The sequence below is a fragment of the Syzygium oleosum genome, unplaced genomic scaffold (assembly GCF_021117445.2).
Source record: "Syzygium oleosum isolate NSW1041296 unplaced genomic scaffold, Sole_v2.1 Sole_v2.24, whole genome shotgun sequence".
NCBI classification, from domain to species: Eukaryota; Viridiplantae; Streptophyta; class Magnoliopsida; order Myrtales; family Myrtaceae; genus Syzygium; species Syzygium oleosum.
Window position 1 is genome coordinate 3,957,040 of NW_026607508.1, and position 72,089 is coordinate 4,029,128.

Sequence of the window (72,089 nt, forward strand, 5' to 3'; positions counted from 1 at the left end):
GCCGGCATCTTTCTTAACTGTTCAATTACCTCGAATTCGCTCGTCTTCATGACTGAGAGTAACTACTTAACATCTTCTTCAGTCACTCATTTCTTTTCGTGTTTACTTTCCTTCAGGACATTGCATCTCCCTGATCGAGTTATGGCATCGACTTCCTTGGAAGAGTAATCCCAAGGTACACACTTAGTGTCAAACTTTTCTTTTGGAGGGAGAGCGATGATCACAGGCTGCGTTTATTTTTCCCCGATCCTTAGCTGATCAATGGGAAGTTGAATAGTGATTGGTGTGATGGGACCTTCCTCCGCCTTATATTTATCTACCTCATCAAGCTTGATTATAAATGGTATATACATGGATACCATGCTTTTATTGGCTTCGTCAACATCCATTCCACCCCAACCATCAGGTGTGATTGTTTCGTTTTTGAATGCCCATGAAGGAGGTGTATATTTGACACGGTAATTGTATTTACCGCTGTCTTGACCGAGATAATCAACAACTTCACCTTGTCTTCATGCTTTTCAAACAAATCACTTGTCACCTTGGCGAGTCTTTTTCTTCTTTTTCTCTTTTTGATCTTCATTCTCCTCGAGATTCAATTGGCTGATCGGGACCTCATCCATGCCTCCCCATCCGTCCGGTACAATAACTTCATTTTTGAACGCCCATGGTGGTGGTGTATATTTGACATGGTAATTGTATTTGCCACTGTCTTGACCGAGTAGGTCTACAGTTTCGCCTTCCCTGGCCGCTTTCCGGGTGAAACGCCTTTTACCCTGATGGACTTTTTCTTTCTCCTTTTCACTCGGATCTATTTCATCTTGAAGCATTTCTTTCTTGGGTAGAGCTTTCTCCTCAGGACTGGTTTCATCGTCCATACCACCCCAGCCATGAGGCACAATTACTTCATTTTTGAAGGCCCATGGCAGTAGGGTATATTTCACTTGAAAGTTATATTTTCCGGAGTCTTCTCCCAAGTTGGCTACAATCTCACCTTTTAGGAGTGCTTCTTGACGGAAGCAAGCATCTGCTAATCGAGAAGCCTTAATCTTGCCGTCATATTCATCTTCATCGTCGGACTCGATCACTGTTCCCTCATCCTTGATCATGTTTACCGTATTGTACTCAGGAAGAGGATTATGATGTACATTTGGCTTGGGCTCTTAGAAGTTCAATATCTTCTTGTCAATGAGCTGTTGAACCTTGTACTTTAGAATGGGACAATTATCCACATCATGTCCCCTTTCTCCCATGTGATAGGTGCGAGTTTTTGACTCATCATACCAAGAAAATCTCGCAGGATTGTCTCTCGGTACTTCCTTGGCCACCAAATGCCTTTCCAGAAGCATTGGTAATAGCTTTGACAGGGGTCGGGGCAACGGTGTATATTGCCTCACGGGCCTTTTATTTGGCTCGAATTGCCTTGGATTTTTCCAGGGAAAATTTGATTGCTTCGGAAATGATGCTTGATGAGTACTTGGGCGCGACACCATAGCCACTTCTCGGATGGTTTCTTTGCCTTTTTTCTCGGGGTAAGGCCTTCGTGCTGCTGTTTCTTGAGCCTTCTTTTCTTTCAAACCCCATTCAATTCTCTCACCTACTTTGACCAACATGGTGAATGTCAAACAGCCTGATACATGAAGTTTGTCGTAATATTCAATTGGCAATGATTTTAGAAAGAGCTCAATGAGCTCGTCTTCACTTATGGCGGGCTTTACCTGTGAGGTAACAACTTTCCATCTCTAAGCATAGGCTCTGAACCCTTCATTCTTCCGTTTCTCGGTTCTGACGAGATCCTCTCTAGTTGGGAGTACTTCAACATTAAACTTGTACTGGCGAAAAAATTCTCCCGCCAAATGATCCCATTCAGTGAAGTCTTCTATGTCGAGGGCTGTATACCATGCAAAGGCTGCCCCTCTCAAACTATCTTGAAATGTAGTGGCATGTTGTCTAAATATCTTGCCATCTTACGGAGATAATACTTCAAATGGCTTTTGGGACAGCTAGTGCCATCATACTTGCTCACGAACTCTGGTTCCTTATAATTTTCTGTAACAACCACCTTTGCGTATGGCGAGAACTTGTCGAACCTTTGAAGCTCATAGCCCTGACTTGCTAGGCATTCTTCAATTTTGGCCAATCTCTTGGTCTCTTCCTCATCCTTTGTTTTGGATGCCTTTTTGGTTTGATCATCCTCTTCCAAATTCATTACCTCAGGTGTAGTATTTGGAAGATTTTCTTGAACTGGTTCTTTATTTCTGACTGGGTCTTCAACTGGTGTTTCGGTAGCGTTTGAAGTTCCTACATTTGAAATAGTAGGATAAAATCCTCGAGATGCGAGAATAAAGGCCTTCATTTCCGCTATCATTGCAACCATTTGGGTCATTTGATTCTCGACTTCAGTTAGTCGAACACGGGTTTCTTCTTCCGTCGTTCTAACTTGTAGGCGAGTCCGAGGTCTTTTACCTTCCGTTGCTAAATAACCTGCTTTATAAAAAGACCCGATATTAGCATAGCAAAATGATCACGAAACCCTACATCCTTTTAATTGTATGGTTTTATGAGATTGTCAAGGATAAGAAATTTCATACAAGCCTTAGCTTTGTATAAAATCCTTTATGAATGTCTTTCTCAAGGAATCATACAATTCAAAGAATTGCAATCCATGGTGATTCTTTTATGTTTTGAAATCGTGTTCTGAAATTATCTATGCATGTTTAGAAAATGATCGATCCATCATTGCATATAAAATTTAAAATTGTTTGACATCATTTTAAACTCAAATGGGAATCTAAATCATCCAATCATAGGCTTCTTGCTAGCTAAGATAGCTTCCGCCTTTTAATATTCTTCTCATTCCTTGGCTCAAGACTCCCATTCTTCCACATCAATCACGACCTCTTCAGGGACGTAGGGTTCCACTCTAGGCATCCTTGGAACAATGTATTCCGGAACATACTCATCCACAGGATCTGGTACTATGCTCAACGGAACATATGGCTCGACATCAATTGGACGCTTATTTTCTATCCATTTGATGTATTCTTTGGAGGCCATGCTAATCTTCATGTCTTCTTCCAAGCTTTTTGGCCACTCGATTATTTGTTCGAGTGGGTTATCCAAGGATAGGATGATCTTGTAAATTTTGGCTTGAAGGACATTCTTCTCCTCCTCGGGTATAATTCCACTTGGAATGTCAAAGGTGAACTCTTTGGGATTCCATACCGGTGGTACTTGCTGAAGTATCCCAAATTGTCTAACAGCCCTTAGAGGGCAATAAGCTACTCCTCCACTCAAACCAAGCAACGGTACCGCATTTCCCTCTTGGCTTGTGATCTTCGCCTTGCTAATCTTTGGCCAATTGATCCGCCATTGGATTTGATTTGGAGTTAAGGCTCTAATGAAATTGGCCCAATCTAAGAAAAATTGTTTGGGTAGTTTGCTTTGGATACGAATGTATCGCTCAATTGGATTTATCGCCGAACAAATTTCGCGAATGTTCATGAAACGGCACCAAGGTCGAATGTGTAAGATGAACCATAATGACAAAAGACCAGTAGAAGCTTGAAAGATTCCCTTCCCATGATTTTGGTATGTGTTTAAGGAAATAACGGTTTGGGCAAGAAGCATATTAGAGAAGTCCCATTTAAGACATGCTTGTCTTGCGATCACATCTACTAAAGGGTCTAATCCCGTTCTAGACACGGGGAATAGAACAAAGCCGAAGAAAGCTAGAATGAATACCCGGGCTGAAGTGTTTCCCATTTCCCTAGGAAATTTTGAAAAGTTGTCCACTAGGAAGGATAATGGAAATCTACCCGTGTTTGATTTGACTAACTTTTCGATTTTGGAAGTTTTGAGGTTGAGAAATTCGGCTAAAAGGCTCACAGGATTAAGTCCAACGGGTGGCTCTACGACCCTAGGTTTAGAATTAATTCCAACGGCGCCTTGATATTCTTCCAATGTTGGTACTAATTCATGCTCTCCAAGATGAAATGTGGCGGTGGAAACCTCCCAAAAATGTGCCAAAGCTTGGACTAAGCTGACTTGATGTTCCACATGCATAAGCTCGAGAAGGTATCCAAGCCTTTCTTGGACATAAGTTTGGTTATCCTTGGACATATCTTTCCACCAAGCAACAAGTTCCTTTCGAGAAATGGGAATTACTTGGATGTCTAGTTTTCCCATTGAGCCTAATTATGCAAAAAGATTTGTCATTAATCACCATGGATTGCGAATCAATTTTAATGCCTCCATTTCAATCATATGTCCTTTTGAGGTAAAACGGAGGTAAAGTACACTTGCATGCCTTGAAAGTAATGCAAATATCATTTTGAGTCCGTTTAAACCTTAAAAGAGCATATAGTTGAGATTATGGACACATTCAATGTGTGATGTAAATGCCCATTCTGTTATACTCCATTTAGACCATAAAAGTCTTAAGCTATGGTTTACAACTTCGAATATATTGAAATGATCAAATAAGCACTTGAATTACATGGAAAATTCGCCATGGACCTATACATTTCATCTAAAAATGAAAGAATGGTCAAACGGAGTATGACATTCTAATCGTTCATTCTAATATGAAAGGGCATTTAGACCAAACATTGAATGTCATTTAGGCATTTTTTTGAAAATGCGCCAACTAACTTGCATAAATGTAAAAGAATTGAATGGAACGATACTTGCTTATCATGACATTTTTGTTTGGTTTTAGGTATACCAGCCACAAAGACAAGTGAACGCAACCAGAGAGGTTTTAATGCCTAAAGAGGGTAGGATATGCTAAAGGCTCAAGGTCATCACCTTAATGGACAAGGGATTCCATTCCAATAGGCAATCGGCCTAAAGTTATGGAATATTATTCCACCTCGATGATCGGCATTGTATTTAAACGATCCCATGAGCAATCGGCCCATAGTTCCGCCTAAATACATACCTCCTAAGGGTAATCCTAAATGTAGCCGGGGTTGGGCCACAGGTGGTGTGTGCTAATGGTGTAGTGCTAAAGCAATTTAAAGACATGCATAGCAATTAATGACCAAACAGCACTTCTAAAATTCATTCAAAACACATTCAATCCTAACACCATCCTGCAAAACAAGAGTTAGCAAAGACAACACCCCTTATAACACCCGCCTGCAAAACCATTTAACACTATCATTAGTGGGACGTACCTGGGATCCTTGCAAGCACAAAACACAAACATATCGTTCTATCTAGGCCTAAATCCACTTAAAAAAGGTAGGAACATTCCCCAGCGGAGTCGCCAAGCCTGTCGCGCCGTGCTTTTTGGGGGGTTTTGCTGGATTTGCGCGCTAATGAGGTATTTCCGTGTAAGGGTCTCTCCCAGACCATACCTCACGTGACAGTGGAAGGTGATTTCTAAATTTGTGATTTTGGAGTCGCCACTAGTCATTATTGGTAGGTAGACTAGAAACATAATCGAGGTATGGGAGAAATACCACGATTCTACGAACCAGAGATTCTGAGTACGGGGACTTGGTTACGTTATTGATCCCAAATTGAGATCCCTAACGCCCTTTCGGTACCTAAGAACGATATGATGTCTAACGTGTCATGAAAATTTCCAAAGCTTACCCACTAATTCTATCCGTTCTAATCGCAGGAAAAACCAGACAAGTATTAAATGCACAATCAAAGTCAATCAAGTCAATCAATCCTAAGTGGTCTCTAAAACGAAAATCAATCAAAACACCCAAACCCTAATGAAGCTCTAAAAGCTTATTCATTTCATGATTTACACATTTTTAGGGTTTTAGGGTTTTTTAGGGGTTATAACCCTTGAATTTGGAATTTTTTTAAAAATGTCACTTGGGCACTTCCGAAAATTCAAATTTCACTTTTTATGGTTGGCCACGATGTTTTTGAACCATTCTGTGAATTTTCAAAAATTTTGATTTCTTTTTTTGGAAAATTTTATTTGACTGAGAATTATTTTTTATGATTTTCCTAGGATTTTTGTGAATTTTCCAATTTTCAATTTTTTTTATTGATTTTCCAAATTTTTCAAATTTTTTATTTGTATTTTCCGAATTTTCAAAATTTTTATGAATTTTCTGAAAATTTTTGAATTTTTATGAAATTTTCTAATTATCTGATTTTCTAAAAAAAATTCTAATATTTTTATTATTTTTGTGATTTTTTATTTTTTTTAGAAATTTTTTAAATTTTCCCGCTGGGGAAACGATCCGGACCGGCCCGGTTCGGCTTGGCCGAACCGAGCGTCGCCGTCACCGGTCGCCGGCGTACCGTCCGGCGAGCACGGGCCCAAAACGGCACCGTTTTGCTATTTTTTCATTTAGGCATTTCTACAAACACCTAGTGGGCATTATTCCCAGTTCAACGTTCGCGAGGACGTGACTTTGAGCTCACCGCCGGCGACTATTTCGCCGTTCCAATTACACCATTATCAAGTTCACATGTTCTAGTAGCAATTTAGTCCAACCAAAACGTCGCCAAACCTTCGCCGGCCGGCGAAACACCGGTTAGAAAAACCGAACCTAACACTGCTCTAACCTAGCATTTTTAGATTTCAAACCATCACACAGAACATCCTAGCCGTCTAAATCGGTTCCAATCAGCATCAAATCATCAAACAAAGTTGAAAGGAAGCCTACTTGGATGACCTATGGTCACGGTGACGCTCCGGCAAGGTCACCTGAGCTCCGGCGAGGGGTTTTAATGGCGGGCTGACTCGGTTCATGCATTTTTATGTCCAAAAACACAATCAAACAACAACAAAATGATTAGAAACTAGTAATGAATATCAAAATGCCAAGATTCGTCAGTGAAATCGCTCAAACATGCGCATTAAGGTTAAAACCAAATTCTAGAAAATTTTTGAGAAAACTGACCATGAACCGATTTTACCTGTTTCGTTCAATGATCAAACAAAATTGTCGAACTGATTGGCGCCCCGAGGGTTGTTCTCTGACACTCGGTCTTCACCCTGGTGGTCTTGGTTTCGCCGGAATAGGTCTGGATCGGTCGGACGAAGCTCGTTTTCAGGCGTTCTCGATCAGCCTTCTTCTGGTTCACCCGGGGAGAAGATCCTCCGTAAACGGTCGATTTGCCAGCGCCGTTCAGTCGACCGGGGCCGATCACTCGACCTGGGGGATCTCTGCTCCTCTCTCTCTCTAGATTTCAAGCTTTTTCTCTCTGTTTCTCTCTCCTCCCTCTCTCTGGAATTTCGTCGATCACCTCCTCTCTTCGTTTCAGTTTTTCTTTCGTTTTTGTTCTGCAATTTTTCCCGCTCAAAACTTGTTGGAACCGAATTCCGATCGATTGGGGTGGTTAACTGGTGCCAGCTGGAGATTTTCCAGCTGACCCAATCAATTTCCACGTGCTAAAATAGTTGGAAATGATCGGTGAAGTCGCGGGTTTGATTCGGTTTTCCTGGGTTTAGTGCTCTATTGCTGAGTCAGGCAAAGAAGGTGAGTAATCCGGGTCAGGTCGGATTGACCCGGTCGACCCGATAGACCCGGGTTGGCCTAAATTCTCAAATTCGACCCAATTTTGACCCATTTTTCCGAATTTAACCCCAAAATTGAATTTCCCATCATATTCTGAACCCAAATGTATAATTTGCCCCAATTTTTATTATAATTGTGTCCAAGATTTTCTCATTTTTATATTCGGTTTAATAGGGTTTTGTTCAATTTGATATCCTAATGACCTGATTAGGCAAAATTGATGCCAAAATTGAATTACCCATATCTGATTAACCCTAGAAATGATGATCTCACATTTCGACAATTTCATATTGAGCACGATTCCCAATTTGGGTTCAAAATTCTTAATTTTCAATCAAATTTTGGGTCTAATGCTTGATTTTACGGTTTACGAGCATCCAAATCATCTAATTTACTTGCAATCGTCTTCATTAAAAAGCCATCAGTGTTTCAGAAAGGTTAGACGCAAGGTTGAGAGCCATAATATCATTCTGAGGAGAGCCTTCCCATTCCAAGTAAGTTTGGTTCCTTTTGGGTCTAATGCTTGATCTCGCCGTTTACGAGCATCCAAATAATACAATTTGATTGTAATCGTCATCATTTAGAATCTATTAGTGCTTGCGAAAGATTAGAACCAACGTGGAGAGCCATAACATCTTTCGAACGAGAAACCCCCCCATTATAAGGAAGTTTGGTTCCTTTTGGGTGTAATGCTTGATCTCGTGATTTTCGAGCATCGAAATCTTCTAATTTACTTGCAATCGTCCTCATTTAGACGCTATTAATGCTTGGAAAAGTTTAGAACCATAGTAGAGACCCGTAAGATCATTCTCAGGGAGACCTTCCCATTCCGGGAAGTTTTGTCAGCGTTTGGATCCGATGCCCGAACTTATCATTTTCGAGCATCCAAATTATCTAATTTACTCGAATCGTCTTCATTTACATGCTGTCAGTGCTTTGGAAAGGTTAGACCCAAGGTTGAGATACATAACATCATTCAAAGGAGAGACCTTTACATTCCGGGGAAGTTCGGTTCCTTTTGTGTCTAATGCTTGATCTTGTGGTTTTCAAGCATTCAAATTATATAATTTACTTGTAATGCTCTTCATTTAGAAGCTATTAATGCTTGGGGAAAATTAGAACCGAGGTTGACAGCCATAACATCATTCTAAGAAGAGACCTTCCCATTCTAAGGAAGTTTGGCTCCTTTTGGGTCTAATGCTTGATCTCGCTGTTTACGAGCATTCAAATCATCTAATTTACTTGTAATCGTCTTCATTAAAAAGCCATTAGTGTTTTGAAAGGGTTAGACCCAAGGTTGAGAGCCATATATCATCCTGAGAAGAGACCTTCCCATTCCAAGTAAGTATGGTTCCTTTTGGGTCTAATGCTTGATCTCGCCGTTTACGAGCATCCAAATAATCCAATTTGGTTGTAATTGTCTTCATTTAGGATCTATTAGTGCTTGCAAAAGATTAGAACCAAGGTGGAGAGCCATACTATCTTTCGAATGACAGACCCCACCATTCTAAGGAAGTTTGGTTCCTTTTGGGTGTAATGCTTGATCTCGTGATTTTCAAGCATCGAAATCGTCTAATTTACTTGCAATCGTCCTCATTTAGAAGCTATTAGTGCTTCGGAAAGTTTAGAACCATAATTGAGAGCCAGAAGATCATTCTCAGGGGTGACCTTCCCATTCCAGGGAAGTTTTGTTCCGTTGGGGTCTGATGTTTGATCTTGTGGTTTCTGAGCATCCAAATTATCTAATTTACTTGTAATGCTCTTCATTTAGAAGCTGTTAATGCTTGGGGAAAATTAGAACCGAGGTTGACAGCCATAACATCATTCTAAGGAGTGACTTTCCTATTCTAAGGAAGTTTGGCTCCTTTTGGATCTAATGCTTGATCTCGCGGTTTACGAGCATCCAAATCATCTAATTTACTTGTAATCGTCTTCATTAAAAAGCCATTAGTGTTTCGGAAAGGTTAGATCCAAGGTTGAGAGCCATAATATCATCCTAAGGAGAGACCTCCTTATTCCAAGTAAGTTTGATTCTTTTTGGGTCTAATGCTTGATCTCGCCGTTTACGAGCATCCAAATAATCCAATTTGGTTGTAATCGTCATCATTTAGAATCTATTAGTACTTGCGAAAGATTAGAACCAACGTGGAGAGCCATAACATCTTTCGAACGAGAAACCCCCCCGTTATAAGGAAGTTTGGTTCCTTTTGGGTGTAATGCTTGATCTCGTGATTTTTGAGCATCGAAATCTTCTAATTTACTTGCAATCGTCCTCATTTAGACGCTATTAATGCTTGGAAAAGTTTAGAACCATAATAGAGACCCAGAAGATCATTCTCAAGGGAGACCTTCCCATTCCAGGGAAGTTTTGTCCAGTTTGGATCTGATGCCTGAACTTATCATTTCTGAGCATCCAAATTATCTAATTTACTCGGAATCGTCTTCATTTACATGCTGTCAGTGCTTTGGAAAGGTTAGACCCAAGGTTTAGATACATAACATCATTCAAATGAGAGACCTTTACATTCCGGGAAAGTTCGGTTCCTTTTGTGTCTAATGCTTGATCTTGTGGTTTTCAAGCGTTCAAATTATATAATTTACTTGTAATGCTCTTCATTTAGAAGCTATTAATGCTTGGGGAAAATTAGAACCGAGGTTGACAGCCATAACATCATTCTAAGAAGAGACCTTCCCATTCTAAGGAAGTTTGGCTCCTTTTGGGTCTAATGCTTGATCTCGCTGTTTACAAGCATCTAAATCATCTAATTTACTTGTAATCGTCTTCATTAAAAAGCCATTAGTGTTTCGAAAGGGTTAGACCCAAGGTTGAGAGCTATAATATCATCCTGAGAAGAGACCTTCCCATTCCAAGTAAGTTTGGTTCCTTTTTGGTCTAATGCTTGATCTCGCCGTTTACGAGCATCCAAATAATCCAATTTGGTTGTAATTGTCTTCATTTAGAATCTATTAGTGCTTGCGAAAGATTAGAACCAAGGTGGAGAGCCATAACATCTTTCGAACGAGAGACCCCCCCATTCTAAGGAAGTTTGGTTCCTTTTGGGTGTAATCCTTGATATCGTGATTTTCGAGCATCGAAATCATCTAATTTACTTGTAATCGTACTCATTTAGACGCTCTTAATACTTGGGAAAGTTTAGAATCATAGTAGAGAGGCAGAAGATCATTCTCAGGGGAGACCTTTCCAGGGAAGTTTTGTTCCGTTTGGGTCTGATGCCTGAACTCGTGGTTTCTGAGCATCCAAATTATCTAATTTACTCGGAATCATCTTCATTTACATCTTGTTAGTGCTTTGGAAAGGTTAGACCCAAGGTTGAGATCCATGACATCATTCAAAGGAGAGACATTTACATTCTGGCGAAGTTCGGTTCCTTTTGTGTCTAATGCTTGATCTGGTGGTTTTCAAGCGTTCAAATTATCTAATTTACTTGTAATGCTCTTCATTAGAATGCCATTAGTGTGTAACTAGTGAAGTTTTGACACCTAAAAGGGTAGGATATGCTAAAAGCTCAAGGTTACCACCTTAATGGACAAGGGATTCCACTCTAATAGGCAATCGACCTAAAGTAATGGAATATTATCCCACCTCGGTGATTGATATTGCATTTAAACAATCCCATGAGCAATCGGCTCATAGTTTCGCCTAAATACATACCTCCTAAGGGTAATCCTAAATGTAGCCGGGGTTAGGCCACAGGTGGTGTATGTTAATGGTGTAGTGCTAAAGCAATTTAAAAGCATGCATAGCAATTAATGACCAAACAGCACTTCTAAAATTCATTCAAACCACATTCAATCTTAACACCATTCTGCAAAACAAGGATTAGCAAAGACTACACCCCTTATACCACCCGCCTGCAAAACCATTTAACACTATTATTAGTGGGACGTACCTGGGATCCTTGCAAGCACAAAACACAAGCGTATCGTTCTATCTAGGCCTAAGTCCACTTAGAAAAGGTAATTTCCCCAGCGGAGTTGTCAAGCCTAGCGCGCCGCGCCTTTTTTTTTTTGGGCTTTCGGGATTGCGCGCTAAAGAGGTATTTCCATGTAAGGGTCTCTCCCAAACCTTACCTCACGTGACAGCAGATGGTAATTTCCTATTTGGTCTAAGTTTTTGATTTTGGAGTCGCCACTAGTCATTATTGGTAGGTAGATTAGAAACTTAATTGGGGTATGAGAGAAATACCATGATTCTACGAACCAGAGATTCTGAGTACAGGGACTTGGTTACGCTAATGATCCCAAATTGAGATCCCTAACGCCCTTTCAGTACCTAAGAACGATACGATGTCTAACGTGTCATGCAAGTTTCCGAGGCTTACACACTAATTCTATCCATTCTAATTGCGGGGAAAATCAATCAAGAATAAAATGCGCAATCAATGTTAATCAAATCAATCAATCCTAAATGGTCTCTAAAAATCAATCAATCAAAACATCCAAACCCTAATGAAGCCCTAGAAGCTTATTTATTTCATGATTTGTATTTTTTAGGGTTTTAGGGTTTTTTGAGGGATTATAACCCTTGAATTTGAGATTTTCTAAAAATACTACTTGGGCACTTCCAAAATTTCAAATTTCACTTTCTAAAGTTGGCCACAGTGTTTTTTTCGGAAATTGAATTTCTGAGAATTTCATTAACCGAGAATTGATTTTTATGATTTTCTGAAAATTTTTATGAATTTTTGAATTTTCCAAATATTTTAGATTTTCCTGAATTTTTATATTTTTTTTTTGTATTTTCTGATTATTTTGAATTTTAATGAATTTTTTTGAAAATTTTTGACTTTCCTGAAAATTTTTATTTTTCTGTGAATTTCCTATTTTTCTGAATTTTTTCGATTTTCCAAAATATTTCTGAATTTTTTTATTTTTTTTTATGAATTTTCTATTTTTTTTAATTTTTTCGATTTTTCTGAAATTTTTTGAATTTTTATGTTTTCTTGAAAAAAAATTTATGATTTCTAGAAATTTTGAATTTTTTATTTTTTATGAAATTTTTTATTGATTTTTATTATTATTTTTCAATTTTTTTAGGTTTTTATTTATTTATTTATTTATTTTTTAAATTTCCCGCCGGGAAAATGAACCGGACCGGCGCCGGCGAACCCCAATTCGGCTAAGCGATCGTCTTCTCCGGCGAGCTCAACGCCAAAACGGCACCATTTTTGGCCTTTTTCATTGAGGCATTCTGTCGAACATGTGGTGTGCATGATTCTGTATTAAGCGTTTTCGAGGCCGCCGGTTCGGGCCCGTCGCCGATGACCTTCCGGCGACTATTTCACCATTCCTTTTGATCCATTATCAAGTTCATGTCTTATAGTGTCAATCTAAACTAATCGGAACGCCGTCGGACATTCACCGGCCGGTGAAATTCAAGTCCGAAAAAGCCTAAACCATTTCTAACTAAACTTGCATTTCCAGAATTCAAGTCAACATTCTACATCGCCCTAACCGTCTAGATCGCTCAAAACAAACATAAAATCATCATACAAGGTAAAGAAAAGCCTACTTGAATGGCCTAGAGCCTTGATGACCCTCCGGCTAGGTATGAGAGCTCCGGCGAAATTTTCCAGAAATGGCCGACTCAGTTTTAATCTGTTTTCAATCATTCAAAGTGCAAACAAACGATGAAAATGAGATCATAATATGTTTTGAGCATCAATCATAACAAAAACGCGAAGAAACACACACGATTGAGCTAAAACCTATTCTAGAAAATTTGGCAAGCAGTGATCATGAGCGAAGTTTACCTTCTTCGTTTGATGATCAGAAGAAATCGCCGAACTGATCCGCGCCTATAGAGTTGTTCCTTGACACTTGAACTTCAATCTGGTGGTCTTGGATTCGTCAGAAGGGCTCTGGATTCACCGATGGAGCAGGATCTTCAAGGCCTCACGATCAGTTCTTTACTAATCAACAGACGAGGAGGTCCTCCTTGAACGATCGATTCACCGGCGCTGTTCTGTTCACCGGTGCCTGACACTCGATCAGGGGACCTCAACTCCCTATTCTCTCTCTAGATTTTCTTTGTTTTCGCATTGTTTTTCTCTCTTCTCTCTCTCTCTCTCTCTAGCATTTCGTTGAACACTTTCTCCTCGTCACATTCAGTTTTTTCTTATTTTTGTTGATCAAAATTCCCGCCCAAATTCAGTTAGAACCGACTTAGAATCAATTAGGTTGATTCTCTGGTGCCAACTGGAGAATCTCCAGCTGGCCAAGTCAATTTACACGTGCTAGATTGACCGGGGAAGATTCATGAAGTTCTAGGTTTGAGAGGATTTTTTTCCTGGGTTTGGCATGCTCTGGGTAGGTCGGGTAAGGAAGAAGACCAACCCGGGTCGGGTCGGGTTGACCCGGTCGACCCGGCAGACCCTCGTTGGTCTAAATTAGCAAATTAAGCTCAATTTTGACCCAATTTTCAAAATTAAACCCCAAAATTGAATTCCTTACCACATTTTGAACCCAAATATGTAATTTTCCCCAATTTTTGACAAAATCATGTCCTAGATTTTTAACTTTTTGTAATCGGGTTATTAGGGTTTTGTTCAATTCGATGTCCTAATGACCTGATTAGACAAAATTGGTGCCAAAATTGAATTACCCACATCTGATTAACCCTAGAAACGATGGTCTCATGGTTCGAAAATTTCATATTGGGCACGATTCCCAATTTGGACTCAAAATTTCTAATTTTTAATTGAATTTTTGGGTTTTCTGATTTCTTTGACAAATTGTGCAATTGGACCGACCATTATGTAATTCAAGGTCCCAGAATCATTTGTTATGAAGACACTATGACTTAAAAATGACTAGAAAAGATTTAATTGCATTTTTGGTTCAATTCGGGTTTGATTTTGCCCAATTTTGGGAAAAACACATACCCGATTGAAATTTTTAAAAATTGATGATTCATTAATGAAATTGGATTTAAAATAAGTCTAATGACTATTTTTATGGAATTTTCTGATTCCATTTGCTATTTTTCTTGATTTTCTCACTTATTTTGATTAAAAAAATTATAGGAAAATGCAGGAAAATGCTAAAAAATTATTTTTGATTTAGAAGTAGGTTTCTAGGCTTGGCCAAGATTCCTAGTCCTAATTTTGAGATATTTGAAAATATAAAAAAATGAGCTAAAAATCAGGTGTCAACAATGATCAGCCGCCGTCACCACCGTTCGCCGTTTGCCGTCCGCCATGGCCGAGGTAGCTGCTGTATACCGAACCATTAGCTGCTGGTTTAGTGATACTTTGGGCTTAGGATTAGTGGTAAGTAACTTCCTAAACCTTGATTAGGTTTATGGGTGACTAATGGACTAGTTTAGGGGTTGATTAGTGGTTGATTGTGGGCTAAGTAGTGTATGGCTGATTAATAGTCAATCATGTGGTTTGATGTTAATCATATGGCTTATGTGGCTGATCATGTGTTTAGGGCAATCGTGTGGCTTAGATTGATTGATCTTGTGCTAATAAATAATCATGTGGCTAGAATGGTTTGATCATGGTTGATCATGTGGTTTAATAATTTGATCATGTGGTTTGGATTGGCTGATCATGTGATCATAGTTAATCGTGTGGCTTAGAATGGTTGATCGTGTACTAATTGTTTGATCATGTGGTGCACATGCTAATCATGTGGCTGATTGTGTAATTAATGTGGATCGTGTGGTTGTGATTGATAATCATGTGGTTAATTAGTCTAATCATGGTTGATTAAGTGATTAATGTTTGATCGTGTGGTTGTGATGACAATCATGTGGCCGAAATGGATGATCAATGGTGGATCTTATGCTTGAACATTGATCTTGTGGTTTGATAATGGATCGTGTGGTTAATCATGGCTAATCTTGATGTATCATGGCAAATTGTGGCTAGATAATGATGTTTGATATGGTTATGAGTGCGATTCATGACATGTTCGTTCGTAGGAAAATACACGTCATAAACACTTTGCATTGACTAATTAAGAATGATGAAAATTGGCAATGAGTGATTATTCGCGTGCATGGCTAGGACAAGTTCCATCTAGGCGGGAGTTCTAAACGATGCTCGGCGGGAGTTCGAATGCCGTCTAGGCAGGGGTTCTAGACGTTGCCGATCGCGGTGGAGGCCGAATCGATGCTACTTATTGGAATGCCGTTGGGTACCCGGCTTGCCCCAAGGGGAGTTCGATCCCTAACGTTGCCGCACCCGAAGTAGTGGGACGATGCCCGGCTAGACCGGAAGACCGGCAGGGGTTTGGTGTGGCCCGAGGGGTCGTTAATAATCTGAACAACAACGAGTGTTATTTGCATTGGGGAATGCTTTGTGTTCAAGAGTGATATTTGAGCATGTCTGGATTATTAACTGTCGATATGCATGTTTATGCAATGCCATGATTTGTTTGTGTTTGGTGAGTACGTGTGGTATGGTGATACCGTTGGGTGTTTGTTAGAACATATATTATGTTTTGCAAATTGGTTGTGCCAAGGAAAGGTTTTGCTATTGAGTTACCATGATAGATAGGATTGCATGATTAGGGTGATCCGGAGGTATGCGCTACCCTAAGCGATGCTTAGGGAGTTTACTTATTGAGATTTATTCTCATTGTTTTAACTCAAACTTTTCAGACCCTCGTGTAACATCCTGAATTTCGACCCATTTCCGGGATCAATGAAATTGATATTATGCTCATCTAATTTTAGTAAGTCTCGCCCGGAATTGATCACTCACGAGATACTAACCGGAAGGGAATGGCTAACTAGGAAAACGATACATGGACCAGGGACCCGATCGCGAATTGGGCACCGATTCCGAGAAACGACGAGAAAATATTTTGGGCCAATGTAAGCCGATCCTAGGAAAGTGACGGATTTAATTTGGCCAATGACGTACGATCGGATCGCGGGTGATTCCGCACGACCGAGAGTGCGCGTGGCGAACAAATCCTGAACTTAAACCGAACGATTGCGACCTCCGGAACTAGCAATAAATCCTCGCGTTCTCCCGGTAATCGAGACCGTCATGACTCGAGTAACCCTAGGTCGATACGCGTGACCCCTAAACGGCCGCTCGTTAGTGAGAGACCCTAAAATTTTAATTGAGCAATTTTGATCGCGAAATTGGATCCGGACTTGGACGTCGAATTTCGTGGATGTACGCGGCGACTATTTTGCGAGGACGACGTCATTTTAGTGTGGCCAACTATATTTGGGATCAGTACGGTCGAAAAATGGAAATTCGGCCCGGAATCGGAAAATGACGATTTTGCCCCTTAGCCTATGTTTTGTATTCCAAATTTTGGGATATTAGGGGAGATTATTTTGGGAATTTGATTGGATAAGATCAGCCCAATAATTCCGAAATTTGAGGTCTACTTTGCCCTTGGATATTTTGGTCTTGGCTAATCTCAACCCTTGAAGTTAGGGGCAAGATGGGCATTTTGGAAAATTTGGTCAAACATCCCTAAGACTAATAATTACCCTTGTCTCTCTCTCATTCCTCACCTCACCACAGGCCAACTCCCTCCCCTCTCCTCTCTTCCTCACCGATTTCCCCCTCCTCCCTCTCTTGGCCGTGTGAGCCACCGAGCACGCCGGGACGCCGCCGCCGAGCGCCGCTGTTCACGCCCACCGTGCACCACCATCAACTGGTCCGTCCACCCTCTCTCTCCGTCTCGTCTCTCTCTCCCTCGTTCGGCGTGAGGACCGCCGGACCAGCCCTTCGGCTGCGTGGAAGGAGCCACCGCCGCCGCTCGCCAAGGCCGATCACCGCCGCCGTCCGCGTGAGACGTCGCCACCACCCGACCACCATTTTCTCTCTCTCCCATGTCTGCCATCACCACCGATCATCACCCTCTCCCCTTCGCCTTCGTGACCGCCAAGGACCGCCGGTCGCCGCCGTGCGCCGCCGCGAGGATCGCCGGAGCACCACCTTGAGCAGCTTGGACCGCCCGTTCCCCCACCGGTTCAGCCACCCTTTTGGAGCTTAGGATTAAGTGAGTAAATTATCCCTAAACCCTAATTAGGCTTCCAATCATTTCTAGATAGGTTAGTGTTAGATTAGAGGTTAATTAGAGTGAAATTTAGGCTTGATTAGTGGCTGATTGTTGGAGGCTATTGATGTGCTGATTATGGGAGTCCATGGTGCTGATTTGGAAGTGGAAAAATGGTCGAGAACGGGCTGAATTGTGGCTGTCCGTATCGGGATTAATTGGGATTAAGATTGGTCAATTTGGGGTTTAGTCGCGAATTCCCGAGCATGCTTGGTATGGTTCGATTAGTGGCTGATTTGTGCTTGATTGGATGTTAATTTGGTGTTACCATGTCGCGTGACTAAGTGTGACTGAGAATGGAGGAGTAGTACAGGCCTCGAATGTGAGAGTTTGTGTTGTGCTAATTGCATAATTTATGCGTGTCGATTATGTGCCATGCGAGATGGAAATGAATTGCGTAATTAGACATGCTAGTATGTTGATTGGGCATATTGTAATTAATGTGAGCATGTCAAATGATTAATTGAGCACATCGTGGCATTTATCGAGCATGACTTGGCATTGATTTGATTATGTGCCTATGTGAATTTGGATGCTCATTGTACATCATATTATTGCCTAAGTGCGGGACGGCATGGCCACGCATTTCGCATGTTAAGCATTGGCTTGAGATAAGAATTGTGCGAGTATGCGTGCCTAACATGAGCATGTGATCACCTAATAGCCCTTATGCGTTTTACGCGGGGTTTAGATAAAATTGGCCGTGTGCATGTGTGATCACCACAAGTCCTGATGCGTTTCACGCGGGACGATGGCCGGTTCTACAGGAAGACGGCCAACCTGATGCGTTTTACGCGGGTTTTGGTCCGTATATGGAGATCGGTGTTGCGCCTGATGCGTTTTACGCGGGCTAGAGACACCAGGCCTGATGCGTTTTACGCAGGCCATGAAATGTTGGTATTGATTGTTAGACCTGATGCGTTTTACGCGGGTCGAACTCTAATTGAGAAATGGGTAGTGTGCCAATGTGCATTATTGAACTAGATCATGAGCATGGCATAGTGATGGCATATGTGTGCAAGAGTGCACGGGCAAGTGTGCGGGCATGTGCGTACCGGTGACTCGTATATGAGGCAGGCACTAATAAATATGAGCATGCGTATGGCGTACGTTTGATTAAGTGTGATCGCGTATGTGCCATGAGTATTATTATGAACTGTCTAACCTGCAGGGTCAATTATGTGTTCGATCTGGGCCCGAGGGCCTAAGTCAATTGATTGTCAATTATTGCTAGTTGTTTGTGATTTGTTGTCTGTCAGGAGGTGCATGTTATTCTAGTTTAGGTTTAGGAGGTTTTACTCGCTGAGATTCGTCTCATTGTTGTTAAAACCCAACTTTTCAGACCCCCGGCCTTGAAGGTGTCAGAAGTTCCAGTATGTTTTGGGATCCCACATCAGATAGAGAGAGCGGTGACCGAGTACCCCATAGGGAACGGGGATATGTATATTAGGCATTATACTATAGTATGGGTTGATGTGGGGAAAACGTATTATGAGACCCACGAGTACGTAGCCTAGTGCTTTAGGGACCACTCCGGAGAGTTTGGGCCTCTTCGGACTTTTGATGTCCCGTTCAACGGGCTGGGTGAAATGGATCCGCGGTGTCCTGACGGAGACCTGACGAGCTCCGAAGCTACAGCCGATGGGGAGTTTGAGTTCTGGTGCCGGACCTGTCGTCTGGGAGGTGGATGAGCCGGACCCGATGGACGAGGAGCCAGTGGATTGGGACTCTGACCCGGAACCGATGGAGGCGGATGAGGAGCCAGGGCCCATGGAGCAGGGCATGGAGCAGGAGGGTGAGCCCGAGGGGATAGACTCTGAGGAGGAGCCGGCAGAGGCTGAGTTCGAGCTGGATTCCTTAGACTCCGAGGTGGAGCTGTCTGACAGTTCTTCATCTTCTGAGTCCTCGGGATCCGACTCGGACTAGGTTCCATAGGGTTAGCCTTAGCTCAGATAAGTCGGGCCAAAACCTTTTTGATCGGAGCCCCACCTTAGGTAGTAGTCTCACCTCCTGGCCACCTACCCTTTTTTGAAGTTAGTGGCCGTCGACCTGTTTTGGTTCGTGGTGTGTATTTCGCTGTAAATGGATAATGTATGTTTCCCTGGTTAATACAAGCGTGTATTTGTTACTTGTTGTTTGTCGTTTGTGCTATCCTTGGTCTCGTGGTGTTTTATTTGTACGGGTGTTTTTCGTTACTTCCGCATGTGCAATGATCTCTGTTTGGGTATTGGGTCGGCGACGCGTCCTGGGACGTCGCACACTTTCGACCTCGGTTGGGATGCTCACGCGCCGTGGGGTTTGGGGCATGACACCTCGACCATGAACATGAACGGCCCTCCACAACTTTTTGGGGTCCCAATGGATATGGACCATATGTTGATGGAGTTTCCGGTAGATGAAGATAGGGTGTATATTAGGCATGCCAGTACTGTGTGGGTAGACGAAGGCAAGGCTACTTGGCAACCCCACACCTTTTTAGCTTAGTTTTACCGGGATAGAGATGCGATGTTGGGTCCCCTGCGCGGGTTTGATGGTCCTCCTGACGACGGAGTAGCAGGGTATGACCCCATGGAGATCATGCCACCAGACGAAGTTGTCACTAGTCTGAACACCGGTCCTGAAGATTCTGATCCCGAGTCGGAGCCTATGGAGTCTGACCCCGAGCCGGAGCCTGTTGAATCCAAACCCGAGCCATTCGATGACATGGCTGATTCGGGCACGCCTGAGTACTTGGAGTCCGATCCGGAGACGTCGCCTAGGCATCATGGGGATGACTAATACGTTTAGTGCTCCCGTCGATTGAATAGTCCTTTTGATAGAGAAGTTAGGCTAACCCAACCATCCGATCCTTTTTTAGTATGTGTATGGTTTGTAATGGAGGCCTCTAGTAAGGCTTGTTTGTTGTGCCGTTGTAAGTAACGTTATGTTTATAAAGTGGCTTGTTGTTCTGTTTCATTTGTCTCTTTACTATCCCGTTTAATTGAATGTTGAATGGAGTATTTGAATTGCTTCCGCATGTGTTACTCTTAGTTTGTTGTATCGGGTCGGCGACTAGTCCTGGGAAGTCGCATACTTAACGACCAAGCGAGGTGTTGCGAGCTCGTGGGGTGCGGGGCGTGACACAAGTTAAGCAGGACCTATAAAGGTTGTAGCCCTAGCTAGCCTGTCAAATGACGTGAATCCGAGAGTGAAACGAGACCTCTTTATCTTTCTTATTTCACATGCCTCTTCATTGAAGATTAGGGGGAAAAAAAAGAGGTTATCTTTCCAGTTCGGTTCATTAGGTTCGAATCGAACCGAACCGAAAAAAAAAGAATGGTTATTTTTCATTATCTAAACCAAAAATCGAACCGAATCGAAATGCATGAAATTCCCAGTTCGATTCCAACACCCCTAGCCTCTTGTACCTTGCAAAATTATGGTTTTTGGCCCCGTTTCCTTTGCCATATTTGCTAATAATCCTTTTTTTTGGGGGGTGGGGGGGGGGGGGGGGGAGATATTGCAGCAGGGCGCAAATGGGCCAGCAAAGCTGAGCCTGGAGGAGGAAACTTTCGGCGCAGTCCGTAGCCTCAGCCTCAATTAAAGAACAGGCCCAAATCGACTTGAATCAATTCGATCTCAATCGGTTCGGGCCAAACCTCCAACTTTTTTTATATTATTTTTGGCAATCTATGTTTTATTATCTATCAAATTTTAAAACTCTTAATATGCCATTGTCAAGTAACTAAAATTTAGTTACTTGAATATTTATGAGCTTCGGTAAAAATAAAAAAAAATTCATACACGTCGAATTTAACGGTATATATTTTTTGATCCATGTATGTGGTTTAGCCATAGTTTCTAATTGGGGATAGTTGTCCAAAAATTCCTAAACCTATTAAACTTTTATCAATTCAGTATCAAACATTTCAATTTTGCCAATTGAGTCTCAAACATTTTCACTTCTTATCAATTGAGTCCATCCAATCAAATTTAGCCGAAAATTGCTAATGTGGATGCTATGTGGTATGGCCGACGCCGACATTGACATTTTTAATTAATATTTTAATAATATTTTGAATTTTTATGGATTTTTTTCTCTTTTTTTTCCTTTTCTTTGTTTTTTTCTGGGGTTTTGGAGTTAGGGCCAGCGACCCTCGCCAGACACAGGCGAGGCCTGGCCGACCCTTGCCAACTCCGGGCAAGGGTGTGGCGGCCCTCCGTGAATCTAGGCAAGGGCTCGTGCGCCCTCACCCAAAGCCATTGAGGGTCACTGACCCTAACTCCATAAACAAAAACAAAAAAAAGGAGGGGGGGAAAGGAAAGAATCATAAAAATTCAAAATATTATTAAAAATGTCCATATCAGCGATGACCGTGCAATGTCAACAATTTCCGGCCAAAATTGGCCAGATAGACTTAATTGGAAAATTGTCAAAAGGTTTATAACTTAATTGCTAAAATTAAAAGGTTTTGAACTCAATTAGCAAAAATGCAATAGGTTTAGGATTTTTTAGACAATTTTCCCTTTCTGATTGACCAGTAACAAACACCCACTCTTAAATTCTTTGATGTTTGATCATCAACTTCAATATGTTTATGGCGTTATCGAAGGGTTTCTAATAGTAATTGATTTGTTTCTTAAATTTTTATTTCAAATTTGAAATTACATCTTTAATTTCTAAAGTCTTTCAAGCCGGCTCGGTGAATAAAATCCGCCCGAACGATAGGCTACACGTGATCCAAGTCATATGCCCAAAAATTATGGACCATTTGGCGCGCAGAATTTTTCTAAATTTCTATTTTCTGAATTTATTCTTTTTGTCATATATTTTTTCTTTTGCCAGAGTTTTCCAATTTCATTTGGAATCGTGTTTGATATTCATATTTGTCTGTTCTCAAATGAAAACAATGACTCCAAACTCTCAACTTGAAATGAAAATCCCAACATGATTCTTTTTTTTTTGAAGTTTTTTTTCAAACTTTAATTTCCTAATTTTTTTAGCACACCTGTTTCGCCGAATCCCAAAATTTATGACGTCATCGTACCGTACAATAATGTATAAGAAATCCCATAGATAACTGGCCTCTTTCATTTTATTTTTTTTTCATTTGACATTTCACCATCATAATAATCAAACAAATAAATAAATAAACAAGCAAAGCCAAAATCCGAAAGCAAAAGAGCAAACGCACAACCTCCCATCATCCTCTTCCTTCCTTTCAACTTGCAGAGAGATTACAAAACCCAAACGACAAAATGACAGCCGGAGCAGAAAAAACAATCACGGATCGGACCAATTGTTCGAACCACCCGGAAGAGCAGGGAGCGCATTTGATCACGCGATCTTGGAAGGGACGGAGGGAGCGTCGTCGTCGTCGTCGTCGATGGGCTTCGGATCTGAATCTACGGGGTCGGGGCTCGGGCCGGGGACGATCAGAGGGGCGCGGACATTGCCGCGGCGGTCGTCGTCCGGGTCGTAATCGGGGTCGAGGGACCGGTCGATGGCTTCCCGGCCCCGCTCGAGGCAAGGCTTGCAGGCGATCTCGATGGCGATCCAACCCAGCACCACCCCCGCGATCGCTATGAGTGCGCTCGTGATCGCCGCCATCTTCTTCCTGGTTCTGCTCTTGCGGAGAAGAAGACGAGAGAGGGGGGCGGCGAAGGAGACGGAACCCAGAGACACCCGATGGCGGTCTCGAAACGGTTGCGAGCGGAGCTGCTTCCGATGCGAATGGGACCGAAATACAAGACCCACCCACCACTCGCGATGACGGAGGAGAAGATGCTGGGTCCGGATTCCAAGTAGCCGAATTGTGCCGCTCACGCCCCTTGCTTTTGAAGTAAATTACAGCATTGCCACGTTGTGTTGTGTGTGAGTTAGGGGTGTTCAAAGGAACCGAGAGTTCCGACAAAAAAAAAAAGTAACCAAGAGCTGCTCGGAACCGGCGGTTCCCATTTCCAATTTACTGTAATCGATGAGTACCGATTCCCGATCTAGGCATGGAACCGTTCACCTAGACCGGACCAGTAATGTATATATAATTTTTAAGGAAAAATTTCAACCACAAAACAATGAAAGCATTTTAAGAAAAATGAAATCCCTAAAATCCCTAATTTAAAACTCGACTCTCAACTCACATCAACTCACGGTCACGCCTTTGGCCGTTCATCGCCTCCCTCTCTCACTCTCGGTCACTTCCATCTACGTGAAACGTGGTGGAACTGGTTCCATGGACTCACCTAGGAACTGGACCGGACCGGTAGTCTGGTTCCCGGGTGAATCCATGGAACCAACGGGCGATTCTCAGTTCCAATTTTCGGAACCGGTCTTTAGTGAGTGGTTCCCGGTTCCATGATGGGATCGTCCACCCAGACCATGCTTACCCTTAGTGTGAGTTTATTCGAGTGTCCAAACATGCTGATATGAAGCAGGAAGATGTCCAAAGCTAGTCCTATCTTTGATCTCTAATTTCAATCCTAATACTCCTATAAAATTGCGAAAATTTAGTCCCCCATTATGCTCCCGATCGAGAATTTGTTGAAGTGTCCGTAGAATAAAATTTACTTGGAGAAAAGGGAACAGAACGCCCGTATCACTCCTCTGTTGACAATGACTAAGGATCCTTGTTAGGGTCTCAACGGAGGCGGTGAGCCCTCGCATGGTGGGTTGGCCTTGAGCAAGGGCAAGGACTCGCCTATGCCTTGCTCGGTGGCTTTGAGCGCGGACCCCACCACTTCGCGAGGGTGCTTGCCCTTCTTGATTCCTGTTTGAGAGGAAAAGTATCAAGAAAAGTTATAAACCTAATGTATTTGTGCTAATTTAATTCTAAAATTTTTTTTTAGAGCCAATTTAGTTCTAAACCTTTTGACATAGTGCTAATTCAGTCATTCTGGCTAATTTTAGCCAAAAATTGCTGAAGCTGACATTTTTTTAATAATATTTTGATTTTTTATGATGTTTTTCTTTTGTTTCCTTATCTTTACTTCTTTTTTTTTTTTGTTTTTGGAGTGACTCACTCCAAAAAAAAGGTAAAGAAAAGGAAAGAATAAAGAAAAAAACTATAAAAATTTATAAATTTTATTAAAATATTATTAAAAAAATTTCACGTCAGCGCCGACCATGCCATATAGGACAGTCGATGTCCATGTCAGCAATTTCCAACTAAAATTGATCGAATGGGCTCAATTGACAAAACGTAAGAAGATTTAGGATTCAATTAGCACAATTAAAATGTTTAAGAGTAAAATGGTAAAAGTGCAATAGATATAAGATTTTTTTGATAATTTTCTCGATTTAAGGTAGACCAATCTTTTGTGCTGCCTCTACGATATCCTAGGACCTCTACCAAGTGATTGTTCCTTTCTTTCGGGGCCTAAAATGGTCTTTCATTTAGTTTCATGGGAGATCTCAAAGCATAGACAAGTATGACTCAAGTGCATATACTTTATTTTCTGAAGTGTTCTTTCGAAATCTTATTCAATTAAAACACACCGCATTCGTTCTCCAATGATCAATTCCCATATTGTATAGAAGAAAAACTCCTCTAGATAAAGACAAAAAAAGGGGAGCGATTGTCGGGTTAGAGTAATTACGGGGGAAATTTTATCTAGAATTTGATAAAAATCCGGACAAAATGACATATCGACACCTGCCCACTAAGCCACCTTTATGTTCTTTTTATATATATATATTTCAGCAGATAAATATATAAATATAGAATATTTGAAAAATAATTTTAAAACTGTGATGTTTTATTTTACTACCATAAGTATGATTTTGATACAACATCATTTTACCATCTTTCTATCCTCCATTAGATGTTTGGGCCTATTTTCTGGTTTGTGCTTATAAATTTTAGTTATCAAGGTAGAATTGCTAGTGAAACATAATTATAAACCCTTTTTAATAAACATATTGGCTGACCGAGCCTAGGATTTTTGCGCAAGCCCCACCTAACAGGCTTAACAAGGCGAACTTTCGTTAGAACGACGTGTGCCAGCCGGGAGCTCGGTCAAGGCACGATCAAATAAGAGAGATTTCAAGATCGGATATTCATGCTCAATGGAGAAGACGATGAGACCTTGACTGTGGTGGTGGTGTGACACCGAGCAGGCGGCAACCAAAGAGAGGGCACAGCCAGAATCCGTCCCAATCTTGGGCCGTGGGTAACGGTAAATCCACGCCCCAGGCCCCGCCCGTAGCATATATCCGTACGAAGAAATGGCGATTGCATTAAAATATGCTCTCCAAAAGGCGGTAAAATTGATCCTTATGAGCCCAAACTGTACAATAAAATCTGATGAGGGGATTAAGCTTTCCGAATCCAAAAGAGCAGCCTAACTTTCATGTCATTGGTCATATACAGTGACATCTGCCAAGTCAAAATAGCAAATTTGACTAAGCCAAGTAATTGTATATTTGAGGATTGTTCTTGTCCCGCTCCAGGTATTCTCTGTCGATCAGGCTTTCGATCCTTTTCTTCAGATCAGCTGGCTTGATAGGGAATTTGAGCTGCTCAGCCAAGGAAAGTGACAAAAGTATCAGATGATAATTTATTCAAAATTTCCGACCAAAAAAATTTCATTAAAAAAAAAACAAGAAATCCCATCTATACCTAATAGATTAGGTTTATAAAAAGAGTTACATCGATTACACCCCCAGTATTTTCAAATAATATGATACAATTGGAAGAAAATAAAATGAAAGAGAAATAGCAAAACCCTTTGTTAAGGCAAGGAGGGAAAAGGGTGAAAATGAAAAGGGGGTGTAGAAATTTAGAAGAAATAAAATTTTTTGTTGAAAGAAACGAGCAGAAAATTTTCAAAATTTTCCCAATTTTCTTAATTTATCTTCAAAACAAAAGATTGAAAAGATTCAAACCCACTGTTACCCATGTCACGCGGGCCTGATCAAGCATCAAGTATCAAAAGCCAGCTGAGCTGTGCTCCGTAATATGCAATTATCAAGACAATCAATTATTTATAACATAACCAAGACGCTAGGTTTTATCTGACAAATGACAGACTGACACACGTCGATGGACGGGAGGGGGTCCTCAGTGTTAATATTCTTTTAGTGTATTTAGGTTTTAAGCAATCCACCAGCTCATCCCCGCTATAATCTAGCTCTGAGTAATGCAGAGTGCTTCAAAGTAACAACCAAACTAATCTGGCTATAATATTGGTTTAATAACGGCGCGCATATTGGAAATACTTCATAGGGCTATTCTGCATCAGAAAAAAGACAAACAGGCTATTTGGTATATATTTACCTGCTGAAACAGTTCAGTTATCAGAAGGGTGTGGCTAAGCACTTTCCTTGTCTTCATTATCCGAACAATGGCAGCATCAACCTAGAATTCAACAAACCAGACAAACCATCACTGGTGGCTTCATGATCACATTTGTTTTCCATTCTCAGATACACAATCGGCATATAAAAATTAAGGGAGATGACCAAGCGCGAGTTAAGAGAACCTGATATTGACGGTCCTGAAATACTCTTTCAGTGGTACTTGTGTTCTCCTCCACTGTTTCCTTCATCTGGATAGCATTAACCTGCGAGCTCATCAAGAAAATTCAACATCAAGATCACATTCCTACTAATATTACACTTGTTAGCTTAAAATATAGGAGTGGGTTGGGGAGCGGGTTTTTTGGGTGGATAAGGGGACATAAATCCTGCAGTGACTAAACTGAATCTCAGAACTCTACCTTTATTCGATAGAGAGGAGCACTAAAAGCTTCATTGAACTCGAAAGAATCATCATCCTCCACATCCCTGCCCTTTGGCACCTGTCAAGGAAACCTAGGATATTAAAACACCAGCAGTTCAATAATACCAGGCAAAAAAGTACATCACAGTACTGATCCATGGCACCCACCTTTTGAAGGACTCTCACTTTTCCACACGCAAGGGATTGCAGAGTTCTCCTCAGCTCCTTATCCTCAATGCCTGTGGAGTCTCTTATATCTTGAAAACTAAGCTTCTGAGCATCGTTAAATAGCATCAGAACAACCGTCTGCACAACCACATCAAAGCAGATTACAACTTGAAAAACACTTTAAATATAGGAGACACATTAAGGTTCATAAAATAAAACTCACATGATTTTTTAGAACGCCAGTGATGCAACCAACAAAATCAACTCACGCTGAAAGGGATGATTCACAAATCTAATTGTTCAGCACTTCAAAGTTTGAGGATGAGTTTTCTCCTAAATGGGGGGAACGATGCAGCCAACGAAATCAAGCAAGCCAATATTTGCCGAAGATATTGATCTTTCCACCAAGTTATGGTGAAAATGGACCATTGCATCGACTCACAATTAAAAAAAAAGGTGTCCTAAAGGATTATAATTCTTCTCCAAGCAGTTTCATCTTTTAGGATCTGAGTTTTATTAGAATCCTGTAAGATTTCCTTTTCCTATTTTAAGTACGGCAGTATGTTTCCCCTGTAGTTTGTAAAGGTTTCCTATTACAATTACAATTCTTGTTTAGAGGTTTCCCATTTCACCAAGGAGTTGAATTTTTAGGAGATTCTACAAATACTGCTTTTAACTTCTTTCTTTTCAAGAGAGTTGATAATTACTGACTCTTGGCAAGCATTCACTTTGGAATCATATGATGCAATTGTTCTCTTAAGTATGATGATGCTTAAAATTGTAGGAGTGTTGCCTAAACAAACTCATCAGTTTTTAAGTTATTGTTCGCTGCAAATTTGGGCTCACTAGTTTGGGACTTGTCTTCCATTGGAACTGGAATTAGACGGACTTGCCTGAAATAGGGAAACTGCCAGCTCTTTCTTCCCTTTCGGAAAATCTGCCTTCAGTACACAGTGACCTAAGGAACTCTGCCACATAAGACGTCTCCCACTATACTTGCTAAGGTAAAACTCCTTAAATATGTCCTGTTACCAAGTATAAGAATGTCAGAGAATACTACTAAACTTCCAGGATCCGAACTCTGACACATTGAGCCATCTTGCTAGAACAAACCTGATAAACATTCAATTCATGAGGGAGCCTTACATCCATGGGTGGATAAGTGGGCCAGTAACTGCATTAAAGTAAGAAAAACAAATTCTTAGACTAAAATGTCGATGGGTCTAGTATTTTTACCGTTTTCCAGGTTTGTTGAAGGAAAAGGAGGAAGAAATTCACATGAGAACAAAACTTGCCCTGTAGTCAGCACATGGACGCTCATCTCAATTCCTGATGGTAGTTTTGTCCTCGCTTGTGATGATTGCTTGAATGAATCATTTATCTCTTTTGATAATTCAATGTCCTAGGAAAACAAGAAAACTTAGAAATTAGTGATCTTTGATGCTACAATATGGAGTAAAATAAACAGATCACAAATATGTATTCAGAAGCTATATGAAGAAAGCAAATTTTTTCTATGCATAACCAAGAGAAAATAAAATAGGATGAAGTTCACCAAAATTACGAATTAACTGTAGACCACCCATTCTGTAGAAAAAGTTTAGTGAACTGTTGCAAGATGGATGAGAATTTTTTTACGTGAGTTAAGAGTTAAACACAGAACAGAGAAACCAGCACTTGGTCAAAATACATGCAGAATAATTTGCAAGCTTTACGACACATCACTCAAAATTCGCAGACTTCTTTCAGTGGCTCATAGAAGTGGCTTTCCTCTTTTATCCACTCCTAAATACATGTATTAAACCCAAATGTTTTATATACTGACTGCACGTCACAAGAATTTGTTGGAAAAGTCAGTACCACATGCATAAACAAAGCAAGGCCCGTTATGAAAATGATATAGGCTGTGCTACAGCATACGAGGATTAGATGAAAGGATTGGTGACCATTTACAAATAACATCTCCTACAAGAATACTAGATGTATTCCTAGGAAGCTCTTACAAAAATCACACCAACTAGTCCATTTAAAGTATAAATACATTCAAACCTGAGGCATTCCAAGGGTAAACACGGACAAAAATCACCGACAAGCAAAACATCTCTTTGTCGAAAATAAGCACCTCTGTTAAACCACATGACAATGCAAAGACCAAGGATATACCTCAATGTCTACTTGGCCAACCCCGTAAGCACACTTGTTTAGTATCACTAATGGCATTGACGCCAACTTCAAACTACAATAGGAAAGCTGCCATTCCAACTTTCTAAGCCTTCTATCACTGGTGGCTTATAAATAGTAAGATTCTACCTTAACTGTTCTTGTAACATTGAGCAACATTTCATGTCTAGACCAACGATGTCATCACATGGCAACGTAAAACCCAAGGATATACCTCAAAGTTCACTTGCACAACCAGGTAAGCACGATTGTTTAGTAACCCTAAGGGCATTGACTTCAAGTTTTAACTACAATAAGAAAAATTCCATTCCAACTTTCTAAGTCATCTTTCGCAGGTGGCTTATGGATAGTAAGATTCTGCCTAACTGTTTTTGAAACATGTGGCAACATTTCAATTCTAGACCAATGATGATCGCCCTGACCACACTATTTAACATACAGAAGGGAAGAGTCTTCCGAGAACAATCGGACAATAATATCAGCAGTAATATAGAACCTACGTGGAGCAATTCTTACAGAGAAACATTTGGAAAAATCTCCTTCAATGATCAATTTCTCATGGGAACTGGACAAAATTATTAAGACGTCATACTCTTCAGATAAGGAGTAAGATTGGCAACAAATTCTTCTCAAGTAAGATGAAGGCTAAATCCTCAGCCAAAAAAACCAATTAAGATGAAGGCTAAATCAGTCAACTGCCAATCACACGTTGCTTGAAGCTGAAACAAGTGCCCTTAAGACAGTAGTTAAGGAAGGAAAAAATAGAAGAAACCTTATTAAGACGCATTAAAAATTGAAAAAGGCAGAAATTTCAAGAAACTAACTTCCACCAAATAGGAAAATGGCATCCTCAAAGCACATTCAGAGACTTAACAAGTACCCAAGTACACCCTCCACCATTTTACTTTTGTTCTCAGTACTACAAGCATGGGCAGTACAAGAATTGAAACAGAAAGCCATCACTTCCAAAAAAAGAGGAAATAATTCTTTATTCAAGTAGCATGGAAGAAGGTAAATCATATTGCAACACCAAACTCAATTGAAAAGGAACGGATAAATAGACTCGATCTTTTTTCCTGACCACAATTTTTTGCATGGATTTTCTTAGCATAAAACAGGTACTAGATCATCTGATATACACTTTTTAGGCAACAGTGAAACAAATAGATCTACAATAACAAAAAGCAGATTCAAATGGTTCAAAACAAAAGTCTGCAACAGAGATGCACCTTGAACATTCCTTCAAGTTTGTTAGTGAACTGACTACCACACTCGGTCTTCAGCTGAATTATCAATACACAGTTGTCAAAATATTGCTAGTCTAAGTTAAAACAGAAAAAAAAGCAAGTCATACTGTGCTCGACTGACAAACATGTCCCCGACCTTTGTGATCATGGATTTTTCTGCATCAATAGAAGCACTCTTCCCCAATAACAGTCTCTTTGCAAGATCCTTCTTGTAGAATGCTTCAAACACATCTTTTCCCTATCATGAAAAACACATCCCATATGATTTCCTTAAAAAAGAGAAGGTGAGAGTGAAAATAGTTCCCATGCTCCAGCAAAGTTTCCACCTTTTATTTGGATTACAGTACATTTTTTTTTCTTGCAGAAGAATGTATTAGATATAGCAGGCTAACCTGGATGAACCTAAACAAAACCAGAACTTTATCAAGTATACTCTCCAATTCCTCTTCTGAGGTTCCTTTATTACCAGCGCGCAACTTTTCATCAAGAAACTTTGCAATTAACTCAGCTGGTCGGTTCTGTCATGAGAAGCAAATCAGTCATTAGCTGCAAAATTCTCACAACAGCAGTGAACAAATAATCGATACAAGTTATAATATATGTAAGAAAATATATTTTTATCTTAGGACATAAACAATATACAAGCTACTTTTCTATCAAATAGTTTAAAGAGCTATTCTACAATTCCACAAGAGACCGATCCATATAGGCTAATATACACCATGTCTGGCCCATCATTCTCACACCTTACACGCATACTCATAATATGCAGGGATGGTAAGAACCCAATCCCATCCCCTCAGTTCCATCATTTTATTTTGTCAGCAGCATCTCCATTCTGTAATGCCGTTTCTGCATGCTGGCACCTTTTTTGAGCAACTTTTGTGAATGAAACATGTTCAGTCCTCCTGACACTAGAATCATCTGACTTTTTTGTAGTAAGCATAAAAATTCCATGAGCAAGCCATCCCATTTCATGCATCAGTCCATTCTTCAACCTTCCTAAGAGTCATTGGCATAAGCCTACCCAATAAAACCACATGGTTTTATGCAACATCTAGATCTTTCACCCATCCAAAGTATCTTAATGCACTTACCTCCTTGATTCAATAGCACCAAAACTCTAATCTTCAAGCCACTGTACATTAATATCTCGTGTATATATATAGGAATGGTCGGTACAAAGGTGTTTGAAACAGTCCTTTCCAATTTCCAATTGCTCAGACTGTCCATCCAAAAGGAAATTATGCATTTAACATGTTTTAACGAACAAATATAGGTGGTGACGATCGCCTAAAGTGGCATGAAAGGGATGAACACCTTAAGTTCGAGATTTAATGAGCCCCACAACCCCCAATACATGGAGGACTAAACTCCAATTTCCCCATTATGAAATATCATTATCTCCAATATCATTCTCCATTAAATTTTATTCAAAAATCCCATGATGGTCAATCAATTTCTCACCTGCCATATTTTGCAATTTAGAGTCACAAATTTTCCTCTTAATGTTTACACGCTTTGACCAAATTCCATATCACAGAAAAGGAAACATGCCCACAAATTCTTTCAAGCAGATTCCTCAAAATTTAGTCACCAAGAGAGATATAGGAATATCCATGCTTCATAGAAACAGAGGATCTACTAGTCATAATTTCACAGTACAACACGAAGAACAAAAGGCAAGCAAGAACAACACAGACCTGACGAAGATTGATTAGATGCTCAAATGAATCCTTGACAGTGTTGCAAAACATTTCATTCTTCGAAAGACTTTCTTCCCATATTGCATCTAGAGAAGCCTTAAACTCCAAAAGGGATGGCACCATGTCCTTATCCTTTTCTTCATCCATGACGATACCCTGACCAGTTTGCCGTATGTACAAGCTAAGTGCTTGTCTTAATGACTCCAAAGCGTTTACCCTTGCAAACAATTGGTACATTCTCTGAAGGTCCTCAATACGATTTCCATCCATCAGCATCATGAATCCCTAGAAAATCAGAGAAAACATTTAGTTAGCAATTAGAAAGAAACATCACTCTGGTGCACACAAACAAGAATATAGAGATCTTAGTAGGGATAGTTCTATGGACATGGATACAGTGAAAGAAAGAAACATGTTCATGATACACATACAGTAATACTTGGTATGCTGTATTTTAAGGAGTAGGAGAAATTAGAACCCAAAAACAGCATAGTTACGTGCATAAGAAAGGTGCAGGGTGGTCGAAGAAGAAACTGAAAAGGAATCACAAGTTTCATACCTTATCGAGAATAGCAGGTATATGTCGTTCCAGAAGTTGCCTTTCTGCAGTGGCAATTAGAGGCTTCCTTGTACTAGCATCGAGGTAGAGCAAGCACCTCTCATGTTCTTCATGCAATCTAACCTGCAAAACTTCTCTATATTAAGTAATTCTGACAGATAAAAACACATTTTCCAAAATGACAAGCTTTAACTACACCGCTCACACCAAAAATTAAAACTTCATCTCCACATACATATCTAAACAGCTTTAACGACAAACAGATAACCGTTTTGTTCACCTCTTAATTCACACAAACTTTCACCGAAAAGTCATTTAACAGCAAACTACAAGCTAATTAAGGAAAATCACTTTCTTCAAAAGTAACAATCAAGTATTTCTATGGAAGAAAAATCATGTACCTCCACATGTCTCATGTAGTCTGGAACATCTGACTGCTGCATGTACTTCATCCCTTCAGCTGCATAAAATTCGGATGTGCACTCAAGGAATGGCTTCTCAAAACTTTCTGCATAAATTCCTAGAGCTGTAAACATCTTCAGAAGATGATTAAGTAGTGTCCGATCAACTGCTTCACCCAACCTAAAAATCAAAAGATCATTATCCAAGGGAATAGTTAAACCACAGCAATAGTCTTATCTAGACATTAGACAGAATCAGCTACCTTCACAAGAAGACAACGCTGAAAAGCATTAAGCAAACTGCCAACACTTATCAATGGTGATGCGACCACCATTATTTACCAAAAAACTCTTGGAACAGAGGACATGACAAAATAACATTAAGCTTTAAAAACCAACATACAATATGCTACAATAATGTAGAAGGATTGACCTCACAAAGAGTGTCACTGTATGTTAGCTTCTGTACAAAATGCTATTGCATGTTAGATTCACAATGTGGCAAATGGTCCAACTTTCAAGTGTTATAGAAAACAGTTAGGCCCCTTGGCTTTCAAAGCCTCATGTCAACTGGATATTCATGCAGAGGATTCTCTCTGCTGACATTTAAAGGCCGGAGATGGCAATTCACCAGCTAACAACAACTAATCTTTTGCAGGCAAAGCTAAATTTTATGATGTTGGTCCTAGTTCGAGGACTCATATATGTACATTTGCCAAGTTACCACTCCATACAAGCAACTCTACTAATATCAGCATAATTAAGATATACCAACATGAAAAACAGACATCAATAAAAATAAAACCAATAAAATGATAGCCAAAGATAAACGATATGCAACAAGAATATTTGACAACAGGAAATGTTCTGTAGAGCCTTTTACAACCCACACATCTAATGCAATACCCAGCACTCATCTCCCCAGCACAATAAAAGCATAGGCTACAAGCACAAAGTTTAATGTCTTCTTGCTAAGCTCAGGACAATTAGAAAATCAGAATTATTAAACAATCTTCATAAAGAATGTTATCATTTGTTAGTATAAGCAGTATTATCTTTGACGTCGTTTATCTTTACACGAGCTGAACCACCATACTGTTGAATTCAATCCACATTTACAAGGATTATCCTAATTAGTGCAACTATGGAACCTTGCCAAGAAAATCCTCCATTAGTGTTATGTATCCATTGTATGAGAAGAACTTGGCTGATTGATTGATCAATTCTGTTCAACAACTTGCTCAAGTGGTTAAAATTTCCAAAAGAACTTTGCCAATCCCACTAAAGAATTCAACAGAAGAAAGCTTAGCACGACTAGATAAAGAAAAGATTTTGACTCAATTTCTAGTTACTTGTTTAATTTATTATCAGTGAAATATGAAGAACTCATTCAAGAGACGGCAGGTGGGGTGAAGCAAACCTGTATAAAAAGGGTTCATTTAACTACATCTTTCTGTTCTTTTGTCCAATTTATAAAGGCAGTTGCTTTCATATAACATATAAAAAGTTGATTTAAGTCCTAGTTACAGGAACCAAACTAAGAATTCCTAATAGATAACTTGCATGGATGTTGTGTCTGAAACATAATATAACTCTTCCCATTTCTTGCAATAAGCCAGAGCCTCATAATCATGTGCAGACCACATCAAATTTCCTTTTTTCTAATAACTCCGCTTGGCCGTAACAAATTTTTTTCTGATATGCAGGCATCTTCTTGGAGCTTCACAATTCATTGAGCTTCACCCAGAAAAACCTCTTGCTTTCTTTTCTTTTTTAACTTTTTTCATGGAATCCTCCAGTTCTTCACCTAGACTAAAAAACTCCAGGTCTGACAAATTCAAAATAACAATACACTCTTCACTATGGAAATCCAATTTCCATAATCAAGCAGGATCCTAATGACATGGGTGTCAGAAAACACATATTCTAGAAACTCTGGTAGCGAATTTCGCTGCAGAGGTCTTCCTTATATCATATTAAACAGCAAATTTCTTCAAAAGCTAGTCTACCTTGAGAATTCTGCATAACTTGAGACTTGAGTCGACACTTCGCATTTCCCTCCATGTTGCATCTAACATTTTTTTCCAAGAAAAGATGTCGCAAGAATCTGATCATACCTAATGGTTACCAAATGTCATCAGACATTCAGTTGCCTAGAAAAAACCGGGTTGCATAATATTCATCGAGGTTGGACTCTGTTCCTACTCTAGTTTCGCCAACAAAATTGTTCCAAAAAGGGGGGAAAAATGAGTGTACTTCTTGAACAAAATTTACACGAGTCCTGAAACAGATTCCACCACTTGGTCACATGGTTTCACAAAAAAGAGCCCTTTACCATCGTGATAAGCTAATGATATTCCATGCAAGCTTACAAAAGTCGAAGACAACACCTTTTGTTCCTCAAATAAAATTATAAGTACTCAACGATGAACAACTACATCTTTCGAATGCCACCTTCACTATATTAGTACAAGGATCAGTTGTATGCTATATGGATAAAGCGAGGGAAGTAGGTACAGTCAGGTTTATCACCCAGGAAAATTACAAACAAATTAAATCGTAATTTATCTAATACTAGGTTCAAATGGAGGATATGAAACTTCAACAACTCTTGAAAGTCAAGCACCCATGTGGTTCATTCTTGTAGTCATCGATGGAGACATGACCTTTCACCAGATGGGCTTACTCTTTTTCTTCAAGAAAGTGAAGGCATCAACAGGCTACTAACCAATTTATGAATTTGAAATTAAAAAAGTGATCTAAAATCCCAAAAAAAACGATGCATCACCTCCATATCCATACAGTGCCCAAAACTTAACACTGACATTCAGGGATCTAAAAGAACAAAAAAGGAGTTTCAATTCCCAAGGCTCTTGCTCTTCTTTTTCTTTTTCTTCTCCTCTTATTTTTTTCTCCTTTCACTCTCTCCCTCCAACTCAACCAAGACAATAACAAAAGAAACTAAATCCCATTCAAATAAAATAAAGCAACCTCGAGCAATTACCTACCTTATTGAAATGAAGGATGCCTGTGAACGATAGTATAGAGAATTGTCTTTAGTTGTCACACTAATGTTATTTTGCTTCATATTTATATTCAGTCTGTGCAGATATCACAAATTATCACGGTTTACTAGGACGCAATGACTTGATACCATTTATTGCCATTGATTTTTTTCCAATGTGCAAGCAAACAATAGGCATCACATAGAAAATCATTCCTGATGCTGAAAAGAATAAAGGATGAAATAGATCAGAGGAGAGATAAATATAAATACTACCTTCACATCAAACGGCTATAACTCCATAGTTTAAGTTTTTCATAATTAAACTGTAGTTCCAAACCAGCAATTATATCTTACATTTAAATACCAAATTCCAACTATCCATTAACACTTAAATTATCTGATTACCTAATAATACCAGATATAGAGGAGTAAGACAGGATGTTAACCAAGAAAGAAGATTTTATTATGGAAAGATTGATTATTTCTTCCATCATCCTTGTAATTCAAGCAACTGCTACGGATCATGTATTAAAATATAAACAAAGATTGTACCTTTCCCTTTCAATCATTCTTAAGAGACCAGTGACAGTTTTATGCTCAACTTCTGCTGACAAATGAAGATGCTTTCGGAAAAGTTGCAATCCCATGTCCCATAACGAACGAACATTTGGGTTTTGCTTCACGTAGGTTCTATCCAAATATAAGGCTATGCCACGAATCATCAGCATCTGGTCACAGAAATCCTGCCAGCATCTCTCAACAAGTGACAAGAAAACTGCCAAATCTGGGCTCTGGCCGACAAGAGTCTGCAGCACCGCTGAAATATGTGTTTCACACTCTTTCTCAATTCGTTGATAAAGATTTCCCCCCAATTTGTGTAGGCAGAGGTCATTGACAGCCTACAGACAACAAATTTGACAAACGATGTAGAGTGCACCAAAAGAATTGAATGCAGGTGATAGAAGACATAGAAACCTACCTGGTAATAATCCTCCAAACTACAGGAAACAGGTTGCTTTAAGAATATTGCATTTATAGCTGCTTTAAGCTTTGCCCATGTATCCTCTTCAAAATTTGTGGGAAGTGTCGGCTTAGCTTCATCAAGAAAAAGGAATATCATAATGAGAAATATAAGGCAACTTCATCTCTCAGCACAACTTGAGAAAGAAGAATAAAGGCAACTCAGGACATACATAAAGGACAATAGAAAAATCAGCCACAGTATGTATGTATGTATGTATCATTCCTCTGTTTCTTATCATTGTCAGTTCAGTTGCAGTCGATTGAAAGAAGATTCACTGGGATGTCTTGTTAACACAAATTGCTAAATCAGTGTGTAAAGTGAAGCCATCGAACAATCACCACACGCTGGGGAGAGCTACCAATCATGCTACCCTTATCTTCCAAATTTAATTGATGTGCAGGGATAAAATTACCACATCTATGATAGGTTTCACTCAGTAGGAAGATGTACACTATTCTGAACCCTCATGGACTGATTTGTATGTGTAAGCATTTGGGTGAATATGTTGATCATCTCTTTCTTAATTGTGACTCCGTCCTCAAGCTCTCAAATCATATCTTCAGCTCATTTAAGGTGGTCTGAGTAATAACGAGACATGCCATTTAGTAATTTTAGCTGTTGCAATGCCTATGTATGAGACTCAATTTCTAAAGTTTAGGAGCATTGCACCGCTTTTTCTCATGTGACCTGCTCAGCAAGAACACCAGAAGACTGTTTGAGGGTTCAAAATTTCCAGTTGCTTCTGTTATGTTCTCGTTTATTCGATGTGGTCATCTTCTTCAGATTTCCTATAATCTAGTGATGTTTTACTTCTGTTTATTTTTTATTCCTTCTTTTTTCCTCGTACATTTCTAATGTACTATGATATATTCTACTAATAAATCATTTAATATCTGTCAAAATAAAGACACAAAAGTAAAATGCTTGAATACCCACAAAACCACACACATGCATACATGCAGACATGCACCCACGGATGCTCCAGAGAAAGAAAAAGAAGGCCCTTCAGAATACTTCCATCTGGCCCCTTTAAAGGGTAGAAAGATGCCACAATGAAACAGAATAGAGAAATAAGTTTCACATATGGTCATTTTTAAAAATCTGTATATCTTTTATATTGTTACCTGAGGCATAAAACGGTTGTAGCCCCTTGCTATCTTTCAAACAGATCCTCTTCACCTACCAATTTAAAATAATCACCCTCGTATTCTTCACACATTTCTTAATGGTCACAGAAACTTATGGTTGAACATCGGATGGTTGGAACCCTATATAAGAGGCGTAAAGCGGTTGTAGCCCCATGCTATCTTTCAAACAGATCCTCTTCACCTACCAATTTAAAATAATCACACTCATATTCTTCACGCATTTCTTAATGGTCATAGAAAGTTATGGTCGAACATCGGATGGTCGGACCATACATATGAATCAATTCTTTAAGGGAAAGATCCCACAAAAACTAAGGTAAAGGATGTTCAGGCAGAAGTATGATTCTTTTATGGACACACATGCTTCAATATTGGTACAGCATAATCACATGAGCAGCATGCCCCCAGGTACCCCTGATTCCACGATCGCTTGTTTAACTCCTAATAGCTTCAAATGACAAGATTTAACGACAAACCCGAAATGGGCAATAAGTGGTCAAATGACAGCAGGATGCTATTTTTGTCAATGCAAGTATTCTAAGGACCATTCAGCTCTTGTACATAGTCAATATACTTTAGAGGCTTATTACAATTTTTTCTTTCTTTTCTTCACTTCTGTTTGGGGTGGGGGAACTGAGGCATGCCATGTTGGAAATGACTACCAGTAACAGGAAAAGAAGTTGCAAATCTTAGCATACAATTTCTTTATCTGGTATGGTAGGGAACAATAAGAGAGCTTCCAATAGCAAGTGCACTAATAAGTTGAGCAGCAACTTGTTAAGATTTTACTATAGGAATCACACATTCCCATCTTACAAAAGCACACAAGATCACTTTCCCTCGGAGAGATTGACGTACGTGCCTGTGAAGAGACATCTTTTCACAAGCACAGTACTAAACAACTTATACCCATCAATGTCAGCGCATCATCGGTGGCCAAACAGAAAAATTGTCAGTGTTACAGAATCCCATTGCTCAGTCTAATACAAAAATCACTGTATCACCAGCTCTGTGATTCTCAACCACTTCCCATCACTCAATTAACCTAAATCCTCACTAAAGAGATGACAAAATCCAAAAGCCCCATCAATCCACAATAAAAAACACCGACTTTTCAACGGTCGACGAATTTATCGAAACGGCAGCAAATCAGAAATCTTCCGAACAAAATTAAGCAAATCCATCCGAGCGAGCTCAGTAATTAGAACTCGCCCAATCATCACCTAAACAGAAAGCCCTAACCAAATCCACCCAAGATCGAGGAATGAACATACCTTTCAAGAGCTTGATAACGAGCTTCTTGGCAGGCTGCGGCGGCGTAGCCTTCTTCCGGGACAAATTGGCGGCGACGCTGTGCCCCGCCGCCATGTCGTCGGACTTCATACCGTCCTCGAGGGACATGGCCGTGGGATCGAAGAGGACATCGCTCTCGGGATCGAATCCCGGCTGCTGCTTGGCGGGATGGGGGTGGAGGCCGTTCTTGTGGGCGGCAGTGGAGTCGAGGGAACCGGCGAGGGCCTGGGACTTGGCCTTCTTCATGGGCGGAGAGGCGAAGGGGGAGGGGGCGGCGCCGTCGCCGGAGGAGGGGGAGGGGGAGGAGGAGGAGGAGGGGCGGCCGCTGGTGGTGGTGGTGGAAGCGCTGGTGGCAAAGCGTTTGGTGGGTTGAGACATCAACGGGTGTTCAGGAGAGCATTGCAGAGAGGAACACTCCGCAATAGAAATACGGAATAGGGAAAATGAAGGGAGTGAGATCGGACAGAACACTATTGGGATGGATGAGAGAGAGAGAAGGGAGAGTAATTTTTTTTTTTTTTGGACCGGTAGTAGATGAATGTTTCCCATCAAATTATTGCACTTTTTGAAAATAAAATTCATGACACTAAAGCAATTGAAATTTTTTAAACTTACGATCCTTCCATTTCATGAAAAACAACTTTCAAAAAAATATTTTTCGAATTTTTCAGTAATTATTTCACGAAAAATAAATTAGTCATGAAAAATATTTTCCATCGATGAGAAAAACATATTTAAAAGTGAAGAAAATGTTTACCGATTTTTAGAAAGCAAAAAACATTTTACATATTTTCTTTCACCTCACTTTCTTTCAAATAACACATTTTCCTTTTTTTTTCTTTTTTATTTGTTAAAAAATTGATTTTTTAATTATTTTCTGTTTTATTTTTTTCCTTTTCTTTCATTTTTTTTTCTTTTGCTTCTTCAATAGCCGATCGCTAACCACAGCGGTGGCTGGCGAGGCTCAAGCTCGCCAGATTCCGGTGAGCTGGGCGAGACCTCGCCCGAGGTCACTAGAGGTTCACCGACATCTAGCGACCTCGCGGGGCTCGAACCTCGCCCAGCTCTCCCGACTGGCCTTGGATGAGCTCGGACCTCGCCAGATTCGACAAGCTTGGCAAGGCTCGAGCATGTTTGTGGTCAGTCACCGGCCGCGGCCGTGGCCAACCATCGGCCAAGGAAGAAGACAAAAAAAAGAAAGATAAGTAAAAAGGAAAATTAATTTAATAATTAAAATAATTAAAAATTCGAAAAGGAAGAAAAAAAGAAATAAAAGGAAAAAAGAAAATTAGTTAAGAAAATTTTAAAAAATTGAATATTTTGGTAATTTTCCCTAGAAAATCAAATCGAATACCAAATGGCGGAAAATATTTTTCAGTTCATTTTCGGGTCTCAATTGAACACTAAAAATATTGGCATATTCCTAGAAAATGACTTTTCAGAAAATATTTTTTAGAAACGTCACATTTTCTGCGAAATAAACAGAAGCTTATATTGCATTCTCTACATAAAATTTAGAATTTTCAATATACTTTTCCCAAAATTCAACTATGGTAAATTTTCCTAAAGCTTTTAGCAAGTTTCAAACCAAATTGATAAAAACAAAGCGATCGGTGAATTGCTTGTCCGGTTACCCTACCAATTTCTATTTGATTATCTTCTGATCACTGACTTTTTTTTTGTTTACTTATTTACTTTTTTGTTTATTAACCTTTATTTGCGTATCACGCCCTCTATCTTACAGTTTATCGACTCTTGTATAGAATTGCAACACTTATTTTATTTGCTCTCGACATTTTCTCGAATAAACTATATATTAGTGTTAGGTTTATAGCTCTAATTTTGTTTTGGTCGAAAGTTCATCAATTTATATTTGATATTTACAATTACAAACTCTTTCGTGTAGCTTACTAGTACTTATTTGAGCATCGTGGCTACTTTATTGGCAAATTACCGACTCATGTATTAAATTATCCACACTAACTTGTATATACCGATATTTCTTCAATAAAGTTACCGACTTGTTTTAAATTGTATTATTTGTATAACTTACCAACTTATAATTATTGGAAATTCTTATAAAGGTGGGCTAACATTAATTGCATAATATGTTAATTTTTGAAAAACAAGCTATTGTAAAAGTAAACAAAAACATATGAGACAGTACTTAATAACTAAAATATTATTACAAGATTACATTATATTTAGCTCAAGACATCTCAATTTCGTAATAAGGCCCCGTTTGGTTCAGCTTTGGGAAGGGGCTTTCGAGGCCGAAAGCCCCTTCCCAAAATGCTGAACCGTTTGGTTCGGCTTTCCGGACTCGGAAAGCCGAAAGCCAGCATTTGGAATGCCGAAAGCCCAAAGCTGGTCCGGATCAGCTTTGGGCTTTCGGCATTCCACAAATGCTGAAGCCTATTTTTCCCTTCCCAAATTGTCCTCACTCAAATTTCAATTTTTCCGGTTTTGTCAGATTCTTGTTCATCTTCTTCACCGTGAGGGAGTGGGCGAAGGGCCGCGAGGCGAGATCTGGCCGCGACAGGTCGGCGAGGTCGCTGACCCGGGCGACGGCCGCAGGGTCGGGCGCCGCCTGAGCGCCGTCGCTGGGTCGGCGATCGCTGGAGTCGCGCGACCCGGGCGGCCGTCGCCTCGGTCGCGCGACCTCGGGCGGCCGTCTTTGGGTCGCGCGACCTCGGGCGGCGGTCGCTGGTCGCGCGACCTCAGCGGCGGTCCCACGGGTCGCGCGACCCAGGCGGCGGCGCACAGGGGATCGCCCGACCCCAGCGACCGGCCGCTTGCCGGCCGCTTCGCCCGACCTCGTAGGCCAAATCCGCCCTCGCCGGCCACCTGCACCGACCACTCTCACGGTGAAGAAGATGAACAGTAATAAGGGCAAAACCGGAATATTAAGAATAAAAATTGCCAAAGCCTTTTGCAAAAAAAAATTTACCAAACACTACTTAGGCCAAAGTAGCTTCACAAAATTTTTTTTACCAAACACCACTTGCATTTTCCCAAGTGGCTTTTACCTAAAGGTATTTGCATTCCCCCAAGTTGCATTTGAAAAGCCGAACCAAACGGGCCCTAAATATGCTTGGAAGCCGATATTTTAAGAGTGACCTGTTATGGATGAACTTGTAAGAATGTACACTGGAAGTTGGCTATGGTCCCATTTCCTCTCCTCATTCTAACATATCACAATGTATTCATCAAGACCGTCTAAGGGAGAAAGAGAGGAATATACGGTCCTGATTCGTGCAGTTTCATTTGTATCGATCAATTAACAAACGGAAACTGACTGAACGAGATACGTGATTCTAATTCAAACCTAGGTATTCTTTATTCTATGTATCGTTCTTAGTTAGTTGGATTTTCCTACATGTGGCATTAGTGTTTTTGTTTATTGGATTTAGAAACGGAATAAGTGCAAATTAGAATTTAAGGTGTTGGGAAATGGTCAATTGAGGATTTCACGTTTCCATTTGGCCAATTAAGGATCGATGGCTTAATAAACTTCAATTTGCTTTTTGTCGAAAATGCCTTTCTTTCATTAAGGATAAGTTTGATGCAAACATAAAACGACATCAAAACAAAGGAGATCTCTAAGGGGGATCCTATCTCATCCTATCCTAATTAGAAATCCAGAAAATAAAAAACAACCTAAGGTTCCGTCAGTTCTTAATGTGGAGACTGTGGAATTTGTGGAAGCTTGAAGTACTTTTACTTTGTGCATATCAGAAGCTTATTAGTGAATCACATAGCTTATCAATGATAAGCTATCTCAAAGGAGAAGCCCATCCACCGGGGGATCCAAGGCCCTTTTCTCAGACTGTTGGAATAGAATGGCCTAGGTCCGTGATATCACGGTGGCCCATTGCTTTTGAGAGTCAAATCAAGTAGCCCACTGAATTTTGCTATATCTCCTCAACTGTTTGATGAATCGTAATAATAATACCGGATATTTCAAAAAGTGCAATCAAATCTTAAAATTTGTCAAATTAGTCCAAGTAAGTCATTCCGATGATTGTACTTTTTAGAAGTTTTAGGACTTTATTGCATTTTCGTGACAAGTTTTAGGACTTGATTGCACTTTTTGAAAATTTTTGGATTCAATTGCACTTTCGTGACGAATTAACTCTGTTACTCTTTGGCCTCATTATGATTAGTTGGTCCTCCAATAACTCCTATTTCCATCCATCGATCCACTCGAATTTTAATTGTATCCCCATTACCAATAGACCATCTCACCTTATTTGCTATAGCTTCCCTTCTCATCGTCAAGTTTTTCCAACCCTATGAATGCCCAGACCCTTTTTCTGCCTTCCAAAAATGGTTATGTGGAAATAAAGCCCCTTCAATAATTGACTCCATATTGTTAATGCATTATGTGGAAGTTTTCAAGTTTGCTTGCCCAACATTGTCCGGTTAAAAGTAATAAGGTCTCTAAAGCTAGTCCACCTTTGTCTTTTCTTTTCTTTAGTTCGTACTGTCTCCTCCAATGTAATCTCGTCTTAGATTCACTATTTCTCCACTAGAAAGAAGTCACCTTCTGTTTAATAGCTTTGCCAATTGATACCGGAAATTTACATATGGACATGGCTTATTGAGGCAATGCATACACCACTGTTTTAATTAGAATCTCTGTTCTAGCTTTAGACATGAAGTTTTCTTTGTAGCCTTCCAATTTATGTTTACCTTATCACCCACGCCAAGATCCAAGGAAACATTTTCTTTACAGATTGCCCCTAATCAGAAGGGATTCCCAAGTACTTCCCTATCTTCTCTATTTTGGGTATTCTCAACTCTCTACTCATGTTCATTCTTAAATATTGAGGGCATCCATTGCTGAAAAAGATTCCAGATTTATTTATATTAATGACTTAACATATGGCAAAGCAATATTGATTAAGCAAGCCAGCCGGATTCTAACACTCTATTAATGACTCATCTAGAAAGAAAATGGAATCATCAGCAAACAAGAGATGAAATAATGTTGGGCAAAATCTGTCAAAGGTGATTCATATAAGGCTACCATCCACCACTGCTCTTTTTATCAGAGAAGATAAAACATTTGCCAAAATGATAAACAGATAAAGAGAAAGAGTATCACCATGCCTACTTCCTCTTGAAGGGAGGAAATAAGGCATGGATTCTCCCACTGAACTTAACACTAAAAGAGATAGTTGTGATACAATGCATGACTCTAGAAGCCTATTTCTCACTGAAACCCATCTTTGGCACACAAGCTTCAAGAAAATCCCATTATACCCTGCCATACGCCTCTACATGTCCAATTTAAGCACATCCTAAAACTTTCGCTTCCTTTTTTTAATCTAAGTTGATATAGAACTTTTTGAACAATCATAATATTATCCTAAATTTGCCTACCACTAACAAAAGCATTCTATTCCCTTGCAACTATATAATTCATCTAAGGTTTCAAGCGATTTTCCATAACCTAGATATGATTTTATAATCAATGTTACAAACACTTATAGGTCCGAACTAGTTTAGGCTTTCAGGATTTGGTACTTTCAAAATCAAGCAAACATACGTTCTATTAATTTTGGATAAAAAAATACCTAAATTAAAGAAACTTTTCTCCAATTTGAATTCATCTTCTTTAATTACTTCCCAATAGTGCTAGTAGAATTGCTCATTAAGTCCATTTGATCTAGGAGCCTTCATAGCTCCTAGCTGAAAAACTGACTCGTTAACTTCATCCATAGACAAGTCTATTGTCAAAGCTTCATTCATGTGGTCTCCATTTCCAAAGTTAGACATTGGTCTAATAAGGGTTGAAATTTTTTTTAATTTAGGAAATTAAATTTATTAAATATTTTTTGTCTCCATCTTCATTCATAGCTCCTAGCTGAAAATTTGACTCATTAACGTGTTCGATTGATGGTGTAAAGTGACAATAATTAATTTACCGATGTATTAGTTGTAGAAAGGGATTGATATGCTCCGAATTTCATATTTAATGATATTCAAGTTTTAAATTTATTGAATTGAGATTTTTCTAGCATCCGATATTGTTCACTAATAATTTTAATAAGTTCAAATTATTCAGATTCATCAATGTTTAGAATGGATATTGGTTTCCTTGTTTATTTGTTGATTTACTAAATATTTTGGTAACCTAACAACATATTTTGGTAAGCCTTGGGTTCTTTTATTTGGCACGCCTTCTCTTCATTTTTTTCTGCCAAGAATTTTAAACCCAAATTTTTAGTTTGAGATATTGAACTTGGCTAACCATGAGATCATGCATTACATCATTCATGACAACTTTAGCACATTAATGCCTTGATGATTCACCCATTTAACGTGGCCAATAAGCACTATCTTGAAATATTTTCTTTTAGCCACTCTCATTGGGCCACTTAAAGCTTGAGTACTAGAACACCCATCTTTCTACTTACACCTAGCATTTTTAATCCAAGATAATGAGTACTATAACCTTGACTATTTTTTCAAACAAATCAAATGTGGCACCATGTGTTCTTTTTAACTCATTTCCGATTTTCACCATGTGTTCTTTTTAACTCAAAGTCATCACTTCTTTTAATCATGGTTACTTGATCTAATATCTCTTGGCTTTATAATTGGATCTTGGGAAGCCTTCAAACTTCAAAGTTGTCACGCCCCGAACCCCATCGAGCACGCGACACACATCTCTGGTCGAATAATACGACGTCCCAGGGTATCGTCGACCCAATTCAACTTATCAGAGATTTAAGACAATCAGCGAAAGCCACAAATACCCGGACTATAACAATTGGGGTAAAAAGGGAGAATAAACATTTCCATTGCTCATCCAAACTTATACAATATTCACATACACAACCCATAATGTACAAGTACACCGAATATCTATACTATGTACCACCGACATCCAAAAAGATCAGTAGCTTAGTATACCCTATCTCCAAAAATGGTAACCTTCAAAAGCCTACACCCAACCCCTACTCTAGCCCCTACGCCCTCTGCTTGGCGTCCATTCAGAGTCTGATTCCTCATCATCCGAATCTGAATCCCCCTAAACTGTCGGCTCCTCTGAGGACTCCGGCTCGGCCTCGATCTCAATCGGGTGGTCTATATCACCTGATTTCGCTGGAACCTCGACTCACTCCTCCTCAACGGGCTCGTCATCTGACTCGTCGTTTGGCACAAACTCGGGATCGTACTCTAGGACATACTCGGGCTCGTACCATGGCTCGTCCTCGGGTGCGTCCTCTGGCCCCACCTCTAGGTCTTTTTCAGGCTCATTTTTAGGCTATTCTTCTGGCTCCTCCTCTGGTATCACATCAAGATCCACGTCCATCGGATCATACCCCGCTTGGGACTCTTCCGGCTCCGGTTCATGCTTGGCCCCCGAAGGCTCAGGTGCTGCAGGCGCAGGCCAAAGGCCAGACTGCGCTAGACTACTCTCCAAACTAGTTATCTCGCCATCAGGAGGGGGAATAGCTGATGGATCCCAATCCCCAACTCCATCAAAGGGGACGTCGAAGCCACGGATGGGGCCAAACTCATCTACCCCGTCTCTGAACATCCAGGCAGTATACGTGTGGGCTTGCCAGAGGGGTAATCCTATATCTACCCAAACTACTGTAGAATGCTTCACCCAAGTCATGTTCTCATCTATAGGGTATTCTACAGCGCTGTGGTCGGTGTGCATCGGTACTCCAAAATGCTCAGGTGGCGGCGGTGGGAGATTCATCGCTCAGGCCGGGGTTCTGAAATTTTTGGTTGAAACAACCATGAGATCACATCTCAGTAAGCACACACCCTAAACCCCACCTAGGTTATCACGTACGTCCAGACAATCACAACCACAACCACACTCAACCATCACATAGCAGGCACACAATTATACTTACCTGGGCCTTTCCTGCGTGCAACCTGCACGTTAACCACAGTAGTACAATTTCCAACCACATGCACATTCTAATTACATTTCATGCATTTGTTCTGCCTCATCACATTCCTTTCACCCAACTCGCCGGTGACCCGCGTAATGGTACCGCCTCGATTCACCGTGACTATCTCATATTTCCACACTCGACTCAGCCGGTCCGCTATCTCTTTTCACTGATCTGACCTACGTAGTAGTACCGCCTCAGGTTCACTGCGACTATCTCATTTTTTCACTCGACTCGCCAGTGACCCGCGTAGTAGTACCGCCTCAGGTTCACTGTGACCAACTCATAATCACAACACTTCGGGGCCCACGTAATGGTACCGCCTCAGGCCGTGTATCTTGCCCGTGTAATGGTACCGCCTCAGGCTCAACACCTACCACCTACGACACAACCCGCGTAATGGTACAACCTCAGGTTGGCCGTCCTCCGGTAATACCGGGCATCGTCCCGCGTAGTCGTACCGCCTCAGGACGGATCAATTCCCCGCGTAGTGGTACCGCCTCAGGGATTTTCGTAACTTTATGCACGACATTTCACACACTTTCTCATTCAATTACTCGCTCGATTCTCACACCAACAAGCCCAATTACTAGCCGATTAAATCCGGCTCATGCACGCATCCAACTCTACGCATTTCACATACGCAGATAAAGCCCAAACATGGCCAAACTGGCGATCCACGCAACTCAGCCCATGCGTGCACACAACAACTCATATTTCAATCAAATATTTCGCAAACCAACGAGCAATCACGGCCGCCATCGAGCCCACAATCACAGCCACAAATTCAACATTTCCACACATATTTCAAGCCATAACAGGCACCACAACACAGCCACATCACAGCACATTAAACCGGCACAATTCGTCTCCAAATCTGACCATATGCCCGTCATTTCATTTCCTGATTTTCCAGCATCTAACTCAGAACCAAGTCAGCCTCGAAATCATCATAATTTCATTCATAAACCAACCACAATTAGCCCCTAAATCGGTCCACTAATATAACCACTAAACAGCCTCTAATTAACCCCTAAACCGTCACCTATCAACCCGATTCAGCCCTAATTTGTCCGTCGATACCCGAAGTCCTAAATAGAGTTTAGGGTGCGACTTACATGAACTCTAGACTAGCTCGGCTAGAGTGAGAAGGGGGGGCGGCTGATCGGCGGCATGCGGCGGCTGATCGGCGGCACGCGGCTGCGACGAGCGGCTGAACGGCGGGCGGCGGCGGCTTCTTTGGTCGCGGTCACTCACGGCCACGAAGAGAGAGAGAGAGATCGCCGAGAGGGAGAGGGAGAGAGAAAGAGAGACGACGTGAGGGTGGTGGTGCTGCTCGGTGGCGGGATGGCGGTGGCACGGCGGATGGACGGCCGAACGGCGGTGGCGCGGCCAAGGGGAAGAGAGAATGGTTGGTCGGTGAGGGGAGGGGAGAGAGTGAGTCGAAGGGGAGGTGAGAGAGTGAGAAGAGAGAGAAGAGTTTGGACTTTAATAGTCCAAAGTCAATAATTGAAAGGCCAAAAGACCATCTTGCCCTTCTCTTACAAATCCAATCAACGGCTTAGATTCGATCTTATCTTGAGATCGACAGTCCGAATCGAATCTTTTCCAAAATATCCAAGGGCAATTTGGGAATTTCTCAAAAAGTCCAAGGGCAAAATTATCCAAAATTTTTTATTTCTAATATTAAGGCGAAATGACCAAAATGCCCTTCCCAAATTACATTGGCCAAACTCCTAGGGGTAAAATGGTCATTTTCCATTTCTCGCCAAAATTCAATTTTTCTGAAGGATTCGGACAAATCCGAGGCTACCCGAGCCAATGACAACATCGTCCAAATGATTCGTTATGACCTTCTAAATTTCCAATGCCCAACTTAGTCTCTAATTAATGACTAAGTTCTAAACAACGTAACTTGCGCGTATCTCATACTAACGGGTGGCTTTTGGAGAAATTCGCATTATTGACCCGTAGCCGATACTAAATCAAGCCACGTTCAAGTTCACTCAAGTCGTGACGACCTCGATTGTCACTTAATCGCGAGGATCAATCACTAGATTCGACGGACACGATCGTTTGGTATAAGTTGGGGTCATTCGTCAATTCATTTCGTGGTCAAGCGGAATCACCCGCGATCCACTTGTATGACAATGGTGAACTGATCCCTAGCTATCCTTAGACCGGCCTACAGTGGCTCAAAATGTCACCTCGACGATTTTCATGGTCGAAGGTCGGTTCACGATCGAGTTCTTTGGTCGCTCGAATTTAAATCCCTAATTAACCTTTCCCTAACGGTTAGTATTCCTGAAGTGATCAATTCCGGCGAGATCTAACTACAAGCACGTCCATAAACTATTAATTTCATAAATCCCAAGTGGTTCGGATTTCAGAATGTCACAAAAGTGGGAGTCCCCTACCATACTAACTGCCAATTTCCAACTTTCTTCTTCTATCTTTGTTTTCAAAATTTTGTGAAGACCCACACTTGTATTATTAAAGCTTTTATCTCAGTCTTTTCAGGGTCGACAAGGTAAATCATTGGAATTTCCACTACTTTCTGCAAATGGGTTTTGTCATTTCAAGATAAGAATTGTTGATTTTGTTTGTTTTGTTTGTTTTGTATGATGGTGTCTAAAGCTTTAAGTTGTCAAGTCTTCTTCAAGGTAAGTGAAAATTGTAAGGACTAAATTAGATTGATCTACTTAGGTGCATTTGGGAATGACTTTCCCAAGTGCCTTTGAGCGTCCAAAGCTCCTTGAGCCAAATATTGAGTGTTCGGTAAAATTTTTAGAACCCACCTTGAGAAAAAGTCGGCCTTGAGAAGGCTGAAAGCCCAAGGCAGGTGAGAAGGTGCCTTGGGCTTTTCAGCTTTCTCGGCATGCAGCTCCATAGGATAAGTAAACTTTTTTAGTTGCATTTTTGCCCTCAAATATTTATTAAAATTCCAACTTTAGCCTTTTGTAAAAATAGAAACCCTAGATCTACAAGCAGCCGCTCCCTCCGTCTCCCTCACTCAACGGAGACTCCCACCTCCCTTAATAATCGGTGGTTTGATGGCTTCGAATCAAGCCAGTCTTCTCCTCCTGAAGCAACTCCGAGGTCCAATTCTGACTCTGATTTCGCCTTCCTTTTTTAGGGTTTCTTTTCTGTTCTTTTCTCGCAGTCGTGGAACGCGTGGGTGTCGGTGATTGGTTGCAGATCTTTGTAGGAACCCGGTGGATGGGTTCTCCGCAGGGTTGGTGGACGAGACCAGCGTGTTCGAGTAGAGCGTCTCCATAATTGGTCCTCCCGACACTCTATAGTGAGTTGGAATCACTTTTGTTGGATTCGCCGAGCTCGAAGTTTTGTTCTTTTTCGTGCTCTCGATGAACCCTGTTCTTGTTTCTGTCATGGGTCGATTCCTTTTTGATGTGGTGGCGTCAATGGTTGGTTTTTTGTTCTGAAAAGGTGCTTATTTTCGTGGTGTTGTGTTTCGAATTGGTCTGTAAAAAATCGGATCATCTGTTTCATTGAACATGTCTAGTCGCCTCTCCTCTTCGCTCACGCTCGCCTCTCTCTACTTCTTCGAAGAAAGAACTCTGGTCGCCTCTGTCTTCACTAAGCAGTCGCTCGCTTCTCTCGTGGTCGCCTCTCTCTTGGTGGCCTCTCTCTTTGCTCAAAACCCAGTTGCTTGCCTCTCTCGTCGCTCAAAACCCAATTGTTTTTTTTTTTTGGTAAAGGTAAGAATATGTATTACTTTTCAAAACACCATATATAATATAGCGCCAAAGCCAACCCTTGAACCGATTAGGACACAGAAATGTCCAAACAGGATCCACATTGGTTCAGCAAGAACTATACAACAAGCCAAAGAGACTTAATACAAGGTGACTTAATACACCGAATTAAGAGGCCATCTGGTTCAGTTCGAAGATTGAAGGTGGAAGACCCCACTTCCTTTGTAATTGTCGGTTCCTAGGAGTATCCTCAACTCCCCCAATAGTTATGGCTTTATCCTTCACGACTTTGACTAGGTGCAAGCACATACCCGGGATATATACACTCTTATTTCTGAATATGGCGTTGTTCCTTTCAGTCCAAATGACATGACATAGTGCACCAAAGGAAAATCTAGAGAGGCGGTGAGCAAAGGAAGATCCACCGCAAACTTTCATTGCCCACCTAATATGCTCTTGCCAAGGACGGTTGCGCCATGGAAGGTTGCATTTAGTTGCCCAGAAAGAAGCTAGCCTAGAAGTAGAAGTGCACTCAAAGAAGAGGTGGTTGATCGAATCTGGTCTATCACCACAGAAAGCGCACAAGGCGGTGTCAATACTGCGGATTTGTAGGAGGAGTACCTGGGAAGGGCTGGTTGAGAGAGATAAGCCACAAGAGAAAGGCATGTCGGGGGCAATATGATGATCCCAAATGAATGAGTGCCATGGGGCTGGATGCCCTTTCCTTCTGATATGATTCCAAGCTAGCGCTACCGAGAAAGAGTCAGAAGGATGTGAAGACCATATCAGTTTGTCTGGAGTATTCTCCACAAAAATTGGTGGTGAATCCGTCCAGCTCAAGATAGTGTTAAGTGTATATGAAGGTTGCCATAAACAATTATATAATTTCCGAACCGAAGTATCCCGGGGGATCCGCGATTGGTATATGTCCACATTGCTGAATATGAGGTAGAGCGGGCCTTTATTATGCCACCAATCAAACCAAAAGGACAGCGAGCGTCCATTACCAATCTTCCACCGAAATAGTGCTTGGGCGGAAGCTCGCAAATCCAGAATTTTCTTCCATGTCCAAGAGCAAAATGTAGGTTTCGATACAATCCAAAAGTTTGATTTTTTTAAGAAGGTTGAATGTATCCATTTGCACCACATGGATTCCTTATCAGTAAAGAGAAGCCATATGTGTTTAAGAGTCATTGCTCTATTGTATTCCACAAGTCGCCGTATCCCAAGGCCACCTTCTTCTTTGGGTAAACATACAGCATTCCACGCTACCTTAGCTCTACCCATGCCAAGGTCAGGACCTTTCCATAGAAATTGTCGCAAAATAGCCTCAATTCTATATAATACTGATTTCGGAATAGAGAAGATAGTAGCCCAATACACTTGCATGGAATGCAGGACTGATTTGATGAGTTGTAACCGACCAGCGAACGACAGGAAACGTTGAGTCCATGAGCGGGCTCGAGCCATTATAGAATCAATCAAGATTTTACAGTCCTCTTTACGCAGTCTAGTCGATATAATATGCACGCCTAAATAGCGAAAAGGGAGTGTACCTTGTTGAAAGCTGAGGCATTGAAGTAATTGGCCATGCAGAACCGGATTCCCTCCCGAGAGGAAGATATTGCTTTTCCTATTATTCGGTTTAAGGCCAGACCAGTCGGAGAACAGGTCAAGAGATTCCTTGATTAGTTCAATCGACCTCAAGTGAGCTTCGAAGAAGAGGAGCACATCATCCGCAAAAAATAGATGAGAAATATGGGTTTTTTTGCATCGCCAAAATCAATGGAAATCCGGAGTGCCTGTTTTTGCCTTTAGAATTTCGGACAGGACTTCCATAACCAGTATGAAAAGATACGGCGATAGCGGATCGCCTTGTCGTATACCTCGGCAACTAGCAAAAAACCCATGTAATTCCCCATTGATTGAAACCGAGAATTTGGATGTTGACACACAAGCCATAACCAGCTTGATGAAGAAATCCGAAAATTTGAAGGCCTTTAGTGTCTTTTCAATGAACTCCCAGTCGACTGTGTCAAAAGCTTTCTGAAAATCCACTTTAATGGCACACTTAGGAAGGTAAGCCTCATGATGAAAGTCCGCGAACAACTCTTGAGCAATCATGATGTTGTCACTAATTCTACGTCCTTTAACGAAAGCCGTTTGGGAAGGGCCAATCAAAGTTGGTAAGACATAAGCAATACGCCTAGCTAGGATTTTAGAAATGCATTTGTAAAGGGTATTGCAACATGCAATCGGACGGAAATCAGTCATGGCCGAGGCATTAGGGGATTTCGGCACTAGAGTTAAAATGGTATTGTTTAACTCTTTAAGCATACAACCAGACTCAAAAAAATCTCTTACCGCCATGAGAATGGAGGGTCCAATGATCTCCCAAGAGGTTTTGAAGAAATCAACGTTATACCCATCCGGCCCAGGGCTTTGCCTCTAGCAAGTGAAAACGGGGTAGACTGAATTTCCTCATCTGAAACCGGTTGTGCTAGGCAGTTCCTCTGATTCTCATCTAAAACCCGGCCAATGAAATCTCTTATCTCATGGACAGATGGCTGGATAGACACAGAATTACCATTGAGTAGCTCCTGAAAGTGACCAACAATGTGGTTCCTGACCGCTTGTGGGTTAGTTAGTAGAACACCGTCATCAGCAGACACCGAAAGGATTCGATTTTGTAACCGCCTTTTGTTAACAAAATGATGAAAGAATTTAGTATTCATGTCCCCCTCTTTGAGCCATCAAATTCTGGATTTCTGTCTGAAGAAGGATTCCTCTTGTAATCTCGGTGCGAGAGAAGGATCGTATGTCTCCACTTCTACATCAAGCGGGCTCGATCAAGGGATGACGCTCAGGCTACCGAATAGCATATGTCGATCGGTGTCACGCCCGCACTACGGCCGATCATCCGCGATGGTCGATCATTGAAGCGACGTCCCGCGCGTCCCACCAACCCAAACATCGGAGATTAGGCACGCGGAAGCAAATAGAAACAACCGACAATTAATAATGACAAGGGTAACAATAGCACAAAACAATAAGCGTAATTCCTACACTTGGCAAATACATACAATGCTCATCAAAAGGGACAATGGTTCGCGAACTTAACTCCTCTACAAAAGGGAAACTCAAAATACGGACACTCGACCCGTCCTCGATCTCGAGACACCCTTGCGCGTCTCCATCACACGGTCGCGGATCGAAATGGTTATATAATAACGTGAGCGAGTCTCAATAAGCAACCCCTATACGCCACGTGCGCCAACGCGGACAAGTCTAACATGCGATCACCCGGACAACATAATCAATTTCATACAACCGGCTTACCTCGCCTCGAATCACGAGCCAACCACATATCGGTCAAACAAGGTAATGCAAGAATAGTTCATCATCATATCACGGTCACCCGGCACACGCAATCTCACTCGCATTCAACCAGCCCTGACCAAGCAACCACACGTTCAAGCTGGTCAATTAAATCACACGCGCTCAACTAGCCTAAATCACTACACGCTCAACCACCAATTCGGTCAGCGCTCAACCGGCCAATTCGGTCACACGTTCCCAAAGCCATTTCAATCACACTCAAATCACATGCGTGTCCGACCATCTTTCTCACAACTCGCGCATTGCGCCTCAAATTCATTCTCACAAGCACACAAGCCTCACAATTCGATCAATTTCAATGGCCGCGTCAACACGTCCCAAGCCATACCGTTCAAGCAATTCCGGTGGCCGCCGTCAACACATCCCAAGCCACACTTTCCTTTCACGGACCGCCGTCAACACGTCCCAAGTCCGTAGCCCTCCGATCAATCCGGGCTCAAATTCCAATGACCGCGTAAACACGTCCCGGTCCAACACGCCTTTAACGGGCCACCGTCAACACGTCTCAAGCCCGAATCCATTTGGCATCACGCCATTCATGCCTTCACACGGACCGCAGTCAACACGTCCCAAGTCGTAGCCCTCCGATCAATCAGGGCTTAAAATCGACAGCAAGCACACGCCAATCAATTAAATTAATTTCACGCCAATTGCATCAAACAACCCATTCTCACAACTCGGTCAATTCACAATTCGCCACCTCAATCCACAAACCCGACATTCAAGTCGGCACACTCATTACCCGAGTCAAGCATATCATTTAATCTAATTTAAATAGCGTAATTGTAACATAATATAATTAAATTAAAACACGCCCTAGCCGTTCTAAACCCGAGACAAGTCAATAAAGTACCCAAAATACTAGGTAGGGTTTAGGAAGTCACTTACTAGATTTTGGCCCGGAAAAGTCGGCTCGGGCCTAAAATGGCCCGGGTGAACAGATGTCTCGCTCGGCACGGAGCAAGGCGCGCGGACGGGCGCGGGAGGCTCGGCCATGGCGCTCGGCCTGGCATGGGCACGGCGGCTGCGGGCGTGAGCGGGAAAGGAGAGAGAGAAAGAGAGAGAGAGAGAAAAAGGGAGGGGCAAACGCAATGATGGGGAGGACGTGCGCGGGCGGAGGAGAGAGAGGAGGAGAGAGGACAAAAGGCTAATTTTTGTCTTCGAGCGCGATCCAACGGACACGGTTCAAACTAAAAATCGTTCTAACGGTCACGATTCAAACCGGAAAAGATCTAAGCTGTCCCGAAAAATCCCAAACAATAATATAAGACAACGGGCCAAAATAAAATAACTCAAGACTCACTACGAGGGAGGTCTACCGAGTCAAATTCGCATCAGGTCCAAAAATCCACTTTCTCACTATTCCTAATCACTCGACGCTAGCCACAATAATATCACAGTCCAATTTATTTCGTCCCGAAACTCTCGAAAATCGATTGCCAAGGTCGGGGTCTAAATAACGGCCAAATTCGATCGAATGCGATTCTAGCGAAATCTCAAGATTTAAAAATAATAACAGGGAGTGATCGGTTCCGGGCGAGATTTTTACTATAAGCGCACTGACGAAATACCCGTTTTATAAATCCCAAAAATGGGCCAAAATTCGGAATGTCACATCTGGCCTGTTTGGTCCTTGTGGAAATAGCAGAGAATGAACTTCTACTCAAGTGTTTCAGCTTTGCTTTAAGCACCCGAAGTTTGCAGCAAATCATATACATAGGAGTGCCTACCTACTATATGAGTATCCCAGGCTTGAGCTACTAAGTCCAAGAATTTTGGATGTGTAGCCCAGAAGTTAAAAAACTTGAAAGGTTTATTGGAGCTAAGTGGCGGGAAAATTTTTGTCACCATGGGGGAGTGATCAGAGATACCTAGAGCAAGGAAGGTGGCTTCCGAGAAGGAGAAAAGTTGGTTCCATAGGTCATTAATGAGCACTCGATCAATCTTGCGAAGTTTCCAATTATCACCTGAAGAATAAGTCCATGTGTATCTACAGCCCACATAACGAAGATCCTCTAGTCCCGCCTGGTTAAGGCAGTCCCCAAATTCATCAAAGGCCGGAATCCAGGGAGTTGTGCTACCCACTCTATCATCCGGGTCTCTAATGGCATTAAAATCTCCAGCAACAATCCAAGGCAGCTCACACGAAGAGAGCCGAATAAGGTCAGCCCAAAGCGACCGCCGATTCACAAATGTATGTTCTCCATATACTATTGTGATAAGACAAGATGTTTGCATATTCAAAAGCTTAAGCTGAGCATGAATCATTTGGCGGTAAGAGGAAATAATACTCGTCTCCAGCTCATTCGAGTCCCAACCGAACCATATTCTACCAAGGGGGAAAAATCATAGTTGGACACCCACAGCCAATTAGCGCATAAGCCTCTAGAAATATCAGCAAAAAGAGAGGCTTTTGCTTTTGTTTCCACAATACCAATACAAGAAAGACGGTTTGTCCTAATGAGGGCCCGAATTTCAGCTTGTCTAGGGGTGCTACTAGACCCCTGATATTCCATATTCCAAAAAACATATATATATATATATAGGCGAGGAAGGTTACCTCTGGGGTCTCTTTGCCTTCCTCCTCTTTTGATAACGACACAAAATTTCTATTTCCGAAATAGAAATTTGTTTGATAACGACATAAAATTTCTCCCTTTCGGGCAGCCGGCGGGGGATGGAGGACGGTGGCCGGCGGTGGGAGGCGGTCGGCCGGTGGCGACGGATGACGGTGGCTGGCAGCTGGTGGCTGTTGGCGGCGGATAGCAGCGGTGGTTGTCGGGGGCGGAGGGCGGCCGGCGTCGGGCGGTGGAGCACAACTGCTGGCGGTGGAGGACGGCGGTTGATGGTGGGTGGCCGGCTGCAAGAAGCAGCCGGCGGTGGAGGGCGGCTAGCGTCGGGCAGTGGAGCACGGCGACCTGTTGCGGAGGACGGCGGTCAGTGGCAGGTGACGGTCGGCATCGGGCGGTGGAGGACGGTGGTCGGCGGCAAAAGGCAACCGGCGGAGGACGGTGGTCGGCGGCAAGAGGCAGTCAGCATCGGGTGGCGGAGGACGGTGTCAGTAGCAAGAGGTGGCCGACGGGCGGGAGGCAGCCGGCGGCGGCGAAGGACGGCGGGAGGCGGCGGTGGGTGGGTTGCGACCGACGTTGGGTGGTGGCGAACGACGGAGGATGACGGTGGGAGGAGGCGGTCGGCAAAAGACGCCGATGGTAGGCGGCCAACGGCGAGAGGCGGCAAGCGATGGCGGGAGGCGGCCGGCGGCAATAGCGAGTGGCAAGAGGATAACCGGCTAGTAGCAAGGGCAAGCGATAAGAAGAATTTTTATTTCTCATTTCTATTCTAGAAATAGAAAAGTAATTTTTTTTTACTTCTGATTTCTGTTCCAAACTTATTTCTGGAATAGAAATTTGTTCCAGAAATAGAAAAATGAAATTGCGTTACCAAACGGATTTCTGTTCCAAACCTGTTCCCGGAAACAGAAAAATAGAAAAATAGAGAAATAGAAATGTTACCATGCGCGCCCTAGTTGACTGGCATTCCAGTCATATATTGCTTTTTAAGTGAAATGTTTTTGAGTTTTAGAACCATTGATGCACTGTGAAAATACTGCAAGAAGGAAGCCTTTTTACATTTGGTAGTGGAAGATTATGGAAAAGAAATTATTTATAGTTTGATTTATTTTCTTCCAAAACATTTGTCGGGCTCCAAGTGTAATTCTCTTCACTAATTACCTTAGGTTCTCCACTAGAACTACATCATTTGCTGATGCTACATTAGCAGTATGAATTCTGAGTTGAGGATCTGGCGTTTCTTCAATGTTTGGTCATGTTCTTGTTCTTGTTCTTGGTTTTGTTGAGATGGAGATGAGGTTGGGGTTGGTGTTTTGGTCAAATGGGTTCTTAGAGTTACTTATTTGGCCATTTTCACATTGTATTGCTGTAGGTCCGAACTTATTTGCGGTCATAGTTCTGTGCTCAAGTCTCATCATGTCTTTTTAAATTTGCATGCTGCATTCCTGTACAATATCAATTTTTTGACATCACTGAACTTGTTATTTGACATCACCATATGACTATTTTTAGGATGATGACTATGGCTATTTCGCGTGGATTCAACTCCACATTTGGCGACAAAGAGATGATTTCCTAATTGAAGTTTGAGAAGGAATTGATGGCTTAGAGAGTAGAAATGGTGGAAAACAAGCTGAGTATCACTGAGCAACAGTCCAACACAGTATGTTGCTGGAAAGGACTAAGCATGTGGTGAACATGAGACAACAATGTGCAAGTTTAAGCCTTGAGATTGACAAAAAGGGAGAGACAGACAGAAAATATGGTCATACTGAGTGACCGTTGCTGAAACAACGATGTTGGTTTCTCCCCGATCGTTGCTTTTTGTGTGACCATTTCTGAAACAACGATGTTGGTTTCTACTTGGTCGTTGCTTTTTGTGGGAGGGATTCTCCCAAGACATAAGGGAATTGTACTAGTGAATGTGGGTTTTTTTTTTGTCAAATTGATGGGTTGATGTATGTTAAACACTTGTGGTGTTGCACAATGATTAATGCACAAATGTGGTTTGTTCTAGCATCCATTTCTAGTAGATAATCACATGAGAATGTTGGTGGTTGCTATCACTTTGGACTCTTTGAATGTTGGCCAAAATGACAACTAGTTTAAATGCATATTTGATTGGAATGTTCAGGCGTATCCATGTAATATTTAAGGATAACATATTTATTTGCTCGGGACATATGTGATCATGTTTGGTATAATGAAATTACTCCTTTTATTTGAGAAAGATCAATCTAGAATGATCCACTTTGATGTGATGTATATATATGTTAATATATTTCTTTTACGTTACTCCCAACGAGAAAATATAAAAGTTATGGTCATTGTTTTTTTTAAATTTTAATAAATTAAAATTTAAAAACTGAAATTGGTCATACCAAAAAACTTTCCAAATATATATTTACCAAACAGCATTTTCCTAAAATTGCTTTTCAAGGCACTTTTCAATTACAATTTACCAAACAGTCTTTGTATTTCACCAAATCCCTTTAAACTAAAGGCCTTTGCTTTTCTCCAAAGGCTTTCCCCAAAAGCCTTCCCAAACGCAGCCTTAGTACTTTTGACTTGGTTGTTTGATAGTTGTTGATTTTAGTTTAAACTTTGATGTCAAGTGTGAGAAAGTTATGATGATTGGAGTTGAATCGTTGTGTTAATTCAATTTAAATCGATGAGTTTCTAATTGCCGAGGTTGTGATTAATCGACTTCGGTGAAATTCGGCAGTATAAAGTGGAAATGATGAAATTAAACTAGAAAGTGCTATTTTTGCAATTTGACTAAGATATCATTTTACTAGCCAAGTGTTGCCAATTAATCACGTTGTCGATTATTTAGATTGTCGACGTTCACCTGGTCAATTTTTGGAGTGTTGATGATCACGTGATTGATTTTTTATGTGACATTATGAAATTCGACCCTTTTCGGGATATATGAAACGATTATCTCATCGATGCACTGTGAGTTAAATTTCGCTCTGAATTGATCACTCATGAGAGGACTAATTATTGGGGAAATGCTATTGATGAATTAAGTGCGCATGACCTGAGAACTCAACCATGGATTGACAAGGGACAATTTTGAGCCATTATAGACCGATCAAGGGATGGTTGTAGAATGATTCGCTAATAGTATATGATCGGATCTTGGGTGATTTCGCTTGACCGTCGTATGGATTGTGAATGACCCTAAACCAATTCTTAATGATCGTGTACTTCGGAACTAGCGATTGACCCTCGCAATTACATGACAACCGAGGTCACCCATGGCTTGAGTGAGCTTAAACGTGGCTTGATATTAAATCAACTACGGATTGAATACGCGTAACTCCCAAAAGCCACCCGTTAGTTTGAGATACACTAAAGTCGCAATTGATCGATTTTGGCCATGAATTAGAATCCGAATTTGGGTATCAAACTTTCAAGGGATTCATGACTAAACTATTGGATGTCACTTCATTAAACCTACCTATTTACCGATTCGCTCGGAATTCTTGGAATAAGTGAAATTTGGACCGGTATTGGAAAAGACTTTTTTACCCCTAAGTATTTTTGGATTCCTTTGGTTGGTTGAAGGGCAAAATGGTCATTCTACACCCTTTTGTTGGCCGGCCACTGGGGTAGGAAAATGACCAAATTGCCCCTCATATCTTTTCTTATTTACATTTTTGCCCTTAGAGATTTTATAAAGCTTGTTTTGCAAGATTGATTCTTGGCTCCTGGATCTTGACTTGTTGAGCAAGATAAGATCCTAGCCCTCCATTTTGCATGAGTGTTGTTAGACCATTTTCTCTCTCTTGATCACTCTCTCTCACTTTGGCTTACACTCTCACTTGCACTTTCTCTCTCCCTCTCCTCTTTGTTCGACCAATCACTACCATCACGCCACCACCAGCCACTGACTAGCCACTACCACGCCACCACCCGCCACCGTCGCCATCACGCCGTCGCCATCATCCACAATAACCACCACCGACCACCCTTTTTCTTTCCCTCCTTCACCCTCTTGGTTTGGTCACCACACCGTGACCATCCACCACTGTGAGCCCTTTGCCACCCTCATCGCTGCGGTAGCCATTCGCCGCTTCGCCATTGCCGCTGTCTCCGCTTCGCCAAACCGTTAGCCGCTTGATGCCGCCGTTGCTGTGGCTGTTTGCTGCCCCTTAGTGCTTGGTTTACTTTGGTTTAAGTGTAAGTTACTCTCTAAACCTTGATTAGGGTGATAGGTCGTTAATGGACTTGATTAGGGGCTGATTATGGTGAGTATAGATGGTTTAGTGGCTGACTTATCATGATTAGAGTGATAACTTATCATAGTTTGGTGATAGCTTATCATGTGTTTGTGTGATAACTTATCATAGTTTGGTCATAGCTTATCATGTGTTCGTGTGATAGCTTATCATAGTTTGGTGATAGCTTATCATGTACTTTAGTGATAACATATCATGTTCTTATTGATAGCTTATCTAGTCTTGAATGATAACTTATCATGTTGGGTGATCACTTATCAAATTTAAAGATGACATTGAACTTGCATAAGTTGGATTAGTAAGTGAATGGACAAGGTGATTATTGTTGTATGTGAGTACATTTTCTTGGTAGCCTTTTGTATCGGGGATTGCATGTCATAAACACCTCGCATTGGCTAAATTTCAAAAGATAAGAATTGGGGCTTGAGTGAATGTTGTGTGTGCATGGTCACTTTAAAGTTCCATTTGTGCCTGGTTTTACCGAAAGACCCCAACCCTAGAGGTTGTGCCATGGCCGTAAAGGTCGTGCCCAATCTTGGTGAATGGATGCCGTCGCGGGAGTAGGGTGAGACGAAGTCGTTGGTGAATCGAATTTAGGACGAACCCATTCACGGGATTCCATCATTGAGGTTGGTGAGACGATGCCGTCGCCGGGGTGGTGCGGGACAATGCCCGGCATGCCGAAAGACTGTTGATACCTAATTTTTAGCTCATTTTTTTTCATATGTTCAAAAATCTCAAAATTAGGATTAGGAATCTTGGCCAAGCCTAGAAACCTATTTCTATACCAAAAATTATTTTTTTTAGCATTTTCCTGAATTTTTATCTAATTTCTTTTAGTCAAAATGAGTGAGAAAATCAAGAAAAAATAGCAAATGAAATCAGAAAATTCCATAAAAATAATCATTAGTCTTATTTTAAATCCAATTTCATCAATGCATCATCAATTTTAGAAAATCTCAATCGGGCATGTGTTTCTCCCAAAATTGGGCAAAATCAAACCCGAATTGAACCAAAAATGCAATTAGATATTTTCTAGTCATTTTTAAGTCATAGTGTCTTCACAACAAATGATTCTGGGACCTTGAATTACATAATAGTCGGTCCAATTGCACAATTCAATAAAGAAATCAGAAAACCCCAAAATTCAATTGAAAATTAGGAATTTTGAACCTAAATTGGGAATCGTGCCCAATTCGAAATTGTCGAACTATGAGATCATCATTTCTAGGGTTAATTAGATGTGGGTAATTCAATTTTTGCACCAATTTTTCCTAATCAGGTAATTAAGGCATCGAATTGAACAAAGCCCAAATAACTCGAATATAAAAAGCTGAAATCTAGGACATGATTATGTCCAAAATTGCGAAAAATCACATATTTGGGTCCAAAATATGATGAGGAATTGAATTATGGGGTTTAATTTTGAAAATTTGATCAAAATCGGGCTTAATTTGAATTTTTGATCATAATCGGAGCTGCCGGGTTGACCCGACTCGGGTTAGTCTTCTTCCTTACTCGGTGGACTCTAGAACGCAATGAACCCGTGAGAAAAACCAAAGGGACCCGTGACTTTGCCAACCTTCTCCGGTCAAATAGACACATGTTTGACCCAAATGACAGCTGGAGAATCTCCGGCTGTCGTCGGAGATCGGTTATAACCGATTGGAAGGCGGTGGAAACGGATTTTGGGCGGGAAAAATCGACCAACAAAACAAAGAAAAACAAGACGTAATGGATAGAGAAGATGTTGGAGGAAATGCCAGAGAGAGAGAGAGAGAGAGAGAGAGAGAGAGGGAAATTGAGCAAAACCAAAGAGAAATATCTAGAGAGAAAGGGTCGAGGGTCCCTTCACGAGTGTCCGGCGTCGCTGTAGACGGCTGAACGCCGGCGAATCGTGAATAGGCCGTGACCCTCCCTTGGTCATTCCAGTCGAACGAGTTGATCACGAAGCCCTGAAAATGAACCTCGTCTAGCGTGCCGAGAGACGCTCCGGCGAATCCCAGGCTACTAGGTTGAAGATCAAGTGCCAGAGAATAGTTCCACGGCCATCGATTGTCTCGGAAACTCCATCTGATCATAGAACGAAGAAGGTAAACTTTGATCACGATCATAGTTTACCAGTTTTTCCAGAATGAGTTTTAGCTCAATCATGTGTATTTCTTCGCGTTTTTGTTATGATTGATGTTCAAAATATGTTCCGATTTCATTTTCATTGTTTGTTTGCGCTTTGAATGATTGAAAACACATTAAAACCGAGTTGGCCATTTCTGGAAAATCTAGCCGGAGCAACCACGACCTCGCCGGAGCATCGCCGTGGCCGTAGGGCCATTCAAGTTAGCCTCATTGACCTTGTTTGATGTTTTGTTAGTCATTAGACTCGACATAGACAGTTAGGGCAATTAGGATTAAGATTTGTATTCTAGAAAAGCTTGCCAAAAACAGTTTGCAAGTTAGGGTTTTTAGATTGATTTTTCGCCGGCCGACGGCGGTTTGACGGCAAGGTGATTGGATTAGTTTGATAGGGGGTGACATAGTCTTCACATTGAACCAACTAAAATGGCGAAATAGTCGCCGGAAGGTCGTCGGCGATGAGCTTGAAGTCATGGTCTTCAAAACCCTAAAAAAAAAGTCATGCATTTTAGGTGTTTGATAAAATGCCTAAGAGAAAATGGGCCAAACGGCGCCCTTTTTTTAGCACCGTGCCCGCCGGAGAAGGTGACCGGTGCCGTCAAGGCCCGGTTCGACCAAACCGAACTGGGTTGAACCGGGCCGGTTCGGTTCATTTTCCCGGCGGGAAAATTCAAATAATAATAATAAAAAATTCAATAAAAAATAGAAAATTTAGAAAATTCATTAAAATAATAAAAAAATCAGAAAAATACAAATTTTTTTTTCAGAAATTCTGAAAATTTCAGAAAATTAGAAAATTCATAAAAATTCAATTTTTTTTTTGGAAAATTCATAAAAATCCAGAAAATTCAGAAAACACAAATAAAAAATGTGAAAAATTCAGAAAATCTATAAAAAAAATTCGAATTCATAAAAATTTTCAGAAAATCATAAAAATTAATTCTCTGTTAATGAAATTCTCAGAAATTCAATTTCCAAAAAAAAAATTTCAAAAATTCACATAATGGTTTAAAAACATTGTAGCCAACCTTAGAAAGTGAAATTTGAAATTTTTTTTGAAGTGCCCAAGTGGCATTTTTAGAAAAATCTCAAATTCAGGGGTTATAACCCTTAAAAAAACCTAAAACCCTAAAAAAAACACAAATCATGAAATTAATAAGCCTTTAGGGCTTCATTAGGGTTTTGATGGTTTTTGGGTGCATTTTGATTTTTAGAGACAATTTAGGATTGTTTGGTTTGATTAACATTGATTGCGCATTTAATTCTTGATTGATCTCCCCACAATTAGAATGGATAGGATTAGTGGATAGGCCTCAGAAACTTGTGTGATACATCAGACATCATATCGTTCTTAGATACCGAAAATGCGTTAGGGATCTCGATTCGGAATCATTAGCGTAACCAAGTCCCTGTATTCAGAATCTCTGGTTTGTAGAATCGTGGTATTTTTCCCATACCCCGATTAGGTTTCTAGTCAACCTACCAAAAATGACTAGTGGCGACTCCAAAATCGAGAACTTAGACTAAATAGGAAATTATCATCCGCTGTCACGTGAGGTATGGTATGGGGGAGACCCTTGCACGGAAATACCTCCTTAGGGTGCAAACCCCGAAAGTTCCAAAAAAAAGCGCGGCGCGACAAAGACCACCATCCATGGGATGTGCCGTGGCCCGAGAGGTCGTTAATAATCTGGATTATCATAAGTGCGATTTGCATCAATGAGTGCTATGTGCCTGAGGTTGATAATTGAACATGTCTGGATTATTAAGTTGTTGATGTGCATGTTTATGCCATGATATACGTAGTATGCGATTCTTGAACACATGTGTTATCGTGATCTTGTTATGTGCTTGTTGGAGCGATTGCATGTTTAGGGCGTTGTGGAGGTAACGTATTCTCCTAAGCGAGGTTTAGGGAGTTTACTTGCTGAGTTATCTCATTGTTGTTTGTTAAATGTTTTTAGACCCTCGAGCATGAACCGTCCGCCCACACGTTTTGGAGTGCCCATGGATATGGGCACAGTTATATCTGAGTATCCGGTTAGACCGGATAGGGCGTACCAAAAGCATGCGACCACTGTCTGGGTGGATAAGGGTTTGGCGATCTAGAAGCCGCATGAGCTTATAGCTTGGTTTCTTAAGGACGGAGATGGATTGTTTGGACCTATTAGGGGCTTTGATGGACCACCTAATAGTGGAATGGGAGACGAGGTGTGGGATCTCATGGATCTTGACCCTCCGGACGGGGCTGTTACGGATCCGGAGTCTGACTCGGATTACTTGGCATCCGAGCTGGATGGCATGGAGTCGGATCCGGAGACGCCTCTTGGGTATCATCGGGTTTGATGATGTGTTTAGGTATCCCATCTTTTTGGCCGCCCCTTTTTGATAGCGAAGCTAGGTTAACCCGACCATCCACATCCCTTTTTGTATGCTTCATCTTTGAGGAAGTGGCCTCATGATAGGCTTGTATGTATGTATCCTCCTATGGTTAACATTGTGTTTATAAAATGGCTTCGTTGATTTTCTTCTCAAAGTGTTTTCCTTACTATCCCGTTGTATTGATCAATGGTTTGGGTGATTCAAGTTCGCTTCCGCATGCGTTTATTCGTAAGTTAGAATGATTGGGTTGGCAATGCATCCTGGGACATTGCCACTACATAGCCATTGGTGGAATGTTAGCGCGTTCGAGGGTCGGGGCGTGACACTTTGAGTTGTCGATGTCCACGTTGTTAATTTTCGAGTTGATTTGTCGATTGAGACCAAGTTGTCAATATGCAAGATGTTGATTGATAAGTTGTGTATTTTTTGTGTTATCAATTTATAACTTGTCGACTTTTGACAAATTTACCAATCTTTGACTATGTTATTATGGCTCACATGGAAAATGAAAAGAGGTAAATGTGTTGTTACTATTTATGTAAGTGATGCATGGAAAAGACATAATGATTGTGTTTCGATAATGTTTTGCATAAGATGATGTCGGGTACCGAATGTTGATTTTGAGAATGGCCATGCATGATATAATAAATGAGTATTGATTTCGTTGTTGATACAACGGTGATCATGTGATTATAATGTTATCTTGTGCAATGTTGTTATGTGATTGGTTATGGAAAGTATTATGAAAAGTAAATTTCATTATCCATTTATTAGTGGCGACGATGTCTTGGAGTTGGGATGCCTCACGTGTCGGGATGCTCCAAGAAATATTTTGGGATACCTCGGGAGTGGAGATGCCCGGTGTGCCGGGATACCTCAGAGTTGAGATGTCCCATGTGCCGGGATGCCCATGTGTCTAGATGCCCTGGGAGTCGAGATGAGAATGAAATGCCAATAATGAATATGATGCATGTCTTTGTGTATGTATAAATGCATATACTCACACATGTCTAATTGGTGGTAGCCATGCATCACAATATGTCATGTCATCTTCTTGCATTTAAGTACATAATCTCATGCAATATTGTTATCGGTTTACATTGGCATATCATGATAAGAAGGATAATGCATTTACTCTCACATTTATCATTCATGATTATCTTGTGTAGTTTGTTAGTACCAGGTTGAGTAGTAAAATGATCTCCTACCTTAAACTTAGAAATTTCATTTACTAGATTTTGGCTCAACCCTAATTTTTTAGGTTTGTAGGATGGTCCCCTGGACATATCGGTGGAGGGGACAAGATGATGTTGGAGGCCATCAACACTTAATTTGGATGGTGGCTTGGTTAATGTTTAGGCTTGTTTTAGGTTTCGCATGGGAGTAGTGATGCTAGTGGACCCGAACTTATTCCCAAAATTTTTTAAATACATTGTATTTACTGTATCAAGTCAGTAAATAGTGATGTCAATAAAAAGAAGTATGTGTATATTAATTAAACTCATGCCATTTTCTTGTAAGAAATGTTGAGAATGTTTTATTGTGCTTATGTATGCGTAATTATAATTATGAGTTATAATTAGAAAGGACACGTGTCACGCGTGATGTTCTGGGATTTTACATCAACATTAGGAAACATGACTCTTTATTCCACATTGCACAAAACACTATCCAATCTTTTCTTCACTTATGCATATCCTTTTTTGTTATTTGTCCATGGAAATACATAGCCCTTACATTCTGCATCCATTATGAAACGGTCATTTATGAAATCTCGAAATACGACTAACCTGTAATGTTATGCTTGGCTCCTTCCTACTTTCTCTTGATGGTATAGTATTTCATTGAAATATCCCCTACATATCCATGGGATATGGCTGCCATGTTTTAATCTCTTGATAACTTCCTATAGAAGAAGTCTTTCATGATAATCAGTCGACACATGAACAAAGGTAATTCTCATTGTTTGGTGATTTCATCACATCCTAGACTTCATTGTTAACATATTGAAGTTATACTTCAATTTTGGACTATGAACAAGTTGAGCATCCTTAGATGATCATGTGGAATGATCAAGCACAATTGAGAACTCTTACCTTTGGTTAGTCAAACCGGCGAGCAAAGGATCAAATCGAGTGAACCAACGAGCTTCCAGTAACAAATACAATGACCATGGTGATGTTGAGGACACCAAGGAGAGCTTGGCAGCAATCCTTAGCCGGTGAATGAGAGCTGTCGAGCGGCTAGAATAAGCAGAATTCCGACAGAAATGAAGCTCCCACGTGGAGAACAATGAGGCAAGAGAGAGAAATTGAGAGAAAAAATTTAGAGAGAGCTTAGTGAGAGAGAGCTATGCAGCCAAATGAGAGAGGGAGAGATAGAGTGAGATTTTTTGTTCACAAATTTTTGTAGGGAAACTCAAACTTAAGATGAAATCTTGGCCCTTCAATTGATCCTATGGTTGAAATTTATTCCTTGGAGATTAAGAAAGCATCTCATTGGCCAAAAAAAGTGACATGATTTGGTGACTTGTCGAGAAAATATTTAGTGGTATCAGCGCGCCACGCCATCCGCTGATGTGGCATGCATTTATCGAGTTGGACCAATCACAATCTAACACGTGGCAAAGTATTAGAATTAAAAAAATGGCCCCAGAATTGAGGATCATAAATGGATGGCAACTTTATCAAGAATTTGAAATGGCTGCCCACCTCTTCTCTCTCCTCCTTCAACCCACTTTTTCCTTTCTGCTGAGAAGGAATGACCAAAACTCGCCGCATCTCCTTCGCTCAAAGGCTCCTTCCCCAGCTCTAGATCCTCACTCGAATGGTCCTTCCCCCAACTCAACCTTCATCCCCTTCCTCTCGCCTCTCCATTCCTCTCCTCAACGCCTTGCCCTTGCCAAGACTCGGAGCCGACCCTCCCAAGACCACGGGTCTCACTTCTTGTCCTTGAAGGACCCGTCGCCCATCTGGAGGCGACTGTGAGCACCGATTCCGTCATGGAGTTCCCCACTGACCACAAGCCCTCCGACGAAAGATAATCAACGCTTACTTCAAAACCCTGGCCTTCGTTGTCGCAAGGTACAGAGTAGAAGAAGAACCGATTCAAGCATGGGTAGTGACCTCTTGCTGTTTGAAATCATGGGTAGTGAGATCTCACCTTAATTTTTTTCTAGTGGCTTCATTTCCCTTTGTTCGTTTGTGATTATGCACTTCAGATTAATTATATTGTTGAGCTTGGTTGAGATCTTTACAATTATACTAGACATGATTTGTGTTCTCTAAATTTCCTTATATAACCTCAGTTTTGTCCTCGCATAACTTCCTTCAAGACCTTTGCTCGAAAGATTTGCAAAAGAACCTTGTCGTCACCTGGTAATCAACTATTTTAATTTCTAGTCCCAATTAAAGCTGTGTGCGTTTGGATTGTTCATTTATTTGTTTCTTAATGCTGATTTGGATGTGTTTGAGTTTTCAATGAGGAGTCCCAGTTGGTCACTGGTGCTTCGGTGGTGAGAACCAGAAGAAATGTGACTGTAGTTAAGTTTAAGTTCAAATTGAAAAGCATAAAGTAATTTTAATACTCTCATTTTTGTGTAGGATTGACTACTGTAAAAGTATATAGTAATTCTAATACTCTCATTGTAAGTCGAAGTAATGACAAGATATGTTTGTGATATGTTGCAGCCACTCGAGGGCATTTTGTACGACTAACTGTCGTGAGAAGCAGGTTGCCATGGACAACTTGAGAGAGAAAAGATTCGTGGAATCAAAGAAAGTCGGAGGAGGGCACATGGCAAAATGAGCAAGATCAAGGATGGCTTTTGACTTTGATGAAACTAGTTCTCTTGAAAGTGTAGTTAGTTAACTAACTTTAGTCAGTGCAACTTCTAGGTCTCTTTGCTATGAGCATGCACTTCTACATAGGGTAAGATCGATTTGCAAACTTTTTTTGGGACTTGTACAGTTCACTGCTAGCAACAATGCTATATTTTGATGTTGAATTATTGATCAATACACCAATTTGCTTTTGGGTGTAAGCAAGTTTTATTTTTTTGGAAATTACGTCTCCGGTATTGTACTTAATGAACTACTATGGACACCCTCTAATGTAACTAAATATTTGTCAAAAGTTCTTTATGCATGGATCCATGAAAGTGATGATTTGGATGTGTTCACGATTTAATGGTGATTTCTTTTGATTTTTGTTCCTAGTGCAAACTGACCAAGCAAATGTTTGGATGCAAACAGCACCTCAACATTCATTGCTATGAACTCAACTGGGGAGAAAATCTTCACAAGTACTGCTAAACAAGAAACTGTATTGATTTCTCGTTTCCTCATTAGGTTTTGGTATTGCACCATGGCTCATGAAACGCAAGATCAAATCAAGATCTTCTCCAGTGATAACCTGAACATAAAACTCATTCAAGATAGAGACACCCGTGGCAAACATGGTCGATCTATAAAGGTGATGATCATTAACCATCTAACAGGGAAGTCAAATGATATCCACTCCATCCTGGCCAAAAGTAACAACCTATTCAAAAATAACACCGAAGGCAGAACTCTCGTATATAAAGAGTTAATTCATGATGAATTGTTCTGCCCTAGCCAGTAAGTAATTACAGAAGCCGAAGGTCGGCATCTTTCACTTTCACATGTATCCTCCCCCAATTGCTGGCACAGATCACTACACAAGGCCTCTGTACAAGAAAGTGACTATAGCATAGATCTGGTGCACAAAAGCATATTCTTCATCATCATCTGAGGTTAAATTTGAATAAGACTAAGAGCCAGATCTTTTTCGGTACTTGCTCTATGCCAAGCTCAAGAGGAAATCTATGAAAACATGCTCACATTCTAGCATTTCTCCCATACCCTGCAATAGCATAAGAACCTTTTTAATAACCAAATGATACCCTAAACAGTGTAGTAAAGCAATGAGCATGAAGAAAATTCCTGATGCCAATGCAGCATTCTCAATCTTGTCTCTCCAGAGCAACTAAGAGAAATTGCACAAAGCCATTTGCAAAAAAAAGTTGTTTGGTTAATCCGGTGGTATGATACACTTAATCCAGTGGCAAGATTGAATGTCTTTTTATCATATCATGGTTTCTTGAGGTGCTAAGACAGAGATTGCTATTGCTATGGGAGCTTATTGGGAGCAAGAAGAATGGAGTAGTCCACGTGACTTACCAGAAAAAATTTAAGTTGAGATCTCACTACCCATGATTTCAAACAGCAAACGGTCACTACCCATGCTTGAATTGGTTCTTCTTCTACTCTGTACTTTGCGACAACGAAGGCCAGGGTTTTGAAGTAAGCGTTGATTATCTTTCGTCGGAGGGCTTGCGGTCAGTGGGGAACTCCATGACGACGAACCGGTGATCGCAGTCACCTACAGTTGGGCGACAGGTCCTTCAAGGTCAAGAAGCGAGACCCGGGGTCTTGGGTGGGTCGGCTCGGAGTCTTGGCAAGGGCGAGGCGTTGAGGAGAGAATGGAGAGGCGAGAGGAAGGGGATGAAGGTTGAGTTGGGGGAAGGACCGTTCGAGCGAGGATCTAGAGTTGGGGAAGGAGCCTTTGAGCGAAAGAGCTGCATCTATTTTTGGTCATTCCCTCTCGGCAGAAAGGAAAAAGTGGGTTGAAGGAGGAGAGCGAAGAGGTGGATGGCCATTTCAAATTCTTTGATAAAGCTGCCATCCATTTATGATCCTCAATGCTGGG

At 41.0% G+C, this 72,089-nt stretch overlaps 2 protein-coding genes and 1 long non-coding RNA gene across 4 annotated transcripts; 1 reads left to right on the top strand and 2 right to left on the bottom strand.

Moving 5' to 3' along the window:
• Nucleotides 1-22,638: 22,638 nt before the first annotated feature.
• On the bottom strand, nt 22,639-23,310 carry LOC115661423 (uncharacterized). Its single transcript, XM_030583702.2, has one exon. The coding sequence runs from the start codon at nt 23,143-23,145 to the stop codon at nt 22,873-22,875; it is 273 nt and encodes a 90-aa protein (XP_030439562.1). The 5' UTR covers nt 23,146-23,310; the 3' UTR covers nt 22,639-22,872.
• Nucleotides 23,311-25,749: 2,439 nt separating this feature from the next.
• Nucleotides 25,750-40,461, bottom strand: LOC115661422 (cullin-4). The gene is made up of 17 exons (XM_030583701.2): nt 39,969-40,461; nt 37,502-37,617; nt 37,075-37,421; nt 33,516-33,696; nt 33,115-33,237; nt 32,553-32,840; nt 31,242-31,367; nt 30,986-31,087; nt 30,832-30,885; nt 28,717-28,823; nt 28,535-28,595; nt 28,315-28,446; nt 27,422-27,559; nt 27,252-27,332; nt 27,015-27,095; nt 26,810-26,890; nt 25,750-26,049 (listed from the first exon to the last, which is right to left on the bottom strand). The coding sequence occupies exons 1-17, from the start codon at nt 40,363-40,365 to the stop codon at nt 25,936-25,938; spliced, it is 2,529 nt and encodes an 842-aa protein (XP_030439561.1). The 5' UTR covers nt 40,366-40,461; the 3' UTR covers nt 25,750-25,935.
• A 10,164-nt stretch (nt 40,462-50,625) lies between these two features.
• On the top strand, nt 50,626-59,663 carry LOC130134798 (uncharacterized). 2 transcript variants are annotated; one of them, XR_008814304.1, is made up of 3 exons: nt 50,630-51,011; nt 51,111-51,213; nt 59,110-59,663. It is a non-coding gene; the product is annotated as an uncharacterized LOC130134798 (long non-coding RNA). The 2 variants fall into 2 exon arrangements; XR_008814303.1 differs by having other exon boundaries at nt 50,626-51,213.
• Nucleotides 59,664-72,089: the final 12,426 nt, after the last annotated feature.

What these genes read in the sequence shown, in the direction of transcription:
- LOC115661422 (XM_030583701.2), bottom strand. Translation starts at nt 40,365, where the DNA reads ATGTCTCAACCCACCAAACGCTTTGCCACCAGCGCTTCCACCACCACC. An exon ending in ACTACATGAGACATGTGGAG is followed by an intron (nt 33,238 to 33,515) that starts GTACATGATTTT and finishes GAAGTTTTGCAG; the next exon opens with GTTAGATTGCATGAAGAACA. An exon ending in ATCTAATCAATCTTCGTCAG is followed by an intron (nt 31,368 to 32,552) that starts GTCTGTGTTGTT and finishes TTCTCATGACAG; the next exon opens with AACCGACCAGCTGAGTTAAT.
- LOC115661423 (XM_030583702.2), bottom strand. Translation starts at nt 23,145, where the DNA reads ATGGCGGCGATCACGAGCGCACTCATAGCGATCGCGGGGGTGGTGCTG.